Source organism: Aegilops tauschii, chromosome 5, assembly GCF_002575655.3.
Source record: "Aegilops tauschii subsp. strangulata cultivar AL8/78 chromosome 5, Aet v6.0, whole genome shotgun sequence".
Classification (NCBI taxonomy): domain Eukaryota; kingdom Viridiplantae; phylum Streptophyta; class Magnoliopsida; order Poales; family Poaceae; genus Aegilops; species Aegilops tauschii.
The window spans coordinates 440703853-440774466 of record NC_053039.3 but is presented as its reverse complement, the minus strand read 5'-3'; the positions used below and the strand labels follow the sequence as shown (position 1 = coordinate 440774466).

General features: G+C 48.5%; 4 protein-coding genes, 1 long non-coding RNA gene, 1 other non-coding gene and 1 pseudogene across 6 annotated transcripts; 3 read left to right on the top strand and 4 right to left on the bottom strand.

Moving 5' to 3' along the window:
- Positions 1 to 17808: 17808 nt before the first annotated feature.
- LOC109736338 (histone-binding protein MSI1) lies at positions 17809 to 23201 on the bottom strand. The gene is made up of 5 exons (XM_020295560.4): positions 22493 to 23201; positions 19762 to 19905; positions 18861 to 18985; positions 18602 to 18697; positions 17809 to 18240 (listed from the first exon to the last, which is right to left on the bottom strand). The coding sequence occupies exons 1-5, from the start codon at positions 23114 to 23116 to the stop codon at positions 18015 to 18017; spliced, it is 1215 nt and encodes a 404-aa protein (XP_020151149.1). The 5' UTR covers positions 23117 to 23201; the 3' UTR covers positions 17809 to 18014.
- A 129-nt stretch (positions 23202 to 23330) lies between these two features.
- On the top strand, positions 23331 to 26866 carry LOC109736336 (mediator of RNA polymerase II transcription subunit 4). Its single transcript, XM_073498076.1, has 2 exons — positions 23331 to 24692; positions 26620 to 26866. Exon 1 carries the CDS (start codon positions 23435 to 23437, stop codon positions 24683 to 24685), a length of 1251 nt encoding a protein of 416 aa, XP_073354177.1. The 5' UTR covers positions 23331 to 23434; the 3' UTR covers positions 24686 to 24692; positions 26620 to 26866.
- LOC141022116 (probable LRR receptor-like serine/threonine-protein kinase At3g47570) lies at positions 26314 to 27740 on the bottom strand. Its single transcript, XM_073498077.1, has 2 exons — positions 26924 to 27740; positions 26314 to 26834 (listed from the first exon to the last, which is right to left on the bottom strand). Exons 1-2 carry the CDS (start codon positions 27669 to 27671, stop codon positions 26440 to 26442), a joined length of 1143 nt encoding a protein of 380 aa, XP_073354178.1. The 5' UTR covers positions 27672 to 27740; the 3' UTR covers positions 26314 to 26439.
- Positions 27741 to 30182: 2442 nt separating this feature from the next.
- On the bottom strand, positions 30183 to 31968 carry LOC109736335 (UPF0481 protein At3g47200-like). The gene has a single exon (XM_020295558.2). The coding sequence runs from the start codon at positions 31807 to 31809 to the stop codon at positions 30418 to 30420; it is 1392 nt and encodes a 463-aa protein (XP_020151147.1). The 5' UTR covers positions 31810 to 31968; the 3' UTR covers positions 30183 to 30417.
- A 1602-nt stretch (positions 31969 to 33570) lies between these two features.
- On the top strand, positions 33571 to 33790 carry LOC120965770 (small nucleolar RNA U3). Its single transcript, XR_005758793.1, has one exon. It is a non-coding gene; the product is annotated as a small nucleolar RNA U3 (small nucleolar RNA).
- A 108-nt stretch (positions 33791 to 33898) lies between these two features.
- Positions 33899 to 39699, bottom strand: LOC120965248 (uncharacterized). The gene is made up of 2 exons (XR_005757845.2): positions 39340 to 39699; positions 33899 to 35539 (listed from the first exon to the last, which is right to left on the bottom strand). It is a non-coding gene; the product is annotated as an uncharacterized lncRNA (long non-coding RNA).
- On the top strand, positions 35547 to 37217 carry LOC109736334 (disease resistance protein Pik-2-like; annotated as a pseudogene).
- Positions 39700 to 70614: the final 30915 nt, after the last annotated feature.

Below are 70614 nucleotides of genomic sequence, written 5' to 3'. Positions count from 1 at the left end.
GGGATAACACCTCGGTGTCATCCGTGGCATGTGGCGGAGAGGCTCGCGGAGGCGTTTCGCTCTCCATCATCGCTGGCGCCAAAGAGTTCCCCGAAGACAATGATTGTTGGGGGAGATCACGGGCCGGACTAAAATATATAAATGATACGTTATCCTACAATTTGTAAAAGGCCAGACATATGCATAGTATCTTTGAATACTTACGATTCGGCCAGGGGCTTTGCCCTGAGGCGCCACTGGGGGATGGCTTTGGCATCCGAGTCCGAGCCATCCGAGAGGGATATCTTCCCCCTTTTGGACGCCTCCGCCTCTAGGTCAGCAGAGGCCACCCTCTTCTTCTTCTTCTTGAGGGGAGAATTGCTCTCTTCCTCCTCCTCCTCTTCATCTTCGTCTCCCTCATGGGAGGAGAGAGCTTCGGTATGTCCGGACACAGCGTCCGAAGTACCTTTACGACGGAGGCCACTTTTGGCCTCCTTGCCCTTCTTCTTGGCCTTCTTCTCTGGCGCCTCGTACGGCGCCGGGATCAACATCCTCGTTAGCAGAGCAATGGCTGGATCTTCGGGTAGCGGAGCCGGACATCTGATCCGCTCCGCCTTCTTTGTCCAGCACTGAGGGAAGAATGGAAAGCTCAGCATGTCCCTTGGATTTACAAGTTGAAGTTATGTTCGGAAATCAGAAAACTTACTGGAGTGGCCGGATGAGCGCAGTCGAGGCCAATGTCTTCGGTTGTCTCCGACCATGACTTCTGGGCCTTGAAAAGCAGCTTCCAGATCTCTTCGTGCGTCGTGCCAAAGAATCACTGCAGGGTCCGAGGGCCAGCCGGATTGAACTCCCACATATGGAGAGGCCGGCGCTGGCAGGGGAGAATCCGGCAAAAAAGCATCACCTGGATCACATCAGCAAGACTGGTGTTCTTCTCCATCATATTCTTGATGTGCTTCTGCAGCATCATCACCTCGTCAGACGACGGCCAATCCAGGCCCTTGTTAATCCACGATGCAAGCTGCATTGGAGGTCCGAATTTAAACTCAGGAGTGGCGGCCCATGTGGTGTCGTGAGGTTCCGTGATGTAGAACCACTCCTGTTGCCATCCCTTCACGGTCTCCCCAAAGGCACCCTTGGGCCAGGTGACGTTGGCGAGCTTGCTCACCATGGCGCCGCCGCAGTCCGCATGTTGACCGTCGACCACTTTCGGCTTCACGCGTTGAAGACCTTAAGCCATAGCCCAAAGTGGGGGGATGCGGAGGAGCGCCTCGCACACGACGATGAACGCCGAAATGTGGAGAAAGAAATTTGGGGCTAGATCATGGAAATCTAGCCCATAATAGAACATGAGGCCGCGGATGAAAGGGTGGAGGGGAAACCCTAGTCCGCGGAGAAAGTGGGGGATAAACACCACCCTCTCATTGGGTTCCGGAGTAGGGATGATCTACTTTTTGGCAGGGAGACGATGCATGATGTTTGCGGCCAAGTATCCCGCTTCCCGGAGTTCCTTGGCGTTCCTCTCCGTGATGGAGGAAGCCATCCACTTCCCCTGCGAGCTGGATTCGGACTTGGCTGGAGTGCTTGGTGGGGACGGAAAAGATCAAAACTTGGGCGCTGGATCTCGAGGATGGAAGGGCTGAGGAAGAAGCAGGCGTGGGGTGAAAAGATGGGTCCTTATTCTCATATAAAGGCAGTGGATATCAAGCGCCCCCTCACAAGCCTTAAAACTCGCCTATTCCGAAGGGGTCGTGCGAATGGCACGGTTGGATTACCCAAACCCGTATTGATGAGAATCCTGCAATAAGGGGACACGATCTCTGCTTTGACAAGACGTGTCAATGGAGGCTGCGCCTTGAAACGCAAAGTGGGAGGCCAAAAAACGGTTCAAAATAATAATAAGGCCAGAAGTAACGTCTCGCCGAAAAAGCTGTCAGTGGACAGGACTTATTTTGTTTAAGTATTTTGCCCCTGTAGTTGGGGGTTGTAACTATTATACAGAGCTAGATTCAGTTCGCTTGTTCGGAAGACTACTTTGTGAAGGAAATATTCCCTAGAGGCAATAATAAAGTTATCATTTATTTCCTTATTTCATGATAAATGTTTATTATTCATGCTAGAATTGTATTAACCAGAAACTTAGTACATGTGTGAATACATAGACAAAACAAAGTGTCCCTAGTATGCCTCTACTTCACTATCTCGTTTATTAAAGATGGTTATGTTTCCTAACCATAGACATGTATTGTCATTTGATGAACGGGATCACATCATTACCAGAATGATGCGATGGACAAGACCCATTCATTAGCTTAGCATTATGATCGTTACAGTTTCATTGCTACTGCTTTCTTCATGACTTATACATGTTCCTCAGACTATGAGATTATGCAACTGCCGAATACCGGAGGAACACCTAGTGTGCTATCAAATGTCACAATGTAACTGGGTGATTATAAAGATGCTCTACAGGTGTCTCCGATGGTGTTTGTTGAGTTGGCATAGATTGAGATTAGGATTGGTCACTCCGTGTATCGGAGAGGTATCTCTGGGCCCTCTCGGTAATGCACATCACTATAAGCCTTGCAGGCATTGTGACTAATGAGTTAGTTGCAGGATGATGCATTACGGAACGAGTAAAGAGACTTGCCGGTAACGAGATTGAACTAGGTATTGAGATACCGACGATCGAATCTCGGGCAAGTAACATACCGATGACAAAGGGAACAACGTATGTTGTTATGCGGTTTGACCGATAAAGATCTTCGTAGAATATGTAGGATCCAATATGAACATCTAGGTTCCGCTATTGGTTATTGACCGGAGATGTGTCTCGGTCATGTCTACATAGTTCTCGAACCCGTAGGGTCCGCACGCTTAACGTTCGGTGATGATCGGTATTATGAGTTTATGTGATTTGATGTACCGAAGATAGTTCGGAGTCTCGGATGTGATCACGGACATAAAGAGGAGTCTCGAAATAGTCGAGACATAAAGATTGATATATTGGATGACTATATTCGGACACCGGATGAGTTCCGGGGGTCACCGGATAATTATGGGAGTGTCGGGGGGTTATCGGAACCCCCGGGGGAACTATTGGGCCTACATGGGCGATAGGGAAGAGGGGAGGCGGCCCACAAGAGGCAGCCGCGCCCCTCCCTATAGGGAGTCGGAATTGGACTAGGGAGGGGGGTCGCCACCCCTTTCTTTCTCATTTCCCTCTCCTTCCTTTCCCCTTCCTCCTCCTAGTTGGACTAGGAAAGGGGGAGTCCTACTCCTACTAGGAGGAGGACACCTCCCCCTCCTTGGCGCGCCCCAAGGGCCGGCCAGTCTCCCCCTTGCTCCTTTATATACAGGGGCACCCTAGAACACACAAGTTGATCATTGATCTCTTAGCCGTGTGCGGTGCCCCCCTCCACCATAATCCACCTCGGTCATATCGTCGTAGTACTTAGGCGAAGCCCTGCACCGGTAGCTTCATCATCACCGTCATCGCGCCATCGTGCGGATGAAGCTCTCCCTTGACACTCTGCTGGATCGTGAGTTCGTGGGACATCACCGAGCCGAACGTGTGCAGATCGCGGAGGTGCCGTACTTTCGATACTAGGATCGATTGATCGTGAAGACGTACGACTACATCAACCGCGTTGTCATAATGCTTCCGCTTTCGGTCTACGAGGGTACGTGGACAACACTCTCCCCTCTCGTTGCTATGCATCACCATGATCTTGCATGTGCGTAGGAATTGTTTTGAAATTACTACGTTCCCCAATATTGGTATCAGTGCCAGGTTTATGCGTAGATGTTATATGCACGAGTAGAACACAAGTGAGTTGTGCGCGATAATAGTCATATTGCTTACCAGCATGTCATACTTTGATTCGGCGGTGTTGTTGGATGAAGCAGCCCGGACCGACATTACGCGTACGCTTACGCGAGACTGGTTCTACCGATGTGCTTCGCACACAGGTGGCTAGCTGGTGTCAGTTTCTCCAACTTTAGTTGAATCGAGTGTGGCTACTCCCGGTCCTTGTTCAAGGTTAAAATAGCACATACTTGACGAAAAATCGTTGTGGTTTTGATGCGTAGGTAAGAACGGTTCTTGATCAGCCCGTAGCAGCCACGTAAAACTTGCAACAACAAAGTAGAGGACGTCTAACTTGTTTTTGCAGGGCATGTTGTGATGTGATATGGTTAAGACATGATGCTAAATTTTATTGTATGAGATGATGATGTTTTGTAACGGAGTTATCGGCAACTGGCAGGAGCCATATGGTTGTCGCTTTATTGTATGTAATGCAATCGCCATATAATTGCTTTACTTTATCACTAAGTGGTAGCGATAGTCCTAGAAGCAATAGTTGGCGAGACGACAACGATGCTACGATGGAGATGAAGGTGCCGCGCCGGTGACGATGGTGATCATGACGGTGCTTTGGAGATGGAGATCAAAGGCACAAGATGATGATGGCCATATCATATCACTTATATTGATTGCATGTGATGTTTATCCTTTATGCATCTTATTTTGCTTAGTTTGATGGTGGCATTATAATATGATCTCTAACTAAATTTCAAGGTACAAGTGTTCTCCCTAAGTATGCACCATTGGGAAAGTTCGTCGTGCCGAGACACCACATGATGATCGGGTGTGATAAGCTCTACGTTCACATACAACGGGTGCAAGCAGTTTTGCACACGCAGAATACTCGGGTTAAACTTGACGAGCCTAGCATATGCAGATATGGCCTCGGAACACTGAGACCGAAAGGTCGAGCATGAATCATATATTAGATATGATCAACATAGTGATGTTCACTATTGTAAACTACTCCATCTCACGTGATGATCGGACATGGTTTAGTTGATATGGACCACGTGATCACTTAGATGATTAGAGGGATGTCTATCTAAGTGGGAGTTCTTAAGTAATATGATTAATTGAACTTTAATTTATCATGAACTTAGTCCTCGTAGTATTAGCATATCTATGTTGTAGATCAATAGCTCGCGATGTAGCTCCCCATTTATTTTTTATATGTTCCTAGAGAAATATAAGTTGAAAGATGATAGTATCAATGATGCGGACTTGGTCCGTGATCTGAGGATTTTCCTCATTGTTGCACAGAAAAATTATGTCCTTGATGCACCGCTAGATGACAGAACTACTGCAGGAGCAGATGCAGACGTTATGAACGTTTTGACAAGCTTGGTATGATGACTACTTGATAGTTTAGTGCACCATGCTTTATGGCTTAGAACCGGGACTTCAAAAATGTTTTGAACGCCACGGAGCATATAAGATGTTCCAAGAGTTGAAATTAGTATTTCATACTCATGCCCGTGTCAAGAGGTATGAAACCTCTGACAGTACTTTGCCTACAAGATGGAGGAGAATAGCTCAACCAGTGAGCATGTGCTCAGATTATCTGAGTACTACAATCGCTTGAATCAAGTGGGAGTTAATCTTCCAGATAAAATAGTGATTGACAGAGTATTCTAGTCACTGTCACCAAGTTACTAGAACTTCGTGATGAACTATAATATGCAAGGGACAACAAAAACGATTCCCGAGCTCTTCGTGATGCTGAAATCGACGAAGGTAGAAATCAAGAAAAGCATCAAATGTTGATGGTTGACAAGACCACTAGTTTCAAGTAAAAGGGCAAGGGAAAGAAAGGGAACTTCAAGAAGAATGGCAAGCAAGTTGCCACTCCCATGAAGAAGCCCAAAACTAGACCCAAGCCTGAACCTGAGTGCTTCTACTGCAAAGGAAATGGTCACTGGAAGCAGAACTGCCCCAAATACTTGGCGATAAGAAGGATGGCAAAGTGAACAAAAGTATATATGATATACATGTTATTGATGTGTGCTTTACTAGTGTTCATAGTAGCCCCTGGGTATTTGATACTGGTTCAGTTGCTATGATTAGTAACTCGAAACAGGAGTTACAAAATAAACAGAGACTAGTTAAGGGCGAGGTGATGATGTGTGTTGGAAGTGATTCCAAGGTTGATAAGATCACCATCGCACACTCCCTTTACCTTCGGGATTAGTGTTGAACCTAAAATAAATGTTATTAGGTGTTTGCATTGAGCATAATATGATTGGATCATGCTTATTGCAATACAGTTATTCATTTAAGTCAAAGAATAATTGTTATTCCGTTTACATGAATAAAACCTTCTGTGGTCATACACCCAAGGTGAATGGTTTATTGAATCTCGATCGTAGTAATACACATATTCATAATAGTGATGCCAAAAGATGCAAAGTTGATAATGATAGTGCAATATATTTGTGGCACTGCCGTTTAGGTCATATTGGTGTAAAGCGCATGAAGAAACTCCATGCTGATGGGCTTTTGGAATCACTTTATTATGAATCAATTGATGCTTGCGAACCATGCCTCATAGGCAAGGTGACTAAAACTCCGTTCTCCGGAACAATGGAGCGAGCAACTAACTTATTGGAAATAATACATACTGATGTATGCGATCCGATGAGTGTTGAGGCTCGCGGCGGGTATCGTTATTTTTCTGACCTTCACAGATGATTTGAGAAGATATGGGTATATCTACTTGATGAAACATAAGTCTGAAACATTTGAAAAGTTCAAAGAATTTCAGAGTGAAGTTGAAAATCATCGTAACAAGGAAATAAAGTTTCTACGATTTGATCGCGGAGACGAATATTTGAGTTACGAGTTTGGTCTTCATTTGAAACAAATGTGGAATAGTTTCGCAACTCACGCCACCTGGAACACCACAACGTAATGGTGTGTCCGAACGTCATAACCGTACTTTATTAGATATGGTGCAATCTATGATGTCTCTTACCGAATTACCACTTTCGTTTTGGGATTATGCATTAGAGACAGCTGCATTCACATTAAATAGGGCATCGTCTAAAAATCCATTGAGACGACACCGTATGAACTGTGGTTTATCAAGAAACCTAAGCTGTCGTTTCTTAAAGTTTGGGGTTGCGATGCTTATGTCAAAAAAATTCAACCTGATAAGCTCGAACCCAAATTGGCGAAGTGCGTCTTCATAGGATACCCAAAAAGAAAATGTTGGGTACACCTTCTATCACAGATCCGATGGCAAGATCTTTGTTGCTAAGAGTGGATCCTTTATAGAGAAGGAGTTTCTGTCGAAAGAAGTGAGTGGGAGGAAAGTAGAACTTGATGAGGTAATTGTACCTTCTCCCAAGTTGGAAAGTAGTTCATCACAGAAATTAGTTCCAATGATGCCTACACCAATTAGTGAGGAACTTAATGATGATGATCATGGAACTTCAGATCAAGTTACTACCGAACCTCGTAGGTTAAATAGAATATATTCTGCACCAAAGTGGTACGGTAATCCTATTCTGGGAGTCATGTTACTAGACCATGACGAACCTGCGAACTATGAGGAAGCGATGATGAGCCCAGATTTCGCGAAATGGTTTGAGGCCATGAAAACTGAGATGGGATCCATGTATGAGAACAAAGTATGGACTTTGATTGACTTGCCCGATGATCGGTGAGCCATTGAGAATAAATGGATCTTCAAGAGGAAGACGAACGCTGATAGTAGTGTTACTATCTACAAAGCTCAAATTGTCGCCAAAGGTTTTCGATAAGTTCAAGGAGTTGACTACGATGAGACTTTCTCACCTGTAGCGATCCTTAAATCTGTCCGAATCATGTTAGCAATTGCCACATTTTATGATTATGAAATTTGGCAAATGGACGTCAAAACTGCATTCCTGAATGGATTTCTAGAAGAAGAGTTGGATATGATGCAACCAGAAGGTTTTGTCGATCCTAAAGGTGCTAACAAAATGTGCAAGCTCCAGCGATCCATCCATGGACTGGTGCAAAGCATCTCAGAGTTGGAATATACGCTTTGATGAGTTGATCAAAGCATATAGATTTATACAGACTTGCGATGAAGCCTGTATTTACAAGAAAGTGGGTGGGAGCACTACAACCTTTCTGATAAGTATATGTGAATGACATATTGTTGATCGGAAATGATGTAGAATTTTCTGGAAAGCATAAAAGGAGTGTTTGAAAGGAGTTTTTCAAAGAAAGACCTTGATGAAGCTGCTTACATATTGAGCATCAAGATCAATAGAGATAGATCAAGACACTTGATAAGTTTTTTCAATGAGTACATACCTTGACAAAATTTTGAAGTAGTTCAAAATGGAACATTCAAAGATGGAGTTCTTGCCTGTATTGCAAGGTGTGAAATTGAGTAAGCTCAAAGCCCGACCACAGCAGAAGATAGAAAGAGAATGAAAGTCATTCCCTATGCCTCAGCCATAGGTTCTATAAAGTATGCCATGCTGTGTACCAGATCTATTGTATACCCTACACTGAGTTTGGCAAGGGAGTACAATAGTGATCTAGGAGTAGATCACTGGACAGCGGTCAAAATTATCCTTAGTGGAATAAGGATATGTTTCTCGATTATGGAGGTGACAAAAGGTTCGTCTTAAAGGGTTACGTCGATGCAACTTTCGACACTGATCCAGATGACTCTAAGTCTCAATCTAGATACATATTGAAAGTGGGAGCAATTAGCTAGAGTAGCTTCGTGCAGAGCATTGTTGACATAGAAATTTGCAAAATACATACGGATCTGAATATGGCAGACCCGTTGACTAAACTTCTCTCACAAGCAAAACATGATCACACCTTAGTACTCTTTGGGTGTTAATCACATGGCGATGTGAACTAAGATTACTAACTCTAGTAAACCCTTTGAATGTTGGTCACATGGCGATGTGAACTATGGGTGTTAATCACATGGTGATGTGAACTATTGCTGTTAAATCACATGGCGATGTGAACTAGATTATTGACTCTAGTGCAAGTGGGAGACTGAAGGAAATATGCCCTAGAGGCAATAATAAAGTTATTATTTATTTCCTTATTTCATGATAAATGTTTATTATTCATGCTAGAATTGTATTAACCGGAAACTTAGTACATGTGTGAATACATAGACAAAACAAAGTGTCCCTAGTATGCCTCTACTTGACTAGCTCATTTATTAAAGATGGTTATGTTTCCTAACCATAGACATGTATTGTCATTTGATGAACGGGATCACATCATTAGGAGAATGATGTGATGGACAAGACCCATTTATTATCTTAGCATTATGATCGTTACAGTTTCATTGCTACTGCTTTCTTCATGACTTATTCATGTTCCTCGGACTATGAGATTATGCAACTCCCGAATACCGGAGGAACACCTTGTGTGCTATCAAACGTCACAACGTAACTGGGTGATTATAAATATGCTCTACAGGTGTCTCCGATGGTGTTTGTTGAGTTGGCATAGATCGAGATTAGGATTTGTCACTCCGTGTATCGGAGAGGTATCTCTGGGCCCTCTCGGTAATCACATCACTATAAGCCTTGCAAGCATTGTGACTAATGAGTTAGTTGCGGGATGATGCATTACGGAACGAGTAAAGAGACTTGCCGGTAACGAGATTGAAATAGGTATTGAGATACCGACGATCGAATCTCGGGCAAGTAACATACCGATGACAAAGGGAGTCTGAATTGGACTAGGGAGGGGGCGCGCCCCCCGTTTCCTTCTCCTTTCCCTCTCCTTCCTTTCCCCTTCCTCCTCCTAGTTGGACTAGGAAAGGGGGAGTTCTACTCCTACTAGGAGGAGGACTCCTCCCCCTCCTTGGCGCGCCCCAAGGGCCGGCCGGCCTCCCCCCTTGCTCCTTTATATACGGGGGCGGGGGGGCACCCTAGAACACACAAGTTGATCATTGATCTCTTAGCCGTGTGCGGTGCCCCCCTCCACCATAATCCACCTCGGTCATATCGTCGTAGTGCTTAGGCGAAGCCCTGCGCCGGTAGCTTCATCATCACCGTCATCACGCCATTGTGCTGACGAAGCTCTTCCTCGACACTCTGCTAGATCGTGAGTTCATGGGATGTCACCGAGCCGAACGTGTGCAGATCGCGGAGGTGTCGTACTTTCGGTACTAGGATCGGTCGATTGTGAAGACATACGACTACATCAACCGCGTTGTCATAACGCTTCCGCTTTCGGTCTACGAGGGTACATGGACAACACTCTCCCCTCTCGTTGCTATGCATCACCATGATCTTGCATGTGCGTAGGATTTTTTTTTTGAAATTACTACGTTCCCCAACACTTTGGAGTATTCGGAGGAGGAACCCGCCTTGCAATGTCGAAGACAATCTGCGTGCCGGACACATCGTCATTGAAGCCTGGTTCAGGGGCTACTGAGGGAGTTCTGGATTAGGGGGTCCCCGGGCGTCCGGGCTATGTGACATGGGCCGGACTGGTGGGCTGTGAAGATACAAGATAGATGGCCTTCCCCCGTGTCCGGATGGGACTCTCCTTTGTGTGGATGGCAAGCTTGGCATCCGGATGTGTAGTTTTCTTTCTTTGTAAACCGACTCTGTATAACCCTAGGCCTCTCTGGTGTCTATATAAACCGGAGGGTTTAGTCCGTAGAGACGATCATAATCATATAGGCTAGACATCTAGGGTTTAGCCATTACGATCTCGAGGTCGATCAACTCTTGTAACCCCTATACTCATCAAAGTCAATCAAGCAGGAAGTAGGGTATTACCACCATTAAGAGGGCCCGAACCTGGGTAAACATCGTGTCCCCTTGTCTCCTGTTACCATCGATCTTCAGACGCACAGTTCGGGACCTCCTACCCGAGATCGGCTGATTTTGACACCGACAATGACCAAGTTTAGCGACGCGTTGGCCGCCTGGAAACTAAGGGTGAAAGCAAGGATCGTCAACAAAAAGGAATCCTACTCCGAGATTGTGAAGGATAATACGACAATTACGGAAGCGCAGTTTGAAATATTCAAGGCGGCTTGCATTGCCGAAGATGCCAAAGAAAAGTCAAAGTACATGAAGGAGCTTCAAGAGAGGAACATGGGGTGCCACCACCTCGGAACCGTGGTTACGCGGGGAAGAGGTCCATATGGGCTAAGGAGGACGGGGAACGCGAAAGTCGGGCATCCCAGACCCCTTGGCGGAGTACACCGTCCCGCAGGAGCGTGAGGTCCTCAGGGCCCGGTACCGTTGGGACCCAGTGAAGAAGGTTTTCGAGACGGACGCGGTCACGAGGATTTCATGAGACTGCTGGTAATTTTAGCTTCTGATCAATTCGGCTGCATGTTTAGTCATATTTGTAAACGATCCTTGTTCCTTTTGCACAGAGAGTGGCACAGGATTGCGCCCGAAAGCAACTCGCCGTCTGAGGCATTGGCGAGGCCCAAGTGGGACACCCCATTCAACCGGGCCTTGAACATATTGAAACGACTCCCGGTGGACACTCGGCCGTCGTATGGCCGCGTGCAAGGCGTCGGAGACGGCGCCACGTGGAAGAAGTACTACCGTGAGACCATGGAGGAGAGAAAGGAAAGACGGAGGTTGAATGAAGAAAAAAAAACATCGACAAGATGGTTGCGATTGCGGTTGATAAGAAATCAGCTGAGACAATCGTAGCAGTGGTAGCTGCTGCAAAACAGGAGTTTGCAGCTTCGTATGGTGTCTTGGTTCCGAATGTCGTCAGTTGGAGCAGGCAAAATCCAAATTTGGATGCAGCGGACTTTCCCCTTTCCAACTTCTTGGGGAGCAGCTCGACTAGCGTTGCACCAGCACCTGCTCCCGCACCTGCTCCTGCACCAGCTCCCGCACCTGCTCATAGCAGCCCGTCCCCCGTCTCGGGCGTGCTCGGCGGTGCTTCGTCTTTGGCTGAGATCGACGGCCTCATGGTACCTGTCACACCGGCCCTCTTCAATAAATGTATACTCTCCCGTTTCCGTTGCCTTTCAGATGTCTCACGTCGTAGACATGTCTTTGCAGGCCGATGTAACCCCGTGCACCATATTGTACACCATCAGCGACCAGAAGGTGGACGTGGGGAATGCGACGATAATGAAGCCGAAGGAACAATTGTTCCACAGCCAGCCGATCCCTCCTGACGTCTTTAAGGTTTCTGTGGCCAGTGTCAAACAGGGCCACGAGGATTTGGCTCCTCCGGTACTAGGGGGAGATGACGACGAGACCCCGCGGCGGCTTGGCGATTGCAAGGGGTGGGTCTTGTTGTGGCCAAAGAGTCCGCTTCGTCTGGAGGCGGCCGGGAGCACACCCACGACCACGCAGCCTCAGCAAGGTATGAACATCAACACCCCACCTACCCAATTAGCGTCGCCTCTCGTGCCGGGTGATAGCGGACGGGGTGAGGAAGAGGCTCCATTAGTCGCTGATGACGTCGCCGCCGTCGAAGAAGCAATGCATGATATCGATGCCATAGATGAGGACGAGGATGACGATGGCACTCTGCAGTACCTCAATACCGGCGCCTATGGCAACGGAGGATTGATGAATCAGGGTTTGAGCGTCATGAGTCGGTGCCTGAATTGCCGCCTCTGGAGGCTGAACGTATTATAGACGACCTTCCAGCACCAAAGAAGCATAGGAAGAGAGCGAGGAAAGGCAACAAAGGTGCTCCTATGACCCAGCCGCCTCCGCAACCCCGGGTTCAAGACCGTATACCTATCATGGGTGCGGCGAATACCATATCCCCGGTGAACCAATCCTACCTAATAAGGCAGCGGTAGATGCCATATACGGCGATCTAAGGAGACTTCATGACGATGTGCTGCGGAGAGAGAAAAGCCTAATCGCCTCGGAAAATCCAGGATACCCACTCTACATGGTTAACGTGTCGCGGCAAAGGTCATACGTCAACACATTCCCCGGGGAGAAGTTCTTCCTTCGATTCGATTACATCTTCGACATGTTTCACTTGAAGAAGATGGATTTTACGTTTCTCCGCTTTTTTGCCTTGTACATGAACTACATCATCGGGATTGAGCAGATACCTTATATCTGTGTCGCTGACCCGTACTTCATGCACGAGGGCCTCTTGGCAATCTGCGCAAAGCACTGTGAATACGCGAGGGACTACATCATCAAATTCATGGTCGCCAATAAGGACAAGGAGACGATTCTCGTGCCTTATCATCCCATGTAAATCATCCGCGCGGATATCCTTCCTTTGATTTCAATCATTCATTTGCACGGTGGAGGCTAATTTGAGGTGTACTTATTTTGCACAGCCACGGGCGCGCCGTCCTCATCATCCTTTACCCCCGATTCTCCCACGCTCTTTACTTGGACTCATCGAAGAACATGAACAAAAAGGATCACACCCACATCAAGTCTGTTCTCGACAGTGCTATCTTTTTCTAGGGTGTACGGGGTGGAGAGATCAAGACCATAAAGACAAGGAACGGCAGGCCCGCCTTCGGCCATAAGACCGACTTCTGCTGCATCCAGCAACCGAGTGATACTCTCAGTGATGGATTCTATGTCCTAAACTACATGCTGGAGTACAGACGGGATCAACAGAACCTTCGCATCTCACCTACATCCGGTGATGCCCATATTCTGCAATGGGCAAAGAACGTAGGAGATATCCCAGATCATCGACTTGGAGCTGAGTTCTATCACATCCAGCGTGAACTTGCCCAAATCATCATGAAGGAGGTCCTCGAAAAAACAGGGATGTTCTACGAGGAAGGGCAAATGTCGCGGGAAGACGTCCGAACACGCGTAGCCGCTCAGCGTCTCGACCTGAAGCCTTTCACTAAGCTCGGGGACTATCTCCCTGACTTGGATGGATGGCACGACATGTTGGAGTGATTGTCGATATATGGCAATGTGTCCGTTTAGTCCATACTTTCTGTATGACGAAACTTTGAGTTATGCACGATGAAACTTTATTTGTGATGTAATTAAACCATCCTCCTCGACTAGCAAAGATCACTCTAGTTAGGGCATTTTGGGTACGATGAACTTTGTTATTTATGCTTATGATATGTTGCTTCTATTTTTGCCAAGTCTGTCTCTTTCTGTTGCTCAACTATATATGTTGCATATCATCGACTCATGTGACGATGCAGGTGCATAGATCATCGATGGCGAAGAAGTGCTACGCCAGCAGTATACGACGAGTGGCCGGAGTGTCAGGCCCAGGTGTACCGGTTTCCGGTTTCCGAGCGGCAGCCAGTAGTTAGTTTAGGTTCACGGTAGTGCGAGAGAGGGATACGAACTCATGTACTGCATAGTTCCGGTCTCACTCATAGTGATAGCTCTTCTCGCGTATATCATTGTTTAGATGGATGACGATGTAGTTGCAAGTAGTCGAGACTTGTATCGCTATTTTCGAGATGATGACGAGAGATCACTTTGTGTTGGATGATGATTATGATGATGACATGATTTGATGCTATGATTACATTTGTATGTGTATGATATGCTAAAGATTATTGTATAAAGCCTGTTCAAATACAAAACAAATATGCAGGAAAAAAACAAAAACTAATAAAACTAACAGTAGCGAGGGGAATAAAGTTAGCAGCAGCGCGCTCTTACCAGTAGCGCGCCCTAGTTAAAAGCACTGCAGCTATTAGCAGTAGCGCGTTGCACTAAAGCTCGCTGCTGCTAGCCATGTATATCAGTAGCGTGGGTCAACATGCGCCACTGATACATGTTAGTTGTAGCGCCGTATCAGTAGCACGGGACCCCGCGCTACTGATACACCTAATACCCGCGCTACTGCTAGGCCTTTCCCTAGTAGTGTATACTCAACCAAATCATTTTGCACCTGAATGTGAGTTTTTACAATCACGCATTTGATGATGAAATTCAGTCTGTGCAAACATTGTCGCTCATCCATGCTCAGGCACAACATTGTCGCCCTGAAACTGAAACCCTTGGTCATAGATACGTTCCGGGCGCTCATCCTCTACGATCATATTGTGCATGATCATGCAAGCAGTCATCACCTACGACAACTTCTTGGTGCTCCAAGTTCTAGCAGGATACCGAATGATGCCCCATCGAGACTGAATAGCACCAAAGGTACACTCCACATCCTTCCTAGCACTCTCTTGCTCTTAGGCAAATTTCTTCCTCTTCTCTCCTACGGGGTTGGGGATTGTCTTCACAAGAGTAGTCCACTGAGGATAGATACCGTCAGCTAGGTAGTATCCTTTGTTTTAGTGGTGGCCATGATCTCAACACTGGCCTCTGGGCAGTTGCCTTCTGCAAGCCTTGCAAGTACCGAAGAGCATTGAGGCACGTTCATATCGTTCTGAGATCCGGCCATGCCAAAGAAAGGGTACCAAATCCAGAGATCTTGTGAAGCCATGGCCTCGAGTATGACAGTGCAAGCTTTGACATGGCCCCTATACTGCCCCCGCCAAGCAGAAGGGCGGTTCTCCACTCCCAGTGCACAATTTATGCTACCAAGCATCCCTGGAAAGCCGCGACTGGCATTCATCACCAACAACTGGGCTATATCTGCAGCATTTGGCTCTCTCAAGTACCCCGGGCCAAATGCTACTATCACAGCCTTGTAGAACCTCTACATCGACTCTAGGCACTTGGACTCACTCATTCGGACATACTCATCAATGAGATCACCGGGAAATCCGTATGCAAGCATCCGAATAGCTGCAGTGCATTTCTGATAAGAGGAGAAGTCAATCTTTCCAAGGGTATCCTCCTTGCACTCGAAATACTTATCGTACCCCACCACCTCTCCCGGATATGGTTGAACACATGTCTAGCCATACAAAATCGGCAACGGGATAGGTGGTGTTTGAAGAGCGGGTTGGGGGACTCGACATAGTCCTGCCAGAGTAGGAAATGGCAGTTCTCTCGGTTGCGATTCAATGCCTGAGTGTGCCCCGGGATCGAGCCCCTGAACATCGGTCGCTGCGTACTAAGGTGGTCATGGACGATCAACACAGCAGCCACATGCTCCTCATCGTCTGATGAAGAAGCATCCGAGTCGCAAATGAAATTGTGGAAGAATAACTCGTCGGCGGAGCCCATTTGTACCTTGCGGGCAAACCGTCGAACAACTTGCGGGCGTCGTGGAAGAAGCTGGCTGGTGAAGATCGTTGCGCCTCCCTTGGACCAGGTAGCAGGCATGTCGGCGTCTGGTGAGCGTGTCGGCGAGCGAGGTCGCCGCACTTGGGTGCTGCAAGTAGAGGTGGGGGTGAGGGTGTGGTGGCGGCGATGTCGGGGTGCTGTGGCTGCGGTGGTGGCGGTGACGGTGACGTGTGGCGTGCTACGGCGGGCAGTAGTGGGTGCGGACGGGTGCGGATAGCTGGTCTGGGGCACCGGAACCGGGCGGCGCGGCGAGGGGTTGGGCGGCCGGGTCTGCTGGTTGTCGATGGGAGGAAGATAAAATGGCCAATGTGCCACCGATTGGCAGGCCAGGGGAGGACAAGGGCGGACATCGTGTCCGCGCCGGCGCAAATGCGGCCCAAATTTGGGCCGAAAATGGGTCAAAAGCGGACAAAAAACAGACATTTGTCCGTTTTACCTCCGTGCATTGGGCCGCGTTTTGTGTCCGTTTAGCTCCAAACGAATGCGGGTGGACAATTCAAGGTGTGCGTTGGAATTGGCCTGACTGCTAAGTAAGAGGGAGGTGGAGGTGGTTCCTTTGTGGCTCTCCTGGCCCAAGTGCCAATTAAAGCGCGGCACATCGCACTCCACCTCGCCCCGGTACACAAGTACCAGTACCCGTACTAGTCATTAAAAAAAAGAAGTACCAGCACTAGTACTCCTCCTACAGTCCTACACTCCTACCACGATGCTACGCAGTCGGTAGCCTCCGCGTCCCCCGAAACGAAACCCAGCACAGCGTGGCGTTGGCGTTGGCGTCCGCTGGAAAAGAGAGAGAAATGGCAGCTTGCTAGGTGCACTGGGCGAGCGAGGACTGAAAGGCGATGGCGAGCGTGACCAGACGCTGCGGCGGATCGCCCGGGGCTGGGCGAGGAGCGAGCAAGTACGCCTGCGCCTGTACGTCCGCTTCGCCCGGCCACATGGCACAGGGAGGGAGCCGACTGTTTTCTCGTGCCGTGGCATTTCTTTTCCTTATTTTCTCCCTGGGACGGCGCGCGAGGTGGATGCCCATCGAAAGCGGCGTGGCCGGGGACCCCGTCGTCGCCCGCCCGCCGTGGCGGACTCGTTGCCCCGGCGTACTGTAGTGCAGACACACCAACCACAAGATACGGCAGGAACGAAGGAAGGAGCCGAAAGTTACAGAGCCTAGTAATTTTTCTTCGGTTTTACGCATCTGTTTTTTTTTTCTTAACAACAACAGATTTTATTCCATTAACAACATTTTATAGAGAGCAGTGTGAAAGGTCTATCACTTGACATGGCGAGGGCATCTCTCGCAATACAAGGTCGTGCGTCTGAAGAGAGGCCTATACGCATCTGTTGTTGACTAACCGGGGCTGCAAAGTGCAAGCTGCATGCAGCCAGGGCTGCCCAGACGAGCGCACGACTCAAAGACGTCGATGCCGTGCGTGCATGGGCGCGGCAGGGCAGGGCAGCAGGGCTCTGCTTTTGGTAAAACGATTGGCGATCGGAAACGAGCTTGCATACTGGCAGTGCAGGCATGACATGGCGTGCCGTGGGCATGCGACCCGGCGAGCGGCGGACGCGTCACGTCCGGTGGCGAGATGGGACGGCCACGCCTCCAAGTCGCTCCCCCACGTCGCGTCGGAGCGCCACACCCCCAGGCAGCGAGGGAATGATTGCGCCGTGGAAAGCGGATGACAAGGCGTTGCGTGTGTGAAGCAGATTTTCAGTAGAGGCCCGGCGTACGGTGTGGACCGTGCCACCACGAGAGCACCGAGTCACAATTCAGTTCAGCACCAAGGCCTGAAAACTTCTGCCTGACAACAGGCACACACGCACGCACGCACCAGGTAACAACAGGCTTCAGCTCACGGACACACAAATGTTCCAGAGTCACTTCTCCAAGATACTCGATCCATCCATGTCTCCAGGCGCCAAACGATAGCAGATGCTGCTAATTAAGCGACGAAACCGTACGAGGCACTACAAGTAAACCGCACGCGACGCGTCCACTCACCCAAAGACTACGAGCGATCCATGTCCCCATCGTCCACACATCAGGGAAGAGGTTGGGCGTTGCTGTTGCTGCCGTTGTCGTCGCTGTATATGCTCTCTGCCACCTCCCAGATCTGCAGCACGTTGTCCTCCGCCACGCTGGCCACCACCCACTTCTCGCTGGGGTTCCACGACAGCTCCGAGATCTTGGCCGTGTGCCCGCCGTGGACGAAAAGCAGCTCCGGTGGCCCGTCGCCCGCGTCCTCGTCCGCCTGCTCCTCGCCGATCCTGAAGGTGACACACACACAGCATATGACAAAATTCATCCACAAATCGAACGGAAGATGGCATCATATCTGTCAAGTCACAAAGCTCTCAAAGGCAGTCCACAGAAGAACCAGGTGTTCATCTTTTGTCCAGATGGTGACCGTAGATGCATGTGTTAGCAATTTATTTACAGAGCCTAAAAAATGCAAGTTACTTATAAGGTCATACTAGAAGCCATCGCTTATAAGGTCATACTAGAAGCCATCGCTTTTTGCCAATCTTGGAAGGATTCATGAGTAAGTATGAGTGTGCCAGCAACAAATATCAGATGCCAGCTGCAAATGTAACACAGGATATGGGAGCAGATTTGACTTAAGCTTACCTGCTAACGTCCCATATCATCACCCTTTTGTCTGCAGCATGGGAGGCTAATACAGTCTCCAAGTTTGGATTCCACTCAACCTGGAAAACCTCGCCCCTGCACGTGCAAATCGCGCAAACACAACAACATCAGATACGTAGCAGCAAAACTGAAGAATAGCAGGTAGACTGATCAATAACAAACAGAGAATTGTCTCGATAAAACAAAAGAGAACTGACTGTCGCAAATAGGTAAGAAGACAAAAAATATATATACATACTCATGGTTGTCGAAAGCATGCAAGCTTCTAGATAGCTTTCGCAAGTCAAATAGCTTAATAGTTCCATCGCCAGATGCTGTAGCCAAGATCCATTCATTAAACGGATTGAAGGACAGAGAGTTCACCTGACAAAGTGATGATATACATCATGATGAGAAAACATGAGAGTACTGAAATAAGGAACATATATTTTCACAGAAAGAAACTGTAGGTGCCAGCATAAGCATTGATATTCTCTATTCACAATGCAGAGCCACATATTACCAAGATTTTGTCATTTTCTAACTCAAAGTCACAAACATAAAACAATCACACAAGCAAACTTCAGTACAGTAGCTACAGTCACACAAGTAAACTGATGATGTACCAACTAAAAAAACCATCTGCTGGTGAAATTTTGAAAGAAGCCAGACACAAGGAATAAGTACATCATTGCAACTTTAGAAAACATGCTTCACATACCACTCCGGTACATAAAGCAAAGGTCTTGCTTACTAAAAAAATTAGTATAGTGCAGCTATGTTCCCCTCGACACAGAAAAACATTTAGCCCAGTAGCTCTTGATCAAAGCATGCTAACTTCCTTTTAATGAGCACCTATAGGTTGTTCCTGTTTGTTCATATGCAAGTCCCACGTCATGAGCTTGCAGTCGTCACTAACAGACCCAAATAGGTTTGCATCTTTTTCAGTAAGGATGCTTCCACAAAGAAAAGGTCTTCCCACTATAGTAAAAGTTGAGCTTAGAACAAACTGTAGTACTCCAGCTATACTCCACTCAGACACAGAAAAACATTTAGCTCAGCAAAAAAGTGAGCATAGAACAAACTGTAGTACTGCAGCTATGTCCCCCTCAACATAGAAAAACATTTAGCTCAGCAACTATCAATTAAAGCAGGCTTACTTCCTTTTGGTGCGCAACCATAGATTGTTCTGGTTTGTTCGTACGTAGGTCCCACATCATGAACTTGCAGTCATCGCCAACAGATCCAAATAGGTTTTCATCCTTAAGGTGCCAAGCAACATCTTCAACGACATCCTCATGAGCCTGCAAAAACATAAAATTTAACTAGATGTTTAACATTGCCAGCCATGCTTACATACTCATGATTGTGAAGATTGTCATATCCAAAAATAAACACCCACACACTCTTATGTCGCATCTGTAAAACAGAGCCACGCAATAACGATTTTGGATTTTAGACAAGTAAGATACGCACAGAAGTAATGAGATAGCTTAACAAATCATGATTGTGAAGATCATCATATCCAAAAAATCTGGATCCAAGCTACACGAGTCACGTTTCCACTTGGGGCCATGTTCACAGATGTATGTTTTTACAGGACAAAAGAATGGTTGTCAAAAATAATACAACTAATAAGGATGGGGGACTATGATGCTCTGGCTGGAGAATGGCTAATGGAAGTCATACTTCTATGCTGCAGTTCAGTTACTTTGGTCTGTTTCTCACTGTTCAGCTGATGCAGGTCTTTGTAATGAGCAAGGACTTTGTAATAATGGTTTCTGAACCTGTCGTTTAGTTTAAGCTGCTGTAGCAGTTTTTGAGTAAGCTCGGTCCTGAACTGTAAGGCTTGTTACCTGGGGCCAAGAAACTCATTTTATTTGAAGAAAGCAGGACTATAGCAATATTAACATTCTAGGCAAATGATGCAATACTCACCAGCTATTTGCTTAAAAAGGGAAAAAGTCTCCAGCCTCTGCATTAATTTTTTAAAGGCATGTACTCAACTCAGTAAGTCTTTCCAAATAATAGAAATTTATGTTTTTACCATCCAGCTAAAACAGTATTTTTTCCCTAGTATGACACGACTGCAAACAGAAAACAAATTTATTTGAGTCCAATCTTCAAATTAAAAAACCATACAGAAGTGATGAATTGTAGTGGCAACCAAGGTGATGGTATTCTATGTTAATTGCTTAATAAGAACTATGAGACTTTTGTTGAGATCATGCGTTCTCATGTTATCGCAATGGTTGGTTAATCTGATGTCAGGAGAGACCACTTCTTTGGTTCCAAATGAATTGTGACTTGATGAGTAATAACAGGAAGAGCACATCTCTTGCCCGACACAAATTGCTATTTTTAAAATAAAATCAGAGAAACGGTGTTTCAATATGCCTGAAAAGTGAAGAAAAATGGCATACAAAACGTTTCCGGCGCAAGATTAATGTGCCAATCCAGGTTTTTTTTTTGCGAATCCTGGTTAACCACCATATATGGAAGAATTGAGATATCAGGGGAAGTTTCAATATATCAGGTTTGCAGACAGTAGACAAAACGGTGAATGAAGTGGCGACTTCGACTAAAGTTGCTCATCCATTCGGGGAGATTCAGTTGCATTTCATCATATTATCCTTTCACATATAGTGGTCTGGGTAATTGAAAACGAAGGATGGCATAATTCGTGGTTGATTTCTTGGCATTGTTATAACTTATGAGTTATGAGTTGAGTGCTTCGGCCTTCGGGTATCCTCAGGTCTTATGAAGGCAGTAGCGTTAATTATTTTTTGAGTAATTTGTAATGATGGTTCCTGAACCTGTCATTTTAGTGTTAGCTGCTGTAGTAGTTTTTGAGTAAGCTAGGTCCTGAACTATGAGGCATGTGATTGGAGGGTGACCGGGGGCCAAGAAGCTCATTTTATTTGAAGAAAAAAGAACTATGACTGTAGCTACACTAGCATGCTAGACAAATGATGCAATGCCCTCTGCTCACCAGCTACTTGCTAAAAAAAGAGGAAAAGGTCTCCAGCCTCTGCACCATTATTTATGAAAGCAGGTACTCAACTCAACAAGTCTTGCCAAATAATATAAAATATGTTTTTCACCATCCAGCTGAAACATTATCTTTCCTACTCACGGCAAACAGCGAACAAGTTTATTTCAAGTCCAATCTTCAAAAGTAGAGCACCATAGGGAACTGATGAATTGTGGTGGCAACCAAGGTGATGGTATTTTGTTTTAATTGCTTATGAATAACCATGAGGCTTTTGTTGTCATCATGTGTTCTCATGTTATCACAATGGTTGGTTAACCTGATGTTAAAAGACAGCACTTCTTTGAGTCCAAATGAATTATGAATTGATGAATAACAACAGGAGGAGCACATCTCTTGCCTGACACAAAATTGCTATTTAGAAAATCAAAACAGAGAAATGTTGTTGCCAATACGCCTGAAAAGTGAAGAAAAATGACATGCAAAACGTTTCTGGTGCAAGAATGATGTGTCTAGCCTGGTTAGCCACCGGATATGGAAGAATTGTGTATCAGGGGAAGTTCCAATATATCAGGCTTGTAGGCACTGAATGTGCACATCCTTTTCAGGGACTTTCGGTTGGATTTCATTATATTATCTTTTCACATTCGGCGACCTCGACTGAATGTGCTCTATGTAATGGAAAACGAAGGACAGCATAATTTGTGGTTGGTTTCTTGGCATTGTTATGACTTTGAGTCGAGTGCTTCGGGTATCCGCACTTCTTATGAAGGCAGAAGTGTTAATTAACTACTATTCAAAGGTTGAGAACCTAACATGCATAATACATCATCATACATGAAAAACAAGATAAAGGTGGGGAACAGGAAACGGCACAGGAGCATCTGTTGGGACATTACCTCAAACACCTGTTGCGCGTCCAGAACCGGGGCTCCATTCCCGGCCTTGAGATCCCACAGGCAAATCTTCTTATCATACGAGCCGCTCAGGAGGAACCCCTCCTTCATGGCGCTCCACGCCAGCCCATACCCCTCCGCGCCATGGCCCCTGAGCACGGCATCCGCGCCGCCCTTGTCGCCGTCCTCCCCGAGGTGGTACACGTGCACCTCATCGACGCAGGTCTTGGTGGCCACGGTGTACGGCCGCTGCGGCATGCACCGGGCGCGGTTGACCTCGCCCTGATGCGACGCCGAGCGGCCGATGGACACGGACGGGGCCGGGACGGCGCGGCCCTCGGCGGCGGCCGCCGCGGCCAGGCGCGGCGGGAGCGGGAGCACGGCGTCGACGAGCATGAGGTGGTTGGGGGAGTCGTCGGAGGCGTGGGTGCCGAGGACGAGGCGGTGGGAGCGGGCGGAGGCCGACGACCCCGAGGGGAGCCACTGGACGGTGAGCGAGGGCCACTCGAGCGGGTGGGACACGACGAGGTCATAGAGCACCGGCGCGTTCTTCTTCCAGTTGAGGTACTCCTCCATCTCCATGGCGGCGGCGGCCGTGAAGGCCTGGAAGGAGGAGCCGCCGTCCATTGCTGATTTGCTCTGCGCGGGAAAGTGGAGAGTGGAGGCGGCCAACTGCTGGTCTCCCGCCAAAATGATCGGTGGGAGGAAGCCGAGGGTTTCAAGGCGAGGTTTTATTGCGGACTTGATGGGCCTGTTGGGCTGACAAGCCTAACTATATGCAAGTCATCAAGCCCAGATCTCTCTAAAAGAAAGTCGTCAAGCCCATATTCACGCCAGGCCCAGGATCCCACTAAGAGAACCTCATGTGTCTAATAGCCCGGCTAGTCCACAACCACGAGCCTCTGCTCCTCGCGTTGGATTCCCCAATCCGCCGCCGACGCCGCCATGATGCAGTCCCACATGCCGTCGCCGGCGAGGCTGGGGGTGACCGCCTCGTCGCCGTCGCTCCCGCCCAACCAGTCTCCCGCGAACCCCACCTCCTCGCCGCCGCAGCAGGCCAACCCGCCGCCCGCGAGCGCGGCCACGTCCGCGGCCGGAGCCGCGGTCCCAACCCTAACCACCTCGCCGGCGCTGCTCCCGCTCCTGCCGCCGCTCCCGCGCGCGCAGTCGCTGCTCCACCTCATCTCCTCCCTCGCCTCCAACCTCTTCGAGCTCTCGCCCAACCGCGCAGCCTGGATCTCGTCCTACCGGGGCTCGCTCCCCAACTTCCTCGCGTCGTCGTCGGCGTCCGCGGCGCCTACGCCGCTGCCGGCCCCGGTCTCCACCACCAAGGAGGCCATGTCGATGCTCACCTCCCTCCAGACGCAGCTCTTCGAGACCGTCGCCGAGCTGCAGGAAACCCTCGACCTGCAGGACGCGCGCGCCAAGCTCGCTCGCGAGGCGCGCGCCAAGGACGCTTCGCTGCTCGCCTTCGCGAAGAAGCTCCGTGAGGCCCACCACGTGCTCGACCGCCTCGTCGACGACTACGCCGACTACCGCCGCGATCCCAAGCGCCCGCGCGGCGCCGCCGCTGTCGACGAGCCCGAGCCGGTGTCGCACGGCGACTTCGGCGCGTCCCTCCACTCCAAGCTCAAGCTGGACGACATCCTGACCTATGCGCATCGCATAAGCTACACGACCTTTGCACCGCCGGAGCATGGTGCTGGGCTCCCTCTGAGGGGTGCATTGCCGCCTGCGCCACAGGATAACGAGCTGCGGATGTCACAGCTGTATCAGTTTGCTGATTTGGATGTTGGAGTGCCCAAGAAACCCCTGGAAACGAAGGAGGGGGTCACAGCAGAGATGGAGTCCATGCCGCTATTCGAGCTACCGGAGGAAGAGCCTCCGCGGCCATTTATGCTACCAATCACAGTGCCACCAGGTTGGCAGAAAGGTTTGCCTGCTCTGCTTCCTGATATTCCAGTGCCGCCACCTGGATGGAAGCCTGGGGACCCGATCGAGCTGGGTGGCATCATTCCTGCTGTCAAGCCTGAGGAACAACGACCCAGTGTGCCGATTCCTGTTGGGGTGCAGCCAATGGTGCCAAGGGCCCAAGAGCCAATACAGGTCGCAGCTGTGAACCTTGACATTATCAGTTCTAGCAGCGATGAGTACAGTAGCGACGTCGGGAGCTCAGATGAAGACGATGAGGACTAATGCTTTTGTAAGCTCGACCATTTCATAATTTGTGTGTTTCCATATCCAGTGTAGCTCATTTAAGTGTAAGCTTTGGCTAGTATTGTGTCATGTGCTTGTCTGTTTAAACTGCTGCAACACAAAATCTATTCAAATAATAGATTTGACTTAAATTTGTGCTAGTTTAGTACAGCATTCACTAGATCACTTTCTGTGATAAATACAGCCAGTCTAAATGTTCAATTTTCTTGACCTTTGTTCAAAAACAAAAACTTCATTTGCTATGAGGTTTGACTTAAACTTGTGCCACTCTAGTACACCAGTCACTGGACCACTTGCTGTGATAAATACAGCCAATCTTGACCGTGTTCAGTTTCCTTGACCTTTGTAGTTCAAGACGTTCAGTTTCCTTGACCTTTGTAGTTCAAGATGTTCAGTTTCCTTGACCTTTGCGACCACTATTAACCCAAAACCTGGCTTCTATTATGGATGATAAATGTCATGAATTTAATGTTTTAGTTCATCATTGTAGGTTTCAGTTGTATTTGCCTGCTAGTGTAGTCCTAGGCTAAGTTTTTTTTTGAGTAAATCACTCCATGTTTATGGATATCTTCTCAAATCTTCCTGCCTACCTGTGCACTTTGGACTTTGGAGTGATTGCCTTCGTTAATGGCGTGTTATCCCATATGCCTAATATCATCCTTTACATGATTCCTCTCTTCATCTCTGATTTCTGTAATATAGCGACTTCACATGGTTGATTATGCCGTTGTGCCCCCTAGTAGGGTGGGCATTTGGTTAAACTGAAAGTTAGGTTCAGCTTATTTGAGATTTGGTTTTATATAATCGGGGACTGAGATAGAAGGAAAAGTGGAAATATCGAAATACTAGGTGCAATCAAATGTAGCCATGTAAAGCGCCACTGGATAATAAATTGGGGTGGTGGTAAAGATTGCCTTCTGTTATAAACGTCAAACAATTCTAAAAGTATATGCAAGATAATTTTCCTTTCAGCTGGCAAATGGGTTAAATTCATGTACCCATCAGCACTCGGTATCTCTGTGTTCTTGACATACAAAAACTATACGTGTGTGAAATCTAGAAGTAAAATAGTGATCTAAACGCTCTTATATTTCTTCACAGAGGGAGTAGCAGTCATTTTTTCTTTCCAGTAAAAAAAATCTTGAAATAAAATGGCTTATATTGTGTTACGATTATTTGTAGAGATGTAGGGGCAGTTGGCCACCTGCACAATATGCTCGCTATCTCTGTAGCAATACAAAATTAAACTGAACAACTTCTAATTAAACTGACTTACATTGCACTCGGTTACAAGTTTTGTGTGCACATCAGAAGTCTTGCAGCAGCTATATACTCCCTCCGTCCCGAATTACTTGTCTTAGATTTGTCTAGATACAGATGTATCTAGACACGTTTGTAATTTGGGACGGAGGTAATAGAATGGAAGATGGTAAGAATATTTGCATATTAATTAACAAATATGATCATATGTAAACTTGATATGTTTTGTTTGTGCCAATATGCTGCTACACACCATAGATCTACATCATATCCATGAAGCGGACTGCTTGAGCCTGGAGGCCTATGGTGCCTCAACTGAATAGTACTCCCTCCGTCCCACAATGTAAGACGTTTTTGCAAGCTAGTTTAGCTTAAAAAACATCTTATATTATGGGACAGAGGGAGTACCTTCAAGATCATAATCTAAGGACCTCAACTGAATAGCGCCTCCGCTGAATAGTACCTCCAATCCTTCAGTTACTTGACACTTGCATACTGGAAAGATGCATGAGGAACTTGTCTTTTATCTTCATCAACTCTTTCAAAGCATCTCTAATTTGCATGCGGTCTATTGGAGTTTCCTTTGAGCATGAAACTCCAATGTCCAGAATTGAAGTGATGCAAGCAATTGATATTATCTCTTTTCCTGCCAGGGTTTGAGGTGTTTGCTTCTCTTCCATCTTTGTCCTCTGATAACAACTGGTGGTTCTGTCTGGAACTCGAAGTGCCATTTGGACATGCTTGTGAAGGCCTAGAGCTTCTCCAAACTCCCCGCCTGTTGGTCTTTTGCCAGTAAACATCTCCAGCAACAGTACCCCATAGCTGTACACATCACCTAGGATTTGAACTTTGTTGCCCAAACCGTACTCTGCAAACATCATAATAAAAGAATTAGAAGCACTGAACATGTTTACGCATTTATGCTGAAGACAACTGTTAGAACGTATTTATGTATACCTGGAGCAGCATAGCCTATTGTTCCTCTCATTGTAGCCCAGCCACTTGATTTCTCTAAACAGCCGCTTGGGTCTTTAGGCAGGGCTCTTGCAAGCCCAAAATCACCAGCATGAGCAACAATGTCACTATCAAGGAGAGTGTTGCTTGGCTTGAGATCACAGTGAATAATTGGCAATGGCATGTGTTGGTGAAAATAATCAAGTGCAGATGCCACATCGATGGCGATGCTGAGCCTTCCGATGAGATTTAGCGCCTTGTCTTGATCATTTTCCTCAGCAGGCTCATGTATCCATTGGTCCAAATTTCCATTCGGTAGAAATTCAAACACAAGAGCTTTGAAATCCTGGCTCTGGAAATCCATACTTGAACAGACTGTCAAGATCTTCACAAGGTTTTGATGCCGAGCACATCTCAGGGTCTTGCATTCTGCAAGAAAACTTTGAGATGCACAACGTTGTTGCAGATTGAACACTTTGACAGCAACAATGACCTGCTGGTCGTGGATCGCCAGTCTTCCCCTGTACACCGAGCCGAAGCTTCCTACTCCGATGAGGTTCTCAGAAGCAAAACCATTTGTTGCATTGGCTAATTCAGCATATGGTGTGGCTTGCTCCTCCTGCTGTACCAGCAAGCAAACAATGCTACAAAGGACGATAAGCAATAGGACTCCACTGCTTATGGAGATTATCATGATAAGCTTCAAATGCAGTTTCTTGGAGGCGTTTGTGGAACACGGAGGCAACTTCATTCCAGGGATGCCCCCGCACAGTCTTCATTTCCCTGAATTGCGGTTGAGTTTGCATCAAGAAATATCCCCTCTTCTTCTCAAAAAATAAAAAGAAAAAGAAATATCCCCTCTTTCGGGAGTTGTTATGTGAAAAATCAAGTATTTCAAGGCCTTTGAGCTGCCCCACGGATGCTGGTATTCCACCTTGAAGGAAGTTTCCTTGCATCTGTAAGAATTGCAGGCTTTGGGAATCACCAATAGATGCATGAATTTCACCAGAAATTTGATTGTCAGATAAATCGATGTCTGTAATATGCTTCAAGCTTCCGATCTTCAATGGCAACAATCCACTAAACAAGTTGTCTCGGAACTCGAAAGTACATTAAGTTAGAGACTTAGAGCAACTCCAACGCATAGACCGAAACAAGACGCGTGTTTTGCCTGCTTTGGGTCGGCGTTTTGGGCAGCGTCCGGCCTGTTGGCATTTTGCTGGTCAACGTGTCCGACGCATTTTTCGTCCGCGTGGTTGGTATGGCCATATTGTTGGCACAATTTTTTCATACATATCAAATATTGCCCAAAGTTTAAATCACAACCAAATAGAGATCTTGCCGTTTTTACAACCAAATAAAAATCTCATAGTTTACAAGCCAAATAAAATTTAAATTGTCTCAAATACATTAAAAAAAAGTCCATACATCTATTGGTAGCCAAGATGAGCCCACATATGCTCAACCAAATCATCTTGGAGTTGAATGTGAGTTGGTTAATCATGCATTTCATGATGGAATTGGGTGAATTGTGCAAACATTGCCGCTCCTCCATACTCAGGCACAACATTTTCACCCTGAAATTGAAACCCCTAGTCTAAGATTACGTTCATCCTCTACGATCATGTTTGTGCATGATCACACAAACAGTCATCACCTCCCACAACTTCTTGGTGCTCCCAAGTTCTAGTAGGGTACCGAACAATGCCCCATCAAGATTGAAGCACACCAAAAGCACGATCCACATCCTTCCTAGCACTCTCTTGTGCTTGAGCAAATCTCTGCCTCTTCTCTCCTACTGGATCACGTATTGTCTTTATAATAATTGTCCACTGAGGATAAATGCCATCAGCTAGGTAGCACCCCTTGTTGTTGTGGTGGCCATTGATCTCAAAGTTAACCTATGGGTCGTTGCCTTCGTTGCCTTCTGCAAGCCTTTCGAGCACCGGAGAACGCTGAAGCAAAAAAGCGGTGGGTTGCATGGTGGTGTGGCTCGGGCGCCCTGGGCGGCAGCTTTGGCCACGAGGGACGCGGCGGGTGTGTGCTGTAGCGAGGATGCCCCCGGTGGAACTGCCGCACGGCTCGGTGTCCCGGGATGGCAAAGAAGGGCGCCTCTTGATGCTGGTGCAGCAGATCTGGTCTCCGGCGAACGCAATAGCACGCGTCAGCGCATCTGATGTATGGATGTGGCTCGGCATCATGGTGGTTCTTAGCCTCAGGCAGCGCTCCTCTGTTCCTTGTCGACATGGTGCTCGGTATGGCATGGTGGTTCATGCTGCGTCCGATGGTCTGCGTTCCGACGACCGTTGACGGATCTGGCGCCTCGAGCTGGAGTTTGGGCGTCGGTGGTCTATGTGAGGTGTGGTTGGCTGCGGCGGATCTTAGTTCTTTTTCGACGAAGGGTAGTTTCCATGGTTGTGGTGGTTAGCGGGCTTGCCGGCGCCGGTGTCGGTTGATGTGCAGCATGGGAGCTTAGATGAAGACCCTGTCTCGGCTTTGCGTCATGACCAACAATGGTGGCGGCTGCGGTCATCGTTGACTTTCTTGGAGGCATCGCTGCATTGCTACCACACCCCTCCTGCGCAGATCCAGCCATCACGACAGCTCCAGAGGAAACCCTGGATCTTGTGTGATCGGACGATGGTGGCGTCTTGGTGCTGTATTCCCTCTTGGGGGCTTCATCTTTGGAGCTGGGCATCGATAAGCGGGACCAATGGACGGCGGCGATATTGGCATCGAGGCTTCTATGGCAACGATGATGAGGGGAGCGATGTCGGCGACACGACAATGGTTGAGGTAATCGGTGTTTCTCCGGCGTGCCTGCGGGATTGCCTCGGCTTGTGTTGCTGTGAAGTTGAAGCTGAGATGGCGGGGTCCCGGCGGCGTACGATGACAGTCAACATGTGGTTCGTTCAATGATCCTCGGTGGTGCGAGTCGTGCCTAACTTGTCCTTCGTTGTTCTCCATCAGAGTCGAAGCTCGTTGTCCAGTCACAGGTGGTTGTGCTCTGGCACGGGTCTCCATAAAACTCGACAAGTGCCTCTACAGTGTGGGTTGGGCCGACGATCGCCTACAGCGAAGTTGGAGTCGTTTGCTCAGCGTTTAGGGATGGTGATGACGCCCCGCAAGGGAGGAGTGATGACAAGATGACGCATGTGCGTTGTCTCGATGAGACCCTCTTTGGACTTTGGAGAGGTATGTGTGGGGTATTATATGTTTGCCGCTCAATGATGTTGATGGTTTTCACCTGGTTTTTCACTAATTAACTTGGCAATTCTCTGCTACTTAATTAATGGACGAGGCAAATCCGTTTTGAAAGAAAAACATTTTTTTCTCAGTGGTCACTGAAAGTTGCAACTTGAACATGATTGATGATTGATTCTGTCAATGGGGTATGTCACAGGTTATTTACAGAGACAGCTGCATGAGTATCTCGGCTACCAGGTCCATATTGAGTTGCTGCTTCCTCTCCGAAGAAATACAGTACACTTATTTGATCAGGTGCAGGAATGGCGGTAGCGGCAAATCACGTAGCCAGCAGAGATGACCGAGACGAAGAGCAGGATGGCCGCCGCGAGGAGGTTGATGATGGAGCACGGGGTCCGGAGGTGGTCGCGCTTGAGCACGGCCATGTACCGGTTCCAGCGAGAGTCGCAGAAATCGTTGGTGTCCTTGAACAGCCGCGCGTAGCGGTGCGTCCTGGGGCCGAAGAGCGCGCTGCCGCCGAGCTGGTTGAAGAAGGCCGCCGCCTCTTCCTCGTTGGAGAGCATGTTGTCCAGGATGCCGTGGCGCTGGAGCACGGCCACGTCCGCGCCCGTGTTCACCAGCGCGTTCATCAGCACGAGGTAGCCCGTCATGGTCCCCTCGTTCCAGCAGTCCTTGGTCTGCTCCAGCGCGAACAGGTTGGCCAGGAGGATCCTCGTGCCGCCGTTGATGACCAGGCGCGGGATCTCCATGGTGCCGCCGCGGAAGATCACGTCGAACTGGCTCGCCGGCGAGGGCTTCTCCTTGAACCTGACGCCGAACTCCTGGAGCACGGTCACGCACGGCATCGCCAGCGGCGTCCTGGCCCGGTTCTCCCGCGCGCGCCTGAACGAGCCGAGGCTCACCGGGATGCGGTGCAGGCTCGCGCCCAGCCTCGTCAGCCGGCGGATCCTGCGCCGCTCCGGGCTCATGACGATCCTCTGGTACTGGAGGTGGAGCAGGTGGTAGACCTCGGCGAACTGGCCAGCCAGCTCCGGCGCCGGCGGCGGGAGCGGGACCATGCCTAGAGGCTCGCGCAGGCTGAAGAAGCTGGATATGAGGTGAAGGAGCCCCTGGTCCGCATCGTCCCCTGCGTTGCCATTCCCCATGACGAGGTTGAAGAGCTTGGCGAGGACGATGTAGGGCATCTGGTTCTCCACGAGGAGCAGGTCGTAGTAGACGTAGGTGGAGGTGCCCTGCATGCACCGGGCGTCGCTTTCGCTCCAGTGGAGCAGGAACTGGAGCACGAAGCAGCCGTCGAGCACCAGCATCTCCACGAAGTCGTCGCTCCCGCCGCCGGCGGCCTGGTCCAGGGCCTCGCCGTAGCAGCGGCGCGCCCGCTGCTCCATCCTGCGCGCCGCCTTGAGGCAGTCGGCGAGGAGGCCGGCCCTGCCGTCCGGTTCCCCCCGGAGGAGGAACTCGCGGAGCATGGGCCACTTGCGGGCCTGCATGGCGCGGGTGCTGGCGCTGGACATGTGGTAGGGCCCCACCGAGACCATGACCGGCTCGTAGAGGCTCCTGTTCATCTCCCGGACATGGTGCGGCAGGCGGACGATGGTGAAGGCGTCCCTGTCGTCGCCGCCGCCCGCCGGGACCTGGTTGCTCATGCCGTCCTCCATGCGCCGGAGCAGCATGTCGTAGTGCATCCTCCTCGCTCTCGCTCTCAGTTCTGTGTGGGTTAAGGTTAAGGATGACAATTTTATCCATAAACATGGACACCCATGGATATCCGACCAGAATGAATAGGGTTTGGATATGCTTTTGTGCCCATGGGCAATGCCCAAACCCGACCCGATTACTCATGGGTAGGGCATGGATATAATTTTGTACCCGTGGATATACCTAAACCCGACCCGATAGTATGCATTAATGGGTAAAAATGTGCTATCCCTACCCCACAGTCACATGTCACACTGCAGTTTTACACTTTGTTATGTAGAACATGCAAAATGAAATTGCACAATCCCCATCGTAACTTTTATTAGTTGACATTCAATCCCCACTAACACACACTAGCGCTCCTTCTCTTATTTTTATCTCCTCGTTAAATGACTCGTCATTCCCATCTTTTAGAAAAAATACTAAATGATATTAGGTTGTTAGTGGATGTTGATTTACCATAAGTTGATGTTTACAATAAGTGAAGCCTAACTTGCCGCGAGGTGAAGAATGGAAGATCTTATGTCAAAATTGTCTTATGTCTTATTTATATGTCTTTAGAGGACCCAATGGATATTCAGTGGGTATGGATATCCATCGGGTTTGGACATGGACACAGTTTTTCACCCATGAATTCGTTCATGGGCGGACAAAGACTGTCTTCATGGATATGGATATGGATTTGATTTTTTTTTTTCAGAAAGATATGGATTTGATATTGTTCAACCCGATCCAAACCCGACCCATTGCCATCCTTAGTTAAGGTGATGATGTACAGTAATACGCGTTGATCTGTATATACGTACGACAAGCGCTGTGTACGTGTATGTGTTTGCGGTTGAGTGTATAGGACGTTCCTGTTACAGTTTTAAATTGACTTCCTTCGCGAAGAAGCGTTCGCACTTGTGCACTTGATTTTGTATTGCCATGTCATTTCTTTTCTTTGTGCGGCTTACACCATTTGTAAATTTGTAGACTAAATTACTTACTGTTTTGGTCAGTATTCTTCCTCCCTCTACCAGCGACGTGCTAGCCTCCGCTGCATCCACACGCTTTTGACAGCGGAAACCAATTGATCAACCCTCTCGTCCCCGGTGAACACCATCAATCCTAACCGTCGACACTTTGAGCTCTTTGCTCGACTTTGTTGTTGTCTCCACTCCCACTTTCTCCGCGGCTTCGCCTCGCAATTGGAAACTGTTTCTACCCCTTTGCTGTGTCACGTCCAAAACTTAGGATGCAAGTCGAATCTCGAATCTAGTTGTACCGACAATTAAGAAAACCTTGACGGCGAATCTGGATTACTAAATTGGGGAGTACAATGCAGGAACGGCGGTTGAAGGACACGGGCAGTTACGTCGTAGACTTTCTTGGGTTAACATCCATATGTTATGACACGGATGTGAACCGGCAAAATCTCCATGATGACCGGGCGTTGTTTAATCTAATGCAGAGTAGGAGCTGACAGAAGAGCACGAGTACTGAAGCAATGAGTTCCCAGATACTCCTATTAGATAAAAAAAATCAGGGGACAAAAAATGAAAAGCTGATGCAACGAAAAAGAGAAGAAAAGGCCATACGAGCAGATATTTCGCAGATGGGCCGGGATCTGTCTACTCTCCAGCCCAACCTCACGGGCCAGCACCCACGAGGCCCCTTCCAATCTGTGTGCCAAATACATTAGTCCCACCTCGCTAGTTTACGCAGAGCGGAACCAGCTTATAAGGCGAGGCGCAGCGTTCTCTAGCACGACCTTACTTGAACAGGATCTGTTCTATAGGCTCGTACCGCTGCATCCTTTACCAATAAGGAGGCAAGCACTTCAGTCTGGTTGATGCATTCTGACCACTGGGCCAGAGCGTGATTAACGGCCTGGATTCATCTGATGGATGGATCTGACGGCTGTAGAGGATCGTTCCTGCTTGGCTCACACCTGTGCAGGGTGGCCCAGTGGTTGTCTGACAGACTTAAAATCTTTATATTTTTGGCCAAACGCACACAGAAACAAAAACGTTAGCTGCACTTTTGTTTCTGAAATTTTCTAACCAACTTCATTCATTTCATGCACAGGACCTCTCCATCTAAAACATCTGCCAAAGGCTTTTGTTTCAGACATTCTTTAACAAGACAAACCATTTTGTAGTCATACATCTGAAATTATCTACGTTTCAGTTCAGAATATATCAGTGGCAATGGAGCGAAACAAATGGTTCGCTACTATTAGAGGTAAGAGTGTTTAAACCCAGAAAACTAGAACACATTCATTATAAATCCACCTATTCTATCTGCTTTCTTATGCCAAGTTTCAAGAGAGAAAAAATGTCGAGATCAAAGCTGCCAGCCCATACCTATCCACCCGCGATCCTGGATCTGACAGACTTAAAATCTTTATATTTTTGGCCAAACGCACACAGAAACAAAAACGTTAGCTGCACTTTTGTTTCTGAAATTTTCTAACCAACTTCATTCATTTCATGCACAGGACCTCTCCATCTAAAACATCTGCCAAAGGCTTTTGTTTCAGACATTCTTTAACAAGACAAACCATTTTGTAGTCATACATCTGAAATTATCTACGTTTCAGTTCAGAATATATCAGTGGCAATGGAGCGAAACAAATGGTTCGCTACTATTAGAGGTAAGAGTGTTTAAACCCAGAAAACTAGAACACATTCATTATAAATCCACCTATTCTATCTGCTTTCTTATGCCAAGTTTCAAGAGAGAAAAAATGTCGAGATCAAAGCTGCCAGCCCATACCTATCCACCCGCGATCCTGGATCTGACAGACTTAAAATCTTTATATTTTTGGCCAAACGCACACAGAAACAAAAACGTTAGCTGCACTTTTGTTTCTGAAATTTTCTAACCAACTTCATTCATTTCATGCACAGGACCTCTCCATCTAAAACATCTGCCAAAGGCTTTTGTTTCAGACATTCTTTAACAAGACAAACCATTTTGTAGTCATACATCTGAAATTATCTACGTTTCAGTTCAGAATATATCAGTGGCAATGGAGCGAAACAAATGGTTCGCTACTATTAGAGGTAAGAGTGTTTAAACCCAGAAAACTAGAACACATTCATTATAAATCCACCTATTCTATCTGCTTTCTTATGCCAAGTTTCAAGAGAGAAAAAATGTCGAGATCAAAGCTGCCAGCCCATACCTATCCACCCGCGATCCTGGATCCGGCGGGCGGCGGCTGCGGTGGGGTTGTTGTGTTGGTGTATTGTCTTCCCTGTTCCTACTGATCACCTTCTCAAATCTCCTCTCTAAATTGTGTTGTTTTAGTAGATTACTCCACCTGCTGTCGTAAATTGCAATCGGTCTTGATTGTTCAGTTTCCTTGAGACCTTGACCTTTGTAGTTCAGGACGTGTCTTAAGCTGTATTATTCCAAAACCTGGCTTCTGTCTTGTGTAGATGGCGATAACAATCTAATGTCTGACGCACTTCATTCTAGGCTTCAGTTGCAATTGCCTGCTTGCGCAGCGTAGCCTTGGGCCGGGTCTTTTGTGCAATTTTGCAATTCAGCTTGCCTACTTGTGCAATATGGAGCTGATCTGCCTTCGTCCTTGCGGCCACCAGCCAGGTGTTTGTTTTTCTTCTTAACCTTCATCGCAGCCTTCTCTGTAGCGCGTTCTTGAATGCATCACAACTCTTTATCTCTTCTCTAGGGTTCACGAGGACCAAGACCTTTTCTTCCAAGGGACTGCATAAAGAAATGCTTATCATTTTTGCTCAAGATGGCAACAGAAAAAAAAATACATTTTGTTGTATAAAAAATGTTCAGAGCTACATAATGAAGATAAATATAGATGCTACCAAAACAATTCAAGCTGCCACAATCTTCATGCGAGCACAAATGATAATGGCGAATTCAACTAAGTACAGTGACTGAAGCATAAAAAAAAGTTAATCTCCACCCACAGCTCAAACTTTATAAGGCATCATTTCAGACCTTCCGTTCCAGTTTACAAGGCATGCACACATTTCGAGATTTAGTTTCGACTGTCAATAAACATACAGCCCGGAGTCATCGCCTTCATTTCAGAATAAGACACTCCAACTTGCGGAACGCAGGAGTACAACCCCAGAATAAGAAACTCCAACCACAATGGCATATGTGGTTAGTAGGCCAAACCTGATAAAAAAACAGAATAAGAAACTGCAACTTGGGGGCCCTAGGCCTGCCATAATTGTTTAGCTCCTCTACATCGATCAACAATCTGCATCTGCCATAGCTAGCAGCACTACCTCTATCCATTCCAATCCATCCATCACAGCTAACTAATGGAGGTGACGGTGCTGAGCGTCGGCGATTCCGTGGTGAATGGAGAGCTGAGCTACGCCCGCTCTGCCCCGGCGGAGCAGGTGGCGCTGCAGCTCGGGGTCCAGCGTGACCAGACCTTCTTCATCAAGGACGAGCTCGAGATGATGCAAGCTTTCCTGATGGCCGTTGACGATTACCGGGAGCGCAACAGCAGGGCGGTCAAGGTATGGGTCAAGCAGGTCCGGGACGTGGCCTACGAAAGTCGAGGACTGCCTCCCGGACTTGGCGGTCAGTCTGGAAAAGCTGTCCAGGTGGTGGCGTGGCGCGGGCACATTGATGGCCCGTCGCCGTGTGGCCATGCGGATGAAGGAGCTCAGGGCTAAGGTGGAGGACGTCAGCCAGGGGAACGTGCGCTAGAACCTCATCAACAGCTCAGCTGGTGTCTCTAAGCACGCCACCGGCACCTCCAATGGCAGTAACAGCGCCGATGCCTCGCTGTTTGGCATCAATGAAGGGAGGAGTATATGACCAGGCAGCAGGACAAGACAAGTGTGGATCTCGCCCAACTGATCAACACGAGGGGCGTTGATCTCAGAGTGATCTCGGTGTGGGGAGCAGGTGGTGGCCTCGGGCAAATGTCCACAATCCGGTCGGCCTACAAAAACCCAAATGTAAAGGTGAACTTTCCATGCCGGGCACCTCCGAATTAGTTGACCATCACCTTGAGTGCATCGGAAAGCTTCTTCACATGAGATGCCTCTCTCTAAGAGGATGTGATGGCATTTACCACCTGCCAGATTCGTTGGGTAACCCGAGGCAACTCGAAACTCCAGATATCATGGGTACACGCATAATAAGGCTGCCATGGACCATCATCAAGCTTAATAAGCTACGGAACATTTGTGCTGGGGCCATAGAAGATACCGATGATGACAGACTTGAAATCAAGTAATGTCAAGAAGATCTACCCGAGGTAATGAGAAACAGGCTGTGTAACATTACTTGCTCTTCAATTGCATTTTGTGTGGCATGCTGTGCACCTCAGCTTCTGAAAAAGAAGATGGGTATGGATGTTGACGTGAACAGGCGTGACGTATGCACCATGTGCTGCGGCAACATATTACCTCTGTTGGCCACGCGGCAAAGTCCACGTGGTGTTGCAGTGCCAAGAAGAATTCGCAGACTGAAAGCCCTGCAAACATTGGGTATTGTCAACATCACACGGGCAAAAGCCATTCTGCAAGACATAGAAGAGCTTACCCGGCTGCGCAAGCTAGGAGTGATTAGCGTCAACAATAGGAGCAGTCAAGATTTGTTTTTGGCAATTGCAGGTCTCAGCTGCTTGGAATCGTTGTTAGTGCAGTCACTGGGATATCCTGGTTTATCTAGCTGCTTAGATGGCATCTCCTCACCTCCAGCAAATCTTCAGAGCCTCAAGCTGTTAGTGCAGTCACTGGGATATCCTGGTTTATCTAGCTGCTTAGATGGCATCTCCTCAACTCCAGCAAATCTTCAAAGCCTCAAGCTGTACGGCAACATTGTAAAATTACCCAAATGGCTCCAGCGGCTCACAAATCTCGTCAAGCTGAGGCTACGGAGCTCAAGGATTGTGGAGCATGATGCTGCCATACAACTCCTTCCGAAGATACTGAATCTATCTACTCTGCGCCTGTGGAGGGAGTCGTTCGTGGGCAACGAGATTCATTTCAACTTCTGTCAAGGTGCATTCCTGAGCCTGGTGGTACTGGAGCTGGATCGCCTAGCTGACCTGAAATTGGTGAAGTTTGAAGAAGAAGTCACCCCGAAGCTCGAGCTGCTGCAGTTTCGTGCCTGGACTTCTCAAGCCAGCACTGGGTTGTTTACTGGGCTGCCATCACTCCCAAGCCTTAAGGAATTCATGCTCATGGAGTTCCACAACGGCTACAAGGATACTTTTGTGGAAGAGCTGAGGGGTGAGCTGGCAAAGAATCAAAATCGACCGGCTTTGAAGAGGCACTGAGCAGAGCTCTATATTTATCGATTTGAAGCTTCCATTTTATTTTCAACCGATTCATTGTGTTTCTTATGGAATTGTTTCTTGTGTTTCTTTGTAATGTATGTGTCTGTTACACATCTGTCAGTTTCAGTAACCGTGCTATGAAGAATAAATTGTGTACTAAGGCATTGTAACACAGAACTACAAATCATCTGGATTGTGTTTTGATTGTTTCTCTTTTATTTATTTTTTAACTCTGAATACCCATCGTCAAAATCCTGGATAGGCCATGGATATGGCATGCACCATGCTCTTCTCTGATCATGTATATGCCACTAAATGAGTAATTTAGGCAGGGGTGAGTCGGTGACGGAGCTTGATCAGGATTTTTGGAGGGGCCATCTAATGCAAAGATTAGGAAAAAGTGCATCGTTAATGACTAAATACATGTTATTGATATGGCAGAACTAAATCAGCTTGGGGGCGGGGGGGGGGGGGGGGGGGGGTTGATGGCCCAGGAACCTCGGGAAGCTCTGCCACTGTGTGAGTAGACCACAAAAATGTCAAGAGAAATTAACTTTTGTTTTATGGGATGACAAATAGAGCATGTGCTCTGTCATGGTTTATGCATGTTCTTTCGCTTAATGCAGCAATAGAGCCTGTCTATACAGTTAACAACTAAATGTACCTTGTTTAAACCCAGGTGTCAACTATATTTTTCTATAGACTTGGTCGAAATTAAAGAAGTTTGACTTAAACAAATCTAGAACTTCAATAATTTTGAAATGGAGGAGTACTAAAATAGGCCGTTCACAGGCAGTTCCAATTTGTAAAATCATGGTATGCTATTCAGTCAAACAAAAAATCATGGTATGCTTTCTAATAACTGTACATTGGCTGTAAAATACAGTACAAATCCAATGGCAGTACAAACATGTACACATCTGAAGGTGCAAATAGCAAGACCCAAGACTCCAAAAAGTAAAATCCACATAAAAGTGAAGCCACCAAAAAGGTTACAAGGCCCTAAACAGAGACCCCAGTTCAAGATTTGGTGCGTTTTGATAACATCTAACATCACAAAAGCTAGCTTGATGATAGCGCTAATGCTACAAAAGCTAGCAAATATCTAATACGTAGTACACATATTACTTTGGGAGGAATCGACTAATAATGCCATATTACGCAACACACAAAAGATAAGAGATTGAAACTTCTACTGCAGATTCACATTGCTCGGAACCAAAATGCAGCAGGACCTTACCGGGATGTCGAAGTTTTCAGCCTTGCCGAACCCTGGAGGCGGCGTCCGCGGAAACGCGGTCAATGGTGGCGGCGATCTCTGCGGGTCGAGGACGCCGGAGGAGACGGCGGTGCTCCGGTGGGGGAGGCAGCGCCCTGAACCGGGTTCCAACGGCAATCGGTCGAGGAAGCGGGGAGCGTCTTGCTCCGCTGTGTACCTCCCAGCGGCCGCGCTTTGAAATTTGGGGCCGCGCGCGGCTGGGCCGGAGAGAAGGAAAGAGGGGGCCGTGCCGGAGCGAGCGGAGGAGGCGCCGCCAGGGGGAACGGCCGTTTGGCCTGGCCCTGCTTGGAAGTTCTCTTTCTACCTCTTCTGACATTGACAATCGAGTCTTTTTTCTCCTTCAGAAATAACTCCTGTCTCTCTTGTGCTTCATGGCTGAAAAAAACGAACTCTATCAGATAGCATCACTCTTAAACGAAAAATATCAGATCTCCAATGGCAACCAGCAAATTTCCTCCCGCATTCGTCCGTGGACACAGATGCGGGAGTGCATCATCCAACCGTCGCCGCATAAATCCGGTCTTTCTCATTTATTTTTCAAGTCCGCACGATCAAATAGCCGTATGCAAAGGTACAACCGATTCAAATAGCCGCATGCAACATTAGTTTAAATTTAAAAAAGTTCAAGTATTACGTCCCAACATTATTGTCCCCTATCACCGCCCACTGATACTCAATCAGATCTTCCTTCAGCTGCTCATGAGCTGGTCAATGCCGATTTTTTTGATTCTTTTGAATAAACTCTTCAACTTTGGCCGGATTCTGGTCCGGAAGTTGGATAGGATCACCCATGTTCTCAAATTCCAAAGTTGCGGCAGCATCGTCACCCTCATCTTCGACGATCATGTTGTGCATGATCACGCAACATGTCATCACCTCCCACAAGGTCTCCGAATCCCATTGTTTTGCAGGTCGACGAACAATTGCAAAACGGGCCTGCAGAACTCCAAATGCCCTCTCGACATCCTTTTCTAGCTATTTCTTGTCTTTTGGGCAAAGTGAACCTTCTGGCCATTTGATTTGAGATGGTGCTGACAAAGGTAGTCCATGAAGGATAGATGTCGTCAACCAGATAGTAGCCCATGTTGTACTCATCTTCATTGACAGAATAGTGGCAAGGAGGAGCTTTTCTTCCAGTCAGCCTCGCAAACAACGACGATCATTACAACACATTGATGTCATTGTGAGACCCGAACATGCCAAAGAAAGCATGCCAACTCCAAATATCCTGCAATGCAACTACTTCAAGAATAATGATGGGCTTCTTAACATGAGCCTGATATTGCCCTTGTACATCCTTCGGACATTCTTCCTTTTTCAATGCATGCAATCAAGAGATTCAAGCAAACCTGGCCACCCTCTTGCTTCTGAGATTGCCAAGAGCCTCTCAGTGTCTGCCACGGTTGGTTCTCTCAGGTACTGAGGTCCGAACACCTCGACCACGACAGTTGCAAACCTAACCATGGCATCTTCACATGTACTCTCCGACATCCGTAGGTACTCGTCCCACGAATCAGCGGCGGTGAAGGAAATATGCCCTAGAGGCAATAATAAAGTTGTTATTTTATATTTCCTTATATCATGATAAATGTTTATTATTCATGCTAGAGTTGTATTAACCGGAAAACTTGATACATGTGTGGATACATAGACAAAACACCATGTCCCTAGTAAGCCTCTACTAGACTAGCTCGTTAATCAAAGATGGTTAAGTTTCCTAACCATAGACATGTGTTGTCATTTGATGAACGGGATCACATCATTAGGAGAATGATGTGATGGACAAGACCCATCCGTTAGCTCAGCATAATGATCGTTCAGTTTTATTGCTATAGCTTTCTTCATGTCATATACATATTCCTTTGACTATGAGATTATGCAACTCCCGGATACCAGAGGAATGCCTTGTGTGCTATCAAACATCACAACGTAACTGGGTGATTATAAAGATGCTCTACAGGTATCTCCGAAGGTGTTTGTTGGGTTGTCATAGATCGAGATTAGGATTTGTCACTCCGAGTATCGGAGAGGTATCTCTGGGCCCTCTCGGTAATGCACATCATAATAAGCCTTGCAAGCAATGTGGCTAATGAGTTACTTGCGGGATGATGCATTACGGAACGAGTAAAGAGACTTGCCGGTAATGAGATTGAACTAGGCATGAAGATACCAACGATCGAATCTTGGGCAAGTAACATACCGATGACAAAGGGAATAACGTATGTTGTCATTACGGTACGACCGATAAAGATCTTCGTAGAATATGTGAGAACCAATATGAGCATCCAGGTTCCGCTGTTGGTTATTGACCGAAGAAGTTTCTCGGTCATGTCTACATAGTTCTCGAACCCGTAGGGTCCGCACGCTTAACGTTCGAGGACGATTTTGTATTATACGAGTTATGTGATTTGGTGACCGAATGTTGTTCGGAGTCCCGGATGAGATTACGGACACATGACGAGAAGTCTCGAAATGGTCGAGAGGTAAAGATTCATATATAGGACGATAGTATTCGGACACCGGAAGTGTTCCTGGGGTACCGGGTACGTATCGGGTCACCGGAAGGGGTTCCGGGCACCCCCCCCCGGCAAAGATATGGGCCTTATTGGGCCTAGGGCGGGACAGACCAGCCCCTTGTGGGCAGGTGCGCCCCCATATGGGCCGATCTAAGTGGAGGAAGGAAAAGGGGAGGAGGAAAGGAAATAGAGGGAATAGGATTCCCCCTTCCTTTCCCCTCTCCCCTCTTTCCTTCCCCCCTCTGGTCATATTCACGTAGTGCTTAGGCAAAGCCCTGCGCGAATTACTTCACCATCACTGTCACCACGCCGTTGTGCTGATGGAACTCTCCCTCGACACTTTGCTGGATCAAGAGTTTGAGGGACGTCATCAAGTTGAACGTGTGCTGAACTCGGAGGTGCCGTACGTTCGGTACTTGATCGGTTGGACCGCGAAGACGTTCGACTACATCAACCGCGTTAACCTAACGCTTCCGCTTTCGATCTACGAGGGTACGTAGACACACTCTCCCCCTCTCGCTGCTATGCATCTCCTAGATAGATCTTGCGTGATCGTAGGAATTTTTTTGAAATTGCATGCTACGTTCCCAACAGTGGCATCCAAGCCAGGTCTATGCGTAGATGATATGCACGAGTAGAACACAAAGAGTTGTGGGTGATCATAGTCATAGTGCTTACCACCAACGTCTTATTTTGATTCAGCGGTATTGTTGGATGAAGCGGCCCAGACCAACCTTACATGACCACGTTCATGAGAGCGGTTCCACCGACAGACATGCAACTTGTTTTGCATAAAGGTGGCCGGCGGGTGTCTGTTTCGCCAACTTTAGTTGAATCGAATTTGACTACGGCCGGTCCTTGTTGAAGGTTAAAACAACACACTTGACGAAAAATCGTTGTGGTTTTGATGCGTAGGTAAGAACGATTCTTGCTAGAAGCCCGTAGCAGCCATGTAAAACTTGCAACAACAAAGTAGAGGACGTCTAACTTGTTTTTGCGGGGCATGTTGTGATATGAGATGGTCAAGACATGATGTGATATACGTTATTGTATGAGATGATCATGTTTTGCAATAGTTATCGGCAACTAGCAGGAGCCTTATGGTTGTCGCTTTATTATATGAAATGCAATCGCCATGTAATTGCTTTACTTTATCACTATGCGGTAGCGATAGTTGTAGAAGCAATAGTTGGCGAGACGACAATGACGCTACGATGGAGATCAAGGTGTCAAGCCGGTGACGATGGAGATCATGATGGTGCTTTGGAGATGGAGATCAATGGCACAAGATGATGATGGCCATATCATGTCACATATTTTGACTGCATGTGATGTTTATCTTTTATGCATCTTATTTTGCTTAGTACGGCGGTAGCATTATAAGATGGTCTGTTGAGGATATAACCATTAGAGTCACCCGCCCAGGAGGGGCCGGGTTACTCATAAGGATCATCACGTGAAGCCCAGTACCAAGCTTGAGGATGGCGGATCAATAATGGGCTTAAGACCCGGAGGCGGCTTAAGGCCCGTAGTGATAAACCGCCGTTATGGCAAGACTTGTAATGTAAGGCAAGAGTAGTTAAGAGTCCGAGCCGGATACTATTATAAGCCGGCCGGGACTCTGAGAGCCGCTGGGCGTCAACCTCTCTATATAAAGGGACGACCCGGCGGCGGTTCAGGACGAGAGACAACAGATTGATAGCCAGGCATAGCGATTAAGCTCCCCGGTCATTGAAACCCTAAGTAATACCACCTCAACTGGACGTAGGCTTTTACCTTCACCGTAAGGGGCCGAACCAGTATAACCCTCGTGTTCCTTGTCCCGCTTAACCCCTTTAACCTTCCTAGCTGCGATAGCTCCACGACTAAGTCCTTGCACGAGGACATCTGCCGTGACAATTCCACGACAGTTGGCGCCCACCGTGGGGCCAGCGCACGGTGGATTTGAGTTCTTGAAGGGCAGCTTCGAAGGGCTCAAGGGATACGCTGTGGGCCGGATGACCAAGAGTCGTCGCGGCAAGCTCTACATCGACGATGCAAACTGGGGCCCCGACGCCGGCTCAATTGAGTACGGGTACCGGGTCCCCTTCGGCGGAATCCATGTCTTTATTGGCAGGATTGGTGAGCCGGGCCTTGAGCCGGACCTCTGCGCCGATCTCGTCGAGACGGCTCAGTGTACACGACCCGCCCGGACTCTGCCTGCCTTGAAGCATGCTTTCGTGGGATGCGTCCATGGAGGACTCTCTGAAGGATCTGGATCTGGTGAGGAGACGGCCGCTCGCTCTGACGGCGAGTCATCTACAGAGGAGACAGACTCGTTATACCAACTTCAAGATGGCAGGCTCAGGGGTTGTTCCGATGGTGATAGTATTCCGGACCCCTTCGAGCCGCCGAGCCGGGTTGGAATCTTCATGGCTGGCGCACAACCTGTTCAAAACCCCACTACCGGGACAGGAAGCCCTGTGCCCTCGCCGGCTCAGGTGCTGATGGATCTCACAGACAAGATGACGGCCCTGTTAACCGCTACGGTCGCCCCGGCGGATCAAGCTCAGCATGACGCGGAGGTGGCACAGTTAAGGTTGGATCTAGCAAAAGCCAAGGAGGATCTGGCGGCGGAAGGGATCAGGATGGCTGCAGAGAGGGCGGCTCTCGACGCCGAGACTCAGCTGATTCAAGCACAGTCTTTCCGGCTCACGATGGATCAGAACGCGTCCAATGAGGTCATGAGAAGGAGGCATCAAAAGGCTCAATCTCGACTCCCTCCGGTTTACGATCCTCGAAACCTCTTCAACACGCCTGGTGCAGGGCCCAGTAACCCGCCAGCAATCACGGCACCCGGGGCTGGAACGCCGGTTCAGCCACAAGTGATGGGGCCTCCCCGGGTGAACACTACTCCGCCTCAGCACGTGCCAATACCACCGGGTCATTATGCCAACCCGTTGGAAAACATGGTCGCTGCGGCGGCGCGACTGGCGGCTCTCCCAATCGAGGGCGACTCACCGATGGCGGTTGAAACCCGTCGGGTCAAAGAACTCCTTCAGACGGCTCTGGCGCAACAGGAGGCATATTCTTATAGCCGGGACAGAATTCATTCAACCCCTCGTCCTGGCCGGAGCCCGAGTTACAGCAGGCACATGGTCTCAGCGACCGGCTCAAGCAATGTCCGACACCATGACTTGCCTCCTGGCCACGGCCCGGTTCATAATGGAGCCTTTAACGCGGTGGACCAAGACAGAGCACGGCAAGAGGCGGAGCAGGCGGCTCAGTTGACGGTGTACCAGCCACTCACGGCTTATCCAACGGCTTCCATCGACGCGGGTATACCTACAAGGACTGGAGGTGTTCCTTGTCTGGTGCCGGCTCTCCGTAATGAACGTCTGCCCAAGGATTTCAAGGGGCCTAGGAAGGTACCTAATTACACGGCTGATTTGCAACCCGGAGCATGGATCGAGAGTTATGAGATGGCTATGGAGTTGCTGGAGGTCAGCGAAGCGGCAATGGCCAAGTACTTCACCATGATGTTAGATGGGACTGCCCGCACTTGGTTGAAAGGACTGCCACCAAATTCTATCGGGTCTTGGGCTGAACTAAAAGCCCGGTTCATCCAAAACTTCAAAGATACCTGTAGGCAGTCTATGTCAATTGTGGATTTGACTAACTGTAAGCAGCAGGAGGGTGAGTCTACAACCCATTGGGTTCGCCGGGTCAAAGAGATAATACATTCATCTGATAAGATGGATGCCGGCTCTGCAGTCTTAATGTTAGAGCAGAATTGTCATTTTACGCCCCTGAAGATGAAGCTCGGGCGGCTCAAGCGCGATTGCAATGATATGGGTACGCTGATGGCGGCTCTGGTCAAGTACGCCGACTCTGATAGTACCAAGGATCCCGCGTCGGATGATGAAAGGACAGGGAAGGGAAAACGGAATGGCAATGGCAAGGGCCCCCAGCATAACCCGGCGAACCAGGGAGGTAACAAGCGGAAGGCTGATGGCAGTATGGAGTTTGTGGCCAACACCAGTTCACAGGGTAACAACCACCGGCGTAAGGGGAGACCACCTCCCCGTGCCAGCGGGTCAGGCCCGACGCTTGAGCAGTTGTTGAATGAGCCTTGTCCAAGGCATGGCTCTAGGGAAAAGCCGGCCACTCATCTATGGAAGGACTGCGCAATCATGAAGGCCTTTAAAATTCCAATGCTTTCAATGGCAACAGTGGCCCGGGCGGCGGCTCAGGCGCCAGCGGTTTTCATGGCCCGGGCGGCGGTTCAAATCCCAATTCTCAGAATGTTCAAGGGGGCTTTAATCAGCAGTCCGGCCAGGGTCATCAGCAGCAGCAGGGGGATACCAGACCAATCCAAAGCAGCTCAATGGCGGGCAGTATCATGTATTTACTACCAGTCTGTGCAAGCGAGAGCAGAAGCTCCATAAAAGGGTTGTGCATGCTGTTGAGCCGGCGGTTCCATGCTATTTAAGATGGTCTGAGCAGCCTATTGTGTGGAGTAGGGAAGATCATCCTCCCCGGGTTGATAATCCGGGTCACCTGGCCTTGGTGGTGGCTCCTCAGGTTGGGGGATATAAATTCACTAAAGTGCTCATGGACGGAGGCAGCAGCATCAACATCCTCTATTATGAGACCTTCCGTCGTATGGGTTTGACTGATAAAAACCTCAGCCAGTCCAATACTGTTTTCCATGGCGTGGTGCCCGGTAAGTCAGCATATCCGGTCGGTAAGATCGAGCTGGAAGTGGCCTTTGGAGATGAGTACAATTATAGGGCGGAAAAACTAACCTTTGAGGTGGTTAAGATAAGGAGTCCGTACCATGCTTTATTTGGGCGGCCGGCTTACGCCAAGTTCATGGCACGACTGTGTTACGTGTATTTGCGGCTCAAGATGCCGGGTCACAATGGGACTATTACGGTTCATGGCAGCCGAAAGATAGCCTTGGAGTGTGAGGAAGGTGACGCGGCTTACGCTGAATCTGTTTGTGCAATAGAGGAGTTAAAGTTTTACAAGGACAATGTTGACCCGACAGATATGACGTCTTTGAAAAAGCCAACCACGGAGCATGAGCCGGCAATGAAATTTAAGTCAGCTGATGAGACTAAACTTGTTGACTTTGTTCCAGGTGACTCATCTCAGCAGTTCAGCATCAGTGCCAATCTGGATCCGAAATAGGAAGGCGCGCTCATCGAGTTCATCCGTGAGAACAAGGACATTTTTGCATGGAAACCTTCTGACATGCCAGGTGTACCTAGAGAACTCGCTGAGCACACTCTCAATATTGATCCGAAATTTAAGCCGGTCAGGCAATTCCTTCGGCGGTTTAATGAGGAGAGGCGGAAAGCCATTGGTGAGGAGGTAGCCCGGCTCTTGGCGGCTGGGTTTATTGTTGAAGTTTTTCATCCAGAATGGTTAGCTAACCCGGTGCTCGTGCTCAAGAAGAACGGCACCTGGCGGATGTGTGTGGACTACACGGATTTAAACAAAGCTTGTTCGGCTGATCCTTTTGCTCTCCCCCCGTATTGATCAAATTATTGATGCTACGGCGGGTTGTGAGCGCTTAAGCTTTTTGGATGCTTATTCGGGATACCATCAGATTAAAATGGCAGTTAAGGACCAGGAGAAGATGGCGTTCATCACTCCCTTTGGAGCCTTCTGTTATGTGTCTATGCCTTTTGGGCTCAAGAGTGCGCAGGCGACTTACCAGCGTTGTGTGCAGAATTGTCTTCATAACCAGATTGGGCGCAATGTTCATGCCTATGTGGATGATATCGTGGTTAAATCCAGGGAGAAGGAGACCCTGGTAGATGATCTTAGAGAAACCTTTAATAATCTCCGGGTTTACAAGATGATGCTTAACCCGGCCAAGTGTGTTTTCGGTGTTCCCGCAGGCAAGCTCTTGGGTTTTCTGGTTTCTCACAGAGGCATTGAAGCTAACCCGGAAAATATCAAGGCGATCACCTCTCTGGCTAAGCCGGCGTGCATAAACGATGTCCAGCGCCTGGCGGGTCGCATCGCTGCTTTGAGCCGGTTTATAAGCCGCTTGGGTGAAAAAGCCATGCCACTGTACCAGATGATGAAGAAAACAGATGATTTTATCTGGAATGATGCTGCTAATGCTGCTTCGGAGGATTTGAAAAAATAGCTGGCTGAGCCCCCAGTCCTTGCTGCTCCTGTTGACAAGGAGCCCTTATTGCTGTATGTCGCCGCTAACGCACGAGCCGTCAGTGTGGCTGTGGTGGTGGAGCGTAAGGAAGCGGGTAAGGAGTATCCGGTTCAGCGACCGGTTTACTACGTCAGCGAAGTACTCATTGAGTCCAAACAACGGTATCCACACTGGCAGAAGCTTGTTTATGGGGTATTCATGGCAAGCCGGAAGCTTAAGCATTATTTCCAGGGTCACCCTATTACTGTGGTTAGTTCTGCTCCCCTAGGAGATATCATCCAAAACAGAGAAGCCACGGGAAGAGTGGCTAAGTGGGCTATAGAACTTGGGCCTCATGGTCTGAAATACATGCCACGCACTGCTATCAAATCTCAAGCATTGGTGGATTTCATCAACGATTGGACAGAGCTGCAGGCGCCTGAAGAGAAACCGGATAATACATACTGGACTATTCACTTCGACGGGTCTAGGCAATTGGAGGGCTCGGGGGCTGGAGTTGTATTAACTTCCCCTCGAGGTGACAAGTTTTGCTATGTGCTACGGTTGATGTTTCCCTGCACTAACAATGCGGCCGAGTACGAGGCCTTGCTCCATGGTCTTCGGATGGCTAAGGAGATGAGCTTGAGCCGGGTAAGGTGCTTTGGCGATTCAGATTTAGTGGCTCAACAAGTGTCAGGCAAGTGGGATTCCAAGGACCCTCTCATGGCGGCTTATCGCCACGAAGTTGATGCCATTGCTGGACACTTTCAGGGTTACCAAGTAGAGCACATCGATCGCAGGAAGAACGAGGCAGCTGATGCATTAAGCCGGCTGGGCTCTCAGCGAAAGCCGGTGCCGCCTAATACTTTCTTGGACATTTTGCATAACCCTTCTGTTAAGTTGCCTACAGAGGAAGACTTGGTTGTCCCTGACCCGGAGGCCCAGTTGGTGGCGGCTCTCCACATTACCCCAGACTGGACAGTGCCATACTTGGCTTACATGACCCGAGGAGAATTGCCTGAGGATGAAACTTTGGCCAGACAAATAACCCGGCGGTCTAAGTCAATGATAATTATCAATGGTGAGCTGCATCGTCGCAGTGTCACTGGAACTTTCCAGCGTTGTGTTTCCCCTGAGGAAGGTCAAGAAATTTTACGTGAAATTCACGAGGGGGATTGTGGCCATCATGCCGGCTCAAAGTCCCTTGTGGCCAAGGCTTTTCGTCATGGTTTTTATTGGCTGACGGCTCATGCTGATGCAGAGGATTTGGTCAGTAAATGTGACGGTTGCCAGAGGTTCTCGCAACGGGCTCATGTGCCGGCTTAAGAATTGAGGATGATTCCAATCACTTGGCCGTTTGCGGTCTGGGGGCTTGATATGGTTGGGCCTTTTAAAAGATCCAAGGATAAGAAGACTCACCTCTTGGTGGCGGTCGACAAGTTTACAAAGTGGGTTGAAGCAGAGCCAGTTAGTAAGTGTGATGCAGCCACAGCGGTTCAGTTCATGAAGAGGGTGATATTTCGCTTTGGTTTTCCACACAGCATTATAACTGACAATGGTACCAATCTGTCTAAAGGTGCCATGGAGGAGTTTTGTCAACGAGAGCATATTCGGCTTGATGTTTCATCAGTGGCTCACCCTCAATCCAATGGTCAAGCTGAGAGAGCCAATCAGGAAATCTTGAAGGGCATCAAGCCCCGGCTTTTGGTCCCTTTGCAACGGACGCCGGGTTGTTGGGTGGAGGAGTTACCCTCCATGTTATGGAGCATCAATACTACTCCTAACAGGTCTACGGGTTACACGCCTTTCTTCATGGTTTATGGAGCGGAGGCGGTCCTCCCTAGCGACATCCGTCATGATTCGCCTCGAGTGGCGGCTTATGTTGAGGCGGATAATGAGCGGGCGCGCCAAGATGCTCTTGACTTGTTGGACGAACAGCGTGATGTGGCAGCGGCTCGCTCGGCGATTTACCAACAAGACCTGCGCCGCTATCATAGCCGCCGGGTTAAGTCCAGAGTCTTCCAGGAAGGTGATCTGGTGCTCCGGCTCATCCAAGATCAAACAGACGCACACAAGTTATCCCCGCCTTGGGAAGGGCCCTTTGTGGTCAGCAAGAACTTGCACAACGGGTCATGCTACCTTATCGATGTTCGGGAGCACAAAGATTCACGTAAGTCGGAGGAAGAGACCCGTCGGCCGTGGAACATAGCTCAGCTTCGGCCTTATTACACTTGAGCCACCGGCTCTCATGATGTACATATTTCTATAGCCATGTATATATTATGATAAATAATAAAGCAGGACCTCTGTCCTTTTCTCCTCCAAAGGCAAATGTGTTATTGTTATTTCTATTACAACATTACATGGTCACTTGGAGGTGGATCCGGCTTATGATCGTATTTGAATCTAGCCGTTAACAATATGATCATTTGGGGGCTTCCTGTTCAAACATAGGTCGTATTCGAACCAAAAAGAACATAGCTGTCGATACCCACTTGATTAGCAAATTGCCGAGCTCATTGGGGAGTTTTTCTTGATCATATTTGAATCATAGCTCAACCCCCTTTGGGAACCAACGTGGATCGTATTTGAATCAGCGTCGTTAAACAACTCTCAAGGTCATTTGGGGGCTTCCTGTTCAAACATAGGTCGTATTCGAACCAAAGAGAACATAGCTGTCGATACCCTCTTGATCGGCAACGCCAAAGCCACTGGGGGCTTATGATCGCATTCGAATCTTAGCTTAACCCCTTTGGGACGGTTCTCTGGTCGTATTCGAACCAGAAGCCCCTAAGTTTTGATTTTTTGGTTTGCAACAAGTTCTTTTGATCGTATCAACAGTGTGCAAGGGCGGTTCTTACTCCGCCGGCTTAACTTTGCTTAACAATGATGATAGCACACAATAAGCATTATCGATGCTGGTGAACCGGAGTTGAGTTCTCAACCTCATTATTTGGGTTACATAAACCGGAAGTATACTTGAAGGCTTGCAAGTATGCTATTATGGTTACCTCGAGGATGTAATTGAGAGCCGGTCTTTGATGACTTCGGTTCATATTCCGGGTTATATGTAAAATATATGACTCTCAGTGCGGTAAGCCGCCCAGAGACTTGTGATTTGTTTTCTATGCAGGACAATTAAATACAGCTCTTTAACTTAAGAAAGGGAGATGATCGAACATAACCCGGAGGAATATAAAGGAGCAGCTTCAACGGAGTTCAGCACCTTACACGTGCACGATGGCACGACAAAATTAAGTGTTTGTCCTACTCTATTACAGGACTCCCCGAGTCCAAAAGGTGAGGCATTGTTTTAAGGTGTAACCATGAGCCGCCTAAGAAATCAAGATGCTTGTTGGGCTGAAGTTCCCGGCTCATCCCTCTCCGCTCCTCCGGCTGTTCCCATGACCTGGAAGGTTGATGATTTCCAGTCAATGCCGCTCAAAGCTTCAAATTGAGCCTCATCATCAATTAACCCGGCCGGGTCAACTTCTGGGGCGAAGGTATGCTTACGAGTCGGCGGGATCAGGCTGACTGCTTCATAGCGTGGAGTTGGGATCCTCTGATTCTCCGCGTCATAGCCCGGCTGATACTTGGTAAGGTCTGTGTCATTCCCAATCAAGGTGGCCACCGGGCGCACGCTCTTCACACAGGCGGCGAAGTCTTTCTGGTCAAAGGGGGTACCATCTTCCTTCAGGCTGGGGTATCCAAGAGCGATGTCGGCCGGGTCTAGCTCCGGTAGAAACGCCTTGGCCCGGCTCAGAGCAGCTATAGCTCCGGCTCTTGCAGGAGCCCGTCTCAGTTCTTGGAAGCGTTGAGGAAGTACGGCAAGCCGCCTGAGTACGTCTGCCAGGTGAGTGGGAACCTCATTGGACAGAGCCACAACGGCTAAGGCACGTTGTGACCCGGTGTAGAGTTGCTCCACCAAGGTGTAAACAGCCTTCAGCTTGGTCAGCACGTTTTGATTAAGGTTGGAGCTTCTGGGACCTGCATAATAACGTCAGGTGAGCTGATGGCAATGGTGGGACTTATGAGACATGAAGAATGTAAACTTGTTAAAATCTTGCATAATGACTTACCGAAGATTGCGGAGACCATCTGTGACACATGGCGTTTTAAGCCGGAGAGTTCGGCGGTTCTTTCAGTCAGAGCAGCCTCCGCTTGTTCAGCCCGGCTGAGCAAGGCAGTCTTCTCCTCGGCCTAAGTCTTTCTTTCTATTTCAAATTTCTTCTTCAGCTTTTCTTTTGCAGCAACACTGAACTCAAATTTGGCATTGGCCTTCCGGGTCTCAGTTTCCTGAGTCTTCAGGCGGTTCTTCAGCTCAGAGATTTCCGATTCAAATTTCTTGCAAGCAGCCTGTACAAATTCCGGGTTACAGTTTGAGTGATTAGCATGCAACATTAAAGTCCCAAGCACTTTGCAAGCAAAGACACTTGGCACTTGGGGGTTAATGTATGCTGAAAGTTTCTATTCATAGTGCCGGTTCATGAAGGTAAGCCGGAATTAAGTCTACAACATATTCTATCATAAGTAATAGACTTGGGGGCTAGCATGGTAAGGATGACTATGGAGTAAGCAAGAGAGTTGTACCTCAGATTTTTGCTGTATCTGCTTCACCATGTCAATCTCCAGGTCCCGGCTGTTGTGCACTTGACTAATATAACCAGAAGCAATGTCTCCAATGCTCAAGTTAGCATAGTCAGTGATATCCAGTCTGGCCCTGCGGCGCTCCAGCAGTTCTTCTTTAGCAGAGCATCTGGCCAGCACAGTGGGTCTCCCCGGCTCAACATATTCGGTCCGGGTAATCACCACATCCGGGTCATCGGCCGGTTGAGCTGAGCTGGGGATCTCCGGGTTGTCAAAACTCTCCGTGGCTTGTTGTTCAGTTGGAGTGGTGGTGTCTGGTGCAGACGGCGGCTCAGAAGCAGAGGCGGTGGGTTCAGTCAAGACCGGTTCTTCGACCGGGTGACTTTTCTTTGCCCTCTTGCTGAGTTTTGCTTGTGCGCTGAAAGTCAAAAGGTTAGTGCAAAAACATGAGTAAGATAAAGCACAAAATAAGATGATCGTCATTACCCAGGTGCAGTCTTGAAAGCCGGCAAGTTAGATTGCATGGAGTCACCGGAGGAAGGTGAAGTTTCCTGATAGTTTGAATCAGAAGAGTTGAGTGGTTGACGTGTGATGCCCGCCAAAGGATGAAAAGGATATAAGTTGGAGATAACCTCGGTCCGGCGCTTCCTTGATGCTTCAGGTAAGCCGGAGGAGAGGTCTGCATCCTTGTTGGCCCGGGTTTGCCTCTGGCTCTCATGAATCTGTTGCTTCAAAAGAAATTGAGGATCTTGATAAGCTAAAGGATGGGAAAATCTTACTTTCCGGGTTACTCTTCGGACTTTCAGCCTTGGCAAGGGCCCCGAGTCGGAGGAAAGTATAGTTACCTCTTCAATCACCGGGTTACTCGCTCCGGTGTCCTCCTGCTGATAATCAGTGTCGATAAGGTGGTTAAGAACAAAAAAATAACAAGAGAAGAGCACAAGAATGAAGGGTTACCTCTGACTCGGAGGTGTCATCCAGCTGAAGCAGGTCTGAAGCGCTAGGTTTACTCCCCTTCTTGCGGGGAGCGGCTCTCCTGGCGGCTTTCTTAGCCTTCCTGGCTTTTTTAGCCGCCTCATGATCGTACTTGACCTTCTAGAACTTATCATTGGCCTGAAAAATACAACAAAGATTTCTTGAGGTTAAGATGAAAATTGTTAAAATGGAAGGTAAAGTGCTCAGATCAGTAGCTTACCGCCGGAGCCGGGTTAGCTTTGCAGAAGGGACTTAAGCCTGTCCTCCCGCAGTCTGCTAAGCTCTTGTTCAGAAGCGACTTGGTCATGTCGTCAACGACGTCCTCAGGTAAGTCGTTGGGGCTGTGCCGCAGAGGATCATCCTTCCGGCCCATGTAATCACACATTAAGCCGGGGTGGCGGCTCAAGGGAATCACCCGCCAGGCAATCCAGACCCGGACCAGATCAACGCCGTTAAGACCATTTCCCAGAAGAGCTTTTTTATCTTGTTGATGGTGGGGATAAGCGGTTGACGCTCAGCTTGAGATAATTTGTCTGGCAGGGGGTGATTTGACTCCAGACGCAGGGCGCGAAAGCCGGGCAGAGGGTTCTCCTCAGCCGGAGAAGTATCCTGGCAGTAGAACCATGTCTGGTTCCAGTCCTTTGGGTGGCTTGGCGGTTCAGCATAAGGAAAGAGGCAATCTCTCCGTCGTTGGATTGAAATTCCACCAAGTTCCAAGCTAGGCCCGTTGGCACACTCGTTCTGGCGGTTCAGATAAAATAGCTCCCTAAAGAGCAGTAGGCCGGGCTCTTCTCCAAGGTATACTTCACAGAACACTTGAAAGTTACAAATATTCGACACGAAATTGGGTCCAATGTCTTGAGGTCACAGATCGAAGAAGTTCAGAACATCTCTAAAGAATTTTGAGCCGGGAGGTGCAAAACCCCGACTCATGTGATCAGCAAATATCACAACCCCTCCATCTCTTGGTTGAGGTCTTTCTTTCGACGGGTCAGGGGCACGATAGGACATGACCTCCTTCTTAGGCAGATAACCCGTCTTCACGAAATCATCTAAGGTATCATCAGTAACGTTGGACCTCACCCATTTGCACGTAATGGGTGCCTTGGGAGCCTTGGGCGGCATTATGAAAGACGAAAGCCTATGACAAAAGGAAATGTCCGGTTTAAATATAAGCCGGAGGAAGATTCCAGTTCAGTATTCAAGATGGCGGCTTATGAAGGGGCCTAATGATATATGGCTAATTGTGTCGGGTTATCTAAGCCGCTGTGGACATCATGAGTAATTCAAGTTGTTTAAAACTCTATCATAAATGAGCCGGAAATTTCACAGCGCATGGCCTCTTTTAAACCGGAGATATGAGCCGCCATAGCTAACAGATGCAATTTTTGACTAAGTGTGGCACAAACAGGTTTCACAGATCGCAGTAATTATTTTGGATCAACGGTCGTCTAGAAAGGAAAATTTTTCTAGACCTAAAAACTGGCACAGAGAAGTTCGTAAGGTCTAATGAGGTCTTTTTGCAAGCAAGAGGGATCTGCTAGTACTGGAAATGGGTGCGAAACCACTACCGCAGGAGTTCTATCCTATGTTCCGGATCAAAAGAGGTCGCGGTGGAAGAACTGTGAAGAACTCGGACGAACTACGAAGAACAGGGGAAGAACGGTGGAACCCTAATGCAAATCTACTGTGTAGAGTGGCAGGGACTTACTGGCGCTGATGAGATGCGGAGGTGGCCGCCGTTTCTCTGGACCAGTTCAGGGTGATGCAGCGGCCGAGCTCGAGGAAGACAAGGGGCGCGACGGCGGCGGCGGAGCTCGAGCTCTCGGGCGTCAGAGGAGGAAGACGATGGAAGAGAGGAGTGAATGAAGGCTTATGGGCCGGGCCTATTTATAAGGGTCGGCTGGTAAATGGGCGCGGGAAAAGAGGAGGCGGAAGACATGATTATCTTGCCGCAGAAACGCCTCGATTTTTGGGATGGTCATTAAGAGATAAGATCCGTTGGGATATGACAGAATAAAAAATGAATTTAATGGAAGATGACGTCATGGCGGGTTACAAGGAATCCAAAAGATGACGTCACGGCGGGTTATAACCTTCGCACGAGCAGAAGCCGGAAGATTTTTTTCTTAAAGGGATTGAAGATTGACATGAACCGGTTCAAATCAATCTGGGGCCTAATGTTGAGGATATAACCATTAGAGTCACCCGCCCAGGAGGGGCCGGGTTACTCATAAGGATCATCACGTGAAGCCCAGTACCAAGCTTGAGGATGGCGGATCAATAATGGGCTTAAGACCCGGAGGCGGCTTAAGGCCCGTAGTGATAAACCGCCGTTATGGCAAGACTTGTAATGTAAGGCAAGAGTAGTTAAGAGTCCGAGACGGATACTGTTATAAGCCGGCCGGGACTCTGAGAGCCGCTGGGCGTCAACCTCTCTATATAAAGGGACGACCCGATGGCTGTTCAGGACGAGAGACAACAGATTGATAGCCAGGCATAGCGATTAAGCTCCCCGGTCATCGAAACCCTAAGTAATACCACCTCAACTGGACGTAGGCTTTTACCTTCACCGTAAGGGGCCGAACCAGTATAACCCTCGTGTTCCTTGTCCCGCTTAACCCCTTTAAGCTTCCTAGCTGCGATGGCTCCACGACTAAGTCCTTGCACAAGGACATCTGCCGTGACAATTCCACGACATGGTCCCTCGCTAAATTTCAAGGTACAAGTGTTCTCCCTGAGTATGCACTGATACGTCTCCAACGTATCTATAATTTTTTATTGTTCCATGCTGTTATATTATCAATCTTGGATGTTTTACAATCATTTTATAGTCATTTTATATCATTTTTTGGTACTAACCTATTGACATAGTGCCAAGTGCCATTTGTTGTTTTCTGCATGTTTTTTACATCATAGGAAATCAATACCAAACGGAGTCCAAATGCAACGAAACTTTACGGAGATTTTTTTGGACCAGAAGACACCTAATGGCCCAAGGTTGTGCCTGGGGGGTGCTCTGAGGAGAGCACAACCCACCAGGGCGCGCCAGGAGGCCCAGGCGCGCCAGGAGGCCCAGGCGCGCCCTGGTGGGTTGTGCCCACCTCAGTGCCCCCCGGACCGCCTCTTTGCTCTATAAATACCCCAATATTCCAGAAACCCTAGGGGAGTCGACGAAAATCAATTCCAGCTGCCGCAGAGTCCAGAACCACCAGATCCAATCTAGACACCATCACGGAGGGGTTCACCACTTCTATTGGTGCCTCTCCGATGATGCGTGAGTAGTTCTTTGCAGACCTTCGAGTCCGTAGTTAGTAGCTAGATGGCTTCCTCTCTCTCGCTGAATTCTCAATACAATGGTCTCTTGGAGATCCATATGATGTAACTCTTTTTGCGGTGTGTTTGTTGGGATCCGATGAACTTTGAGTTTATGATCAGATCTATCTTTTTATGTCCATGAAAGTTATTTGAGTTTCTTTGATCTCTTATATGCATGATTGCTTATAGCCTCGTATTTCTTCTCCAATATTTGGGTTTTGTTTGGCCAACTTGATCTATTTATCTTGCAATGGGAAGAGGTGCTTTGTAGTGGGTTCGATCTTACGGTGCTTGATCCCAGTGACAGAAGGGGAACCAACACGTATGTATCATTGCTACTAAGGATAAAACGATGGGGTCTATCTCTACATAGATAGATCTTGTCTACATCATGTCATCGTTCTTATTGCATTACTTCGTTTTTCCATGAACTTAATACACTAGATGCATGCTGGATAGCGGTCGATGTGTGGAGTAATAGTAGTAGATGTAGGCAGGAGTCGGTCTACTAATCTTGGACGTGATGCCTATATAATGATCATTGCCTGGATATCGTCATGATTATTTGAAGTTCTATCAATTGCCCAATAGTAATTTGTTTACCCAATGTTTGCTATTTTTCTCGAGAGAAGCCACTAGTGAAACCTACGGCCCCTGGGTCTCTTTCTCATATTATTTGCCTTTGCGATCTACTTTTCCTTTGCTTTTATTTTCAGATCTATTAAACCAAATATACACAAATACCTTGCTGCACTTTATTTTATTCAGCGTTCGATCTATCAATATTTACAACTCTCTCACATCCGTTTGCCAATTTCTGGAGCTGTTACCCAAAAGGGATTGACAACCCCTTTAACACGTCGGGTTGCGAGTGGTTGTTATTTGTCTGCAGGGGCTGATTACGTTGTGTTGCTTGGTTCTCCTACTGGTTTGATAACCTTGGTTTCATCACCGAGGGAAATACCTATCGATGTTGTGCTGCATCATCCCTTCCTCTTTGGGGAAATACCGACGTAGTCCTAGCAGACATCAAAAGGAATTTCTGGTGCCGTTGCCGGGATCATCATCAACATCTACTAGGTTCCTAATCACAAATCTCATCTCCTCGCAATTTACATTATTTGCCATTTGCCTCTCGTTTTCCTCTCCCCCACTTCACAAAAATTTGCCGTTTTATTTGCCTTCTTTTTCATTTGCCTTATTCTCATTCGATCTTTTCTTTGCTTGTGTTACCATGTGCCTCCTATTTGCTTGCATCTTCGCTTGCTAAGAATCTGTTGATATGGATCCTCATCCACTTGCTAATCTTTTCAAGAGATCCAATTATGATGAACCCGTTGCTAGTGAATTGAGTTCACTAGATTATCTTTATGAAGTTTTGCTTGAGATTTATGAATCTGAAAATTATGATGAAGTGTTAAAAGAAGAAAATTATAAAGTGATTCATGATAGCTCCTTGAATGAAAAGCATGATTGCAATGATTTTACTATAAATTCTATTAATGTCAATTGTGCTAATAATATGCAAAACCCCAAGCTTGGGGATGCTAATTTTGATATGTCCACTACTCATTGCAATGATCATGATTGGGGTGATTCTTATTATGATCTTGAAAATTTATTTAAGCCTCATGATGAATATGTTTCCGATCATATTGAAAGTGGGCTTGGAAGAGTGTCAACTCTAGGTAATAATGATCCCACTACTTTGGAGTATGTTCAATCTTATGAAATTTTTGATAAAAGTGGGCTTGGAGAGGTCATGACTTTATTTGATGATAATCCCACTATTTTGGAAGAGTGTCAACTTTGCATGCATGTGGATCATGAAGAGAATATTTTATGTGATAGTTATATTGTAGAATTTGAATATGATCCTACATGTAATTATTATGAGAGAGGGAAATATGTTTTTAGAAATTTTCATGTTACTAAATTTCCTCTCGTTATGTTGAGATTGTCAATGTGTTATTCCTCTCCTTTGCATATGCTAGATATTTATTGTCTTGATAATTTGTTTTCCTATAAAATTCCTATGCATAGGAATTATGTTAGACTTAAATATGTTTGTCACATGTTTCATGATGCTCTCTTCGTGCTTCAATTATTATCTTTCGTGGGAGCATCATTGAAATCTTATGCCTAGCTAGGGGCATAAAACAATAGCGCTTGTTGGGAGGCAACCCAATGAATAAAATTTATTTTTGCTTTTTGCTTTCTGTTCTTGAGTGTTTTCATAATTATGCTACTGTTATTATTGTGTTTTTTGTGTTTAATTAGTGTTTGTGCTAAGTAGAACCTATAGGATCTTCTTGGGTGATAGTTGTTTGATCTTGCTGAAAAAAAAACAGAAACTTTTGCGCTCACGAAAACAATTCTTATTTTTTACCAGAGCGTGATAAAATGCCAATTATTTTTGCAGAAGATTAATATACAAATTTCTCAGGTCTTTCTATTTTTTCAGAATTTTTGGAGTTTCAGAAGTATTCGAAATATTCAGATTACTACAGACTGTTCTGTTTTTGACAGATTCTGTTTTCCTTGCGTTGTGTGCTTGTTTTGATGGCTCTATGGTTTTATTTGATGAGTTTTTGCCATAGAAAAGTTGGAATACAGTAGATATAATGCAAATACAAAATATGAATAGGTTGCAGCAGTACTTACAGTAGTGATTTATTTTCTTATACTAACGGATCTCACGAAGGTTTTGTTGAGTTTTGTGTGATTGAAGTTTTCAAGTTTTGGGTTATCTTACGATGGATGAAGGAATAAGGAGTAAGAAGAGCCTAAGCTTGGGGATGCCCCGGCATCCCAAGCTATTATCCAAAAGAAGCAAGCAACTAACCTTGGGGATGCCCCGAGTGGCATTCCCTCTTTCTTCTAACGACCATCGGTATTTTACTCGAAGCTATATTTTTATTCGTCACATACTATGTGTTTTGCTTGGAGCGTCTTGTATGATATAAGTATTTGCTTGTTTTATTTTGTGTTTTTAAGTCTTGGTTCCTTGCTGGGCACACCTATTTGAGAGAGCCAAAATTATGTCATGACTTGTTAGAAATGCTCTCTATGCTTCACTTAAATCTTCTATGAGCTATGGACTTGCTCTAGTGCTGTACTTATATCTTTTTGAGCACGGTGTGCTTTATTATTTTTGAAGAAATGCTCTCTTGCTTCACTTAGATTTATTTGAGAGTTAGTTAAATTTCCAAGAAATTCTCTCTTGCTTCACTTAAATTAATTTGAGAGAAAGAAATTTTGTGCTCATGATCTTCACTTATATTTGTTTGAGCTTATGAAAAGCAACATATGAAAATTAGTTCCAAAGTGATAGATATCCAAGAAGGATATAATAAAAACTTTCATGAAGATCATTGGACAAAATAAACTTGATTCTTAGTAATAGTTTTGAGATATGATGATGTGATATGTGAGTTATGTTGATGAGTAATTATGCTTTAGTAAGAATATTGGTGTTAAGGTTTGTGATTCCCTATGCAAGAACGAAAGTCAATAATTATGCAATGAAATTATATCCTACTTGTGGTGCATTATTCGGTGTTAATTATGCTTAATGCTCGCTTATGAGATTATTTGTTTCTTGGTTGGTCGCTTCTCAATCTTTTGCTAGCCTTCATTTTGCACTAAGTATGATCACTACTTGTGCATCCAAAAACCTTTAAACCAGTTTTGCCACATGAGTCCACTATATCTACCTTTATGCGGTATTCTTTTGTCGTTCTAAGCAAATTTGTATGTGCCATCTCTAATTTTCAAAATAAACTTATTTTTTGTGTGTTCGTACTGCTCGTGGAGCGGTGAGGGGTGGCTAATATTTTCCATGCTTGATGTATTATTCTCACGACGAGTGTTTATTCACTTGTCATTGCACGAGAGTAAGGCACAGGTATTAGGGATGCCCAGTCCCAAAATGAAAAATGAATTTACTTTTGTCGGTGGAAACGACACCTATGGGATCACGGGGAATCCCTTCTACGGTCGGCGGGCGCGGGGCTGTGGAAAGAGCGGGTTTAAGAGACCAACACGGGAAATTTTATCCAGGTTCAGTCCGCAAGTGATGCGTAATACCCTACTCCTGCTAGTTTGTGTTTATCTGGTGTTCGTGGGCTAGATACAGAGCGTGTAGCCTCCAAAAAGTTCCAATCCTCTCTCAGTACGCCGCGGGCCTCCTTTTATAGTCAAAGGGGCTGCCACAGTGGCACACAGGAGGTGGAAAGTTGTATAGTGTACAAGCTTATTGCCTGACATCACAGGACGAAATGCATTAAATGCGCTACTTAGGTGTCCTCTTGCTTTATCGGGGATGGCAGTGAAGCCCGTCCCGTCCGTCGCCGCTTCGCCTTGCTCCGACACGCGTCCAGGCCAATGAGGCATGCAGCGCCATGTAGGCTGGCTGGCTGCTGAGCTGGTGCGGTGGTGGGGTTTTCACGAAGATCTGCATGCCACCACGCAGGTGCTTGACTAGTTGGATTAGGAGCCACGTACTGCCACGTGGGTACCTGCTTAGTTGGTGGGTCGGCCACTGAGCTAGGGCGGCGATGGGGCAGCAAGGCCTTGCCGCGGTCTTGCTGATATTCCCGGCAAGGGTTTTGCTGGGGCTTTGCGGGTGCCCTCGGCAAGAGTCTTGCCGGGGCCTCGTGGGTATCTTTGGCAGAAGCCTTGCCGGGGCCTCGTGGGCGTCCTCGGCAAGGAGCCTCGTTGCCGCCTTGTCTTCTGGCTCTCATCTAGGTCTTGTAGGCCCTTTGTCTTCACAAAGATCTGCATGCCACCATGGAGGCGCCTCCCGAGCCTTTTCCAATGTGGTTGATGGCGTCGGAACTCTCAGGATCAAGGGTGGCGGCCTTGTTGGTGTTGGGCAAGTTGCCCCAGCAAGCCTCTTGCCGGGGCCGTGAAGGCCGCCCCGGCAAGGGCCTTGCCGGGGGAGTCTCACCTCGCCCCTCTGCTCTTCATGCTTCTGGTCTTGAGTGCTGCTCTGGTAGTCTTGCGACTTTTCTTCCTTCCTCTGCCCCGCTAAGTGTGGCCGTAGGTGCGGCTCTAACTGCCCGTGCACAAGTAAAGGGGTACAAAAATAGGACCCCTACTTTTGTACACCGACAGGAGCCCCCCGGCCTGGGCCACACATAAGCGCGACGCGTTGTTGGGCTAGGCCCAAAACGGTGCGCGGGCATGCGGGGCTGAGTTTTACCATAGTAACTTCCCTTGCCAGTTGCGCTTCCCCACGATCCGCATTGAATGCGTGACGTGGGGGTCGTGCGTGGAATGACCGCAGCATGCTCGCGTCATCCCATGGTGAATAGTAAAGAGGCAGCTCGCGTGTCCCTTTAAAATCGTAGGGTCGCTGCTCATCTACTCTCTCTACCTCAGAACCGTCATTCCACGTTTCCCACTACGCCTGCCCGTTGCGCCACGTACGCCGCATGCACGGCGTGGGGTAGGTGACAGATGCACGGGATATGGGAAGGCGCGTGGTGGCCGATACTTACGTGCCTTTGATTGGGCGGGGAGTCGGTCGATGGCCTTGCTCGTTGCCACTTAATGAGTCGGACCTGAACGGGCTCTTCAAAGGCGTAGAGCTAGTCTTTTAGCCTTCCCCGCCCAGCTATAAAAAGGGAACTCAGGGGTAGGAGGAAGAGTATCTCCCCGCGTCTCCCCTTCCTCTCCATTCTCCATCCACCGTCATGGCGAGAGGGCGTGGCCGCGGCCGTTCTTCCGCGGAGGCGACCAGGTCCTCCTCCCGCCAGAGAGCCGCGACGGTCAAGGAAGAGCCAGACGCCCAAGGCGAAGGCCGTGCTCGAGGCGGGGGTGCCGGACAGGGCCACGGTCGGTGAGGCGGCCGAGGCAGAGGCGGCCTAGGCAGAGGTGGGCGCAGAAGGGGGGTGCCTGCGTCGTCTCCATCTCCGTCCCCATCTCCTCCACCATGTCCTCCTGCTTCGTCGAGCGGTCATGTTGGGGACACGGCGCTGGAGTTTATTCTGCAGCTGCGTGGGCCGCCGCGCAGCTGCCTTCGCCTCCCCGGGGCGTTCGCGAGGGTGCTGGAGATCGACCGGCCACCGAGGCTGAGGCTTCACATGAAGGGGTGTTGCCATGGTGACATGTGGGTGAACACAAGGTTTCCCGCCCCTCATGTGATGCTCCTTCGTCGGGGCTGGAAAACCTTCGCACGTGCCCATTGCTTCATGGATGGGCACGTCCTCTACTTCAGGCTAGTGGAGAGCGACCTGCTCTCCATCAAGGTCTTCGGGCGCTCAGGACACAGGTTAGGGTGCTGTGCAGAGAGCTCGACCGATGACGAAAGCTCCTCCTCGGGCGACAACGACGAGGAGGACAGCGACAATGACGATGAGGGTGGCTGGCGGGAGGATGACGGGTCCGACTAGGTGTCGGATACACCATCCCTGGGCGACGCCGGCAGCACCATCATCTGCATCGCCAGCTCCTTGAACTTCTCGGGGCCGCTGCTTCTGGTGGCTGGTGCTGGAGGGCCGGAGAAGGCGAAGAAGGCGGGTGGCGGGCCATCAACTCGGAGTACGATGGCACCGACACCTTCGTCGCGTATTGCCGGCCCGCTGCCTCATCTTTCGGCTTCTTCCCCGGCACCGTCATCACCAGCCTTCTCTTGGTGTCTTCTGCTGCTCGTACCTCGCCTAGGCGCTCCTTTTGCCCTCCTGCTTATCCTGATCCATTTCCTGAGGAGAGGGACAAGAAAGGGATTACGGGCATCTTATCCTTTTTTAGTTTTTAAGCCTGCGGGCATTTGTCAGATTTAAACCTTGTAATCCCCTTGCTCAAGTTCTCATTCCATATGAATTGTACTTGTTAATAACGTATTAATGAAGAAAAGGGGTGTTTGCCGGGTTCTTTTGTGCGTGAGCGAGGCCCACACCAAGGAGCGAATCCTTGTTATCTTAAAAATAAACATTGTCACCCGGCAACAGACCTTGCCGTCCTCCCACCCTATAGCTTGACTACACTCACGCCTTTTGGCGGAGGTAGGGGCAAAGTAGGATTAGGCCCTTCGTTCGCTCCCTTTCTAACACGCTACAACCAAGTTCCGACCCAAAGAAAGGTTCTTGGGCATAGGAAAGAGGGAGCACGGCGGTACAAGAGTGAGCGAAGCTTCGTACGTTCAAGTTCCATACGGAAAGTGTAGAGTGGGGGATGAAAGACTTATCTGATTCTGCAGCCCCCGACAACCAGGGCTTGCCGTGGTCGGATCTCTGGATCTGTAGCCCCTGGCAACTTTGGCTTGCTGAGGTTTGGGCGTCGGCCTGTTTCCTTTCCCCCAAACAGCTCAGCAGAAACGCCCGCGCATCCTGCGAGCCAAAAGAAAGGACGGGAAGGGACATAGGGACGCACACTCAACCTCTATGCTAGGGGTTAGTTGCCGCTAAGCACTATCGACCCTAACACAAAGAGAGAGGCTCAACCTAGCATGCATGCTAAAACTTAGGGCGCCAGCGCTTCATTTATTTATGCTCAGGGTCTGCGCCTGGCTTTGTACATAGGGTTACATGCCTTGCCGGCAAGGCTAGTACAAAATGGGGGTTGCCGGGGCTCCTGGCAACCGCACCTTAGGGGTAGAACTTGCGAAGATGTTCGATATTCTAGGAATTGCTCACCGGAATGCCATCTTCGGTCTCCAGGCGGACTTCACCGGGCCTGGTGACTCGTATTACCCGATAAGGGCCTTCCCACTTCGGCGTCAACTTGTTTGAATTCTTGGCGGATTGAACTCGCCAAAGAACAAGGTCGCCTTCCTCAAGGCTTCGGGCGTGAACCTTGCGGCTATGATAGCGGCGCAAGGCTTGCTGGTAGCGAGCGGCTCGCACAGCAGCCCAAAGACAATCTTCCTCGAGGAGCGTCGCATCCTCTTGGCGCAACTGCTCTTGCTCAAGCTCATCATAAGCGAGCACCCGAGGTGACCCGTATATGAGTTCCGTGGGGAGAACTGCTTCTGCCCCGTATACCTGGGCAAAGGGTGTCTGGCCAGTGGCTCGATTTGGCGTCGTTCTCATCGACCAAAGAACCGTTGGCAATTCATCAATCCAGCGCCTTCCACACTTGTGCAGCTTGTCAAAAGTTCTGTTCTTGAGGCCCCGCAACACTTCTGCATTCGCCCTCTCAGCCTGGCCGTTACTTCTGGCATGAGCAACAGAAGCAAAACAAACCTTGCTGCCGAAATCCTGAATGTACTGCATGAAGGTGCGGCTTGTGAATTGTGTGCCGTTGTCGGTGATGACCCTCACCAAAACGGCAGACTAGCCCCTTGAAGAACTTGACGGCTGACTGTGCCGTCACCTTTCTCATTGGTTCCACTTCAGGCCACTTTGTGAACTTACAAGTACTCAAAGCCTCCGACAGCATGGGGAAAGGGGCCCAGTATGTCGAGCCCCCAGACCGAAAATGGCCAGGAAAGAGGGATTGTCTGAAGGGCTTGAGCTGGTTGATGAAGCTTCTTTGAATGGAACTGGCACGCTTCACACTTGGTTACTAGTGCCGTCGCATCCTGGAGAGCGGTGGGCCAGAAGAAACCTTGCCGGAATGCCTTACCGGCAAGGGCTCTCGACCCTATGTGGGAGCCACACATGCCTCCATGTATCTCTGCCAATAGCCTCAGTCCGTCTTCCCGAGGAATGCACTTCAACTTCACGTCGTTCGGTCTCCTTCTGTATAGGGCATTATCCACGAACTGGTACATGCTGGACTGACGAGCTACTTCCTCTGCCTCTTCTTGTTCCTCAGGGAGCTCCCCCGTTTGGAGGAAACGGACGGTGGGCTATGCCCATGCCGGAGTCTGGGGCTCGACGGCAAGGACTAAAGGCACATCTTTGGCCGTAAGGGCAGCTGCCTCTACGGCTAGGGCTTGGGGCCCTGCCGGGGGCTGCTGCTCTCCGGCAAACTTGGGACACCCGGCAACGTCTTTGCCGGTGGCTCCTGGGAGCTCAGCGGGAAAGTACTTGCCGGGGCCTGCCTTCCTTCGTTTGCTCTGTCCTGCTAATGGTTCGACGGATGGCTGAGTTAATTGGAGCACAAAGGTACCTGGTTCCACAGGCAACTTGAGGGCTGATGTCTTCTACTCAACCTTCTTCTTGTAGACGTTGTTGGGCCTCCAAGTGCGGAGGTTTGTAGGACAGTAGCAAATTTCCCTCAAGTGGATGACCTAAGGTTTATCAATCTATGGGAGGCGTAGGATGAAGATGGTCTCTCTCAAACAACCCTGCAACCAAATAACAAAGAGTCTCTTGTGTCCCCAACACACCCAATACAATGGTAAATTGTATAGGTGCACTACTTCGGCGAAGAGATGGTGATACAAGTGCAATATGGATGGTAGATATAGGTTTTTGTAATCTGAAAATATAAAAACAGCAAGGTAGCAAGTGATAAAAGTGAGCGTAAACGGTATTGCAATGCTAGGAAACAAGGCCTAGGGTTCATACTTTCACTAGTGCAAGTTCTCTCAACAATAATAACATAATTGGATCGTATAACTATCCCTCAACATGCAACAAAGAGTCACTCCAAAGTCACTAATAGCGGAGAACAAACGAAGAGATTATGGTAGGGTACGAAACCACCTCAAAGTTATTCTTTCCGATCAATCCATTGGGCTATTCCTATAAGTGTCACAAACAGCCCTAGAGTTCGTAGTAAAATAACACCTTAAGACACACATCAACCAAAACCCTAATGTCACCTAGATACTCCAATGTCACCTCAAGTATCCATGGGTATGATTATACGATATGCATCACACACTCTCAAATTCATCTATTCAACCAACACATAGAACCTCAAAGAGTGCGCCAAAGTTTCTACCGGAGAGTCAAGACGAAAACGTGTGCCAACCCCTATGCATAGGTTCATGGGCGGAACCCGCAAGTTGATCACCAAAACATACATCAAGTGGATCAATAGAATACCCCATTGTCACCACGGGTATCCCATGCAAGACATACATCAAGTGTTCTCAAATCCTTAAAGACTCAATCCGATAAGATAACTTCAAAGGGAAAACTCAATCCATTACAAGAGAGTAGAGGGGGGAGAAACATCATACGATCCAACTATAATAGCAAAGCTCGTGATACATTAAGATAGGGCCAAATCAAGAACACGAGAGAGAGAGATCAAACACATAGCTACTGGTACATACCCTCAGTCCCAAGGGTGAACTACTCCCTCCTCGTCATGGAGAGCGCCGGGATGATGAAGATGGCCACCGGTGAGGGTTCCCCCCTCCGGCAGGGTGCCAGAACAGGGTCCCGATTGGTTTTTGGTGGCTACAGAGGCTTGCGGCGGCGGAACTCCCGATCTATTCTGCTCCCCGATGATTTTAGGGTATATGGAGATATGTAGGCGAAAGAAGTCAGTAAGGGGAGCCACGAGGGGCCCACGAGGGGCCCACGAGGGTGGAGGGCGCGCCCACGGGGGTGGGCGCGCCCCCCTGCCTCGTGCCTTCCTCGTTGCTTCCCTTACATACACTCCAAGTATTCTGGGTTGCTTCCGTTCCAAAAATAACTCTCCCAAAGGTTTCATTCCATTTGGACTCCGTTTGATATTCCTTTTCTGCGAAACACTGAAACAAGGGAAAAAACAAGAACTGGCACTGGGCTCTGGGTTAATAGGTTAGTCCCAAAAATAATATAAAAGTGTTTAATAAAGCCCATAAACATCCAAAACAGATAATATAATAGCATGAGTACTTCATAAATTATAGATACGTTGGAGACGTATCAAGGGCAGCGCGTTTTGATAGGTCGTCAGCAATGCCGTTCTCCGCTCGGGGAACATGCTCTGCTTGCAACCTGTCAAAGCGCTCTTCCAACTTCCTCACTTCATCCACATAGGCTTTCATCAACGGGCTCTGGTAATCCTTGTTCACTTGCTTGACGATGAGCTGCGAATCACCTCTGATTATGAGCTTCCTGATTCGGAGGTCTGCCGCGATCTTGAGACCGGCCAGCAATCCTTCGTACTCTGCCGTGTTGTTCGTTGATTTTTCCCGGGGAAAGTGCATCTGGATTATGTACTTGAGGCGTTCCCCGATGGGTGCGACGAGTAGTACGCCGGCACCAGCACCTTGGAGTGAGAAAGCTTCGTCAAAGTACATAACCCACTCACTGCTCATCTCCTTGCTGGGAAGGGTGGTCTCTTGAATCTCCTCGTCGGGCGTTGTGGTCCACTCTGCTATGAACTCTGCCAAGGCTCGGCTCTTAATTGTCGAAGTACATTCAAACTTGAGGCCAAAGCTTGACAATTCCAAAGCCCACTCCACAATCCTTCCGATTGCATCCGGGTTGTGCAGGATTCTTTGCAACGGGAGACGGGTGACGACGGTGATCTCATGTGCTTGGAAGTAGTGGCGCAGCTTCCTTAAGGCCATGAGGAGGCCGAAAAGTAGCTTCTACATACCCGAATACCTTGTCCTAGCCCCCTGCAGGAGGGAACTGACAAAATAAACTGGGTGCTGCACCATCTTCTTCTTCTGTTCAATTTCGCTCATCTGCGCAGACTTCGCCTCGCTGGGACTGGTCCTTGCCGGGGGTTCCGCCTTGCCGGCGTCAAGCCCTGCCGGGGAGAACCCTGGCCCATCATTTGACGGCTCCGCTGCTACTGCTGCTTCTCCCTCAAGTTCCCTCTACGCCACTAGCGTAGCACTGACCACTTGATTCGTTGCCGCTAAGTATGCAGCAACGGCTCTTGTGGCTTAGGTGTGACTGGTATCGGCGTGGAGGAGAGGTATCTCTTCAAATCTTGCAGCGCTGCCTCTGCCTCCGGAGTCCACTTTACTGGACCTGCCTTTTTCAAAACTTTGAAAAAGGGGAGGGCGCGCTCAGCAGATTTGGAGATGAACCTACTCAGGGCAGCAACGCAGCCGACGAGCCTACGGATGTCCTTGACCCATTTTGGCGCCTCAATTTGCTCAATCGCCTTGATCTTGTCGGGGTTCGCCTCGATCCCATGTTGTGACACAAAGAACCCGAGAAGTTTGCCGAAGGGGACACCGAACACACACTTCTCTGGGTTGAGTTTGAGGTTGATCTTGCGTAGGTTTGCAAATGTCTCTTCTAGATCTTGCACGAGCGTGGCCCTGTCCTTTGTTTTGACCACTATATCGTCCATATAGGCTTCCATATTTCTATGCAGCTGGGGCTCAAAACCAATTTGGATCGCCCGGGCAAATGTCGAACCAGCGCTCTTCAACCCGAAAGCCATCCATACAAACTAGTACGTACCACATGGGGTGATGAACGCGGTCTTCTCTTCGTCTTCCTTCATCATGAAGATTTGGTGGTATCCCGAATAGGCGTCGAGGAATGACAGCAGGCCACACCCGGCAGTGGAGTCCACAATCTGGTCAATGTGTGGCAGAGGGAAAGGATCCTTCGGACATGCCTTATTGATATCTGTGTAGTCAATACACAGCCTCCACTTCCCATTCGCCTTACGCACAACCACCGGATTGGCCAACCACGTGGGGTCGAGTACTCCTCTAACCAGGCCTGCCGCCTCCAACTTCCTGATCTCTTCGATGATGAACTCTTGTCGCTCCAAAGCTTGCTTCCTGACCTTCTGCTTGACGGGCCGCGCGTGTGGACAGACAGCAAGATGGTGCTCAATCACCTCCCTGGGAACGCCGGGGATGTCAGATGCTTGCCATGCAAACACATTGACATTCGCCCACAGGAAGGCGATGAGCGCGCTTTCCTATTTGCTGTCGAGGGTGGAGCTTATAGTGAAAGCCCTGCCCGTGTCATCCTCCTTGACGGACACCTTCTTGGTTTCCAGTGGTGCAGCCTTGGACTTCTTGCTCTTGCCGGTGGAGCTCTCTGGCATGTCCTCGACAGGAGCGCTACACTCCGAAGGGGCGCGCTTGCCGGAGTGGGTCCCGGAGGTCTGGCCGGAAGAGGTCTTGCCAGCCTTCTTCCTTCCCGGAGCTTCAGTGGCAGGAGCAAGTGCCTTGGCGGCAACTGCTGCAACTGCCTCTCGGTAGAGTTGGTCGGCGCAGATGAGCGCGTCTTTCTTGTCAGAGGGGACGGTGATGATGGCCAGCGGCCCCGGCATCTTCAATGTGTTGTAGGCGTAGTGCGACGCCGCCAGAAACTTGGCCAGCGCTGGGCGGCCAAGGATCCCATTGTATGGCAAGGGGATCTCAGCGACATCGAAAACGATCTTCTCCGTCCTATAGTTCAGCTCGCCCCCAAAAGTAATGGACATCGTGATTTTACCTTTTGGCTGACTCCTTCCCGGGTTGACCCCTTGAAACGTGCCCGTCTCTTCGAGATCTCCATCAGGAATCTGCAACCTCTTGATCACATCGGGCGAGATCAAATTCAGACCGGCCCCACCATCAACCAGCACTTTTGTCACCTTGAGGTTGCGTATTGTTGGTGAAACCAACAACGGCAAACACCCGACCGCAGTTGTGCGATCAGGGTGATCCTCGGTGTCAAAAATGATGGGCATGCGGGACCACTTCAGTGGCTCTGGGCATCGAACGATGGCTCTGCCGCAGTGACCTCACGCGCCCACTACTTCAGTTGGCGGTGAGAGGTGTGCAACGAGGCGCCACCGTCGACGCACATGGCCTCTGTGGCTTTCTGGAATTCGTGCTCACCGGACTCGTCGTCCTCGTCATGATCATCATCTTCTTCCTTCACGTTGCGGCCC

Bases quoted from the DNA above. Each gene is read 5' to 3' on its own strand.
- LOC109736338 (XM_020295560.4), bottom strand. From the start codon at position 23,116: ATGGACGGCGGCTCCTCCTTCCAGGCCTTCACGGCCGCCGCCGCCATG. The intron at 18,698-18,860 runs GTATGTATATAT...TTGCACGTGCAG, and splicing joins CATGCTTTCGACAACCATGA to GGGCGAGGTTTTCCAGGTTG. The intron at 18,241-18,601 runs GTAAGCTTAAGT...TGTCACCTTCAG, and splicing joins ATGATATGGGACGTTAGCAG to GATCGGCGAGGAGCAGGCGG.
- LOC109736336 (XM_073498076.1), top strand. From the start codon at position 23,435: ATGATGCAGTCCCACATGCCGTCGCCGGCGAGGCTGGGGGTGACCGCC.
- LOC141022116 (XM_073498077.1), bottom strand. From the start codon at position 27,671: ATGAAGTTGCCTCCGTGTTCCACAAACGCCTCCAAGAAACTGCATTTG. The intron at 26,835-26,923 runs GTATACATAAAT...TGATGTTTGCAG, and splicing joins AATAGGCTATGCTGCTCCAG to AGTACGGTTTGGGCAACAAA.
- LOC109736335 (XM_020295558.2), bottom strand. From the start codon at position 31,809: ATGCACTACGACATGCTGCTCCGGCGCATGGAGGACGGCATGAGCAAC.